The 60,948-nt window shown below is 39.9% G+C and overlaps 1 protein-coding gene and 2 long non-coding RNA genes across 8 annotated transcripts; 2 read left to right on the forward strand and 1 right to left on the reverse strand.

Annotated features, from left to right (window-relative positions):
* Positions 1-388: 388 nt before the first annotated feature.
* LOC138751371 (uncharacterized) lies at positions 389-35,165 on the reverse strand. Of its 6 annotated transcripts, none has more exons than XR_011349871.1 (6): positions 34,540-35,165; positions 19,902-21,520; positions 16,833-16,905; positions 12,948-13,101; positions 6,654-6,822; positions 389-562 (listed from the first exon to the last, which is right to left on the reverse strand). It is a non-coding gene; the product is annotated as an uncharacterized lncRNA (long non-coding RNA). The 6 variants fall into 6 exon arrangements; XR_011349872.1 differs by lacking the exon at positions 389-562 and adding an exon at positions 4,721-5,249; XR_011349874.1 differs by lacking the exons at positions 389-562; positions 34,540-35,165 and adding an exon at positions 28,272-28,374 and having other exon boundaries at positions 4,706-6,822.
* Positions 23,398-32,680, forward strand: LOC138751372 (uncharacterized). Its single transcript, XR_011349876.1, has 2 exons — positions 23,398-28,476; positions 30,986-32,680. It is a non-coding gene; the product is annotated as an uncharacterized lncRNA (long non-coding RNA).
* sec61b (SEC61 translocon subunit beta) lies at positions 33,479-59,568 on the forward strand. The gene is made up of 5 exons (XM_069913561.1): positions 33,479-34,422; positions 34,785-34,928; positions 36,237-36,340; positions 44,953-45,054; positions 59,194-59,568. Exons 1-5 carry the CDS (start codon positions 34,003-34,005, stop codon positions 59,279-59,281), a joined length of 858 nt encoding a protein of 285 aa, XP_069769662.1. The 5' UTR covers positions 33,479-34,002; the 3' UTR covers positions 59,282-59,568.
* Positions 59,569-60,948: the final 1,380 nt, after the last annotated feature.

The raw sequence follows: 60,948 nt of genomic DNA on the forward strand, positions 1-60,948 counted from the left end.
AACTTTAATTAAAAGTGGCTTATGGTGACTGGAGAAGGTTATGGAACTGCCAAGCCTGCAGCGGGCAAATTGTGAAGGTCTTGTGTCCAATGTCTATCCAGATAAATTTACAAGATTGATCTGAAAATAGTCATTTGGTCCATTTCCTGCAGCTAATCTATGGTGTTCAAACAGTTTCAGATGCTGGCAAGGTCCCCCTTCTGTAAATGAGGTCTGTCATACCCAGCATTTAAGGTGCAACAAGAATCAGAATGTATAATCATGAAAATGTCACAAAATTCAGTGCTCTGCAGTAGTGTTACTGGTGCAAATATTGCTCTATTTTTTTTGTTTGAAACCGATAAATTAATCCAAAAGAAGAGAAAGTGAGCTAGCGTCTGTGGTTCAAGATCCATTCAGAAATTTAATGGCAGAGAGGAAGAAGCTGCTTTTGTAACACTGGGTGTTCATCTTCGGGCTCCTGTACTTCTTTCCTGATGGTAGCTGTGTGAGGAAGGTATGGCCTGAGTCCTTGAGGATAGCGGCTGCTTTCTTGAGACATCACCTCTTGCAAATGTTCTTGCTGGAGTTTTCAAAGGTGAAAGTACAGAATTAATGTGGAGGAAGTTTAGGGACCACTTGTGCTTAGTTCAGGATAGGTTTGTCCCACTGGGACAAGGGAAAAATGGTTGAAACAGGTGAGGCAGCTAGTCAATTTGGGCATGTGAGAAAGTGGAAAAGTTTTGGGAAGATCTAAATCAGGTAATAAATAAAATCACAAAAAGTAACATACCAAAAAATCCAGAGATCTTTCTTCTAAGTAATATAAGAAGTAAAGAACGTGGCCTCGATTTGGATGAAGCACAAAAAAGATTTATTATGCTAGCCTTAGCTGTAGCAAAAAAATGTATATTGTCAACCTGGAAATCAGAAGAGAGCCCTGAGAATACAGCAATGGTACATAGAAATGAATAAATGTATTCCATTGGAAAAAATAACATATCATTTAAGAAATAACATCACAGTATTCGAACAAATTTGGGAACCGTATATGGAACACAACGGAGAGGTCCTACTGCAGACCTCCACCCCCTAAAATGATAGAACGAGAAGAAGACCAAATGAACTGACCCAGTGTGTAAAAGTAGATGACACAATTTTCTTATTTACTTTCATTGTGTGATGACATTGTTTAATGGGTTTAATGTATATGTTGAACGTTTAGTGGGTGGGGAGGGGAGAGGGAAGGGAGGGGGGAAAAAGGGGAGAAAATGACACTGTGTATATTCAAGGGGGAAATGTTTATGTGTATTTTGGTCAATATGGTTCATAGTGTGAAAAAATTTTTTAAAAATTAAAAAAAAAGAGAAAGAAGGAAGCATACATTAGATATAGGAAGCAAGAAACAGCAAGGGGGTCATGAGAAGTATATAGTAGCCTGGAAGGAATTTAAGAATGGACTTAAGAGAGTTTGAAGGGGAAGTGAGAAGGCCTTGGCATGTAGGATTACAAAGAACCCAAATGTATTCGATGTGTATGTGAAGGGCAGAAGGATGACAAGAATGAAGGTGGCGTCACTAATGGATAAGGGAGACAGCGTGCCTGGAGGTGAAGGAGGTTGGGTTGGTCATAAATGAAAACTTTGCCTCAGTATTCACAAGAGAAAAGGACCTGGATCAGGGTGAGGTTGGAATAAAACAGGCTTGTATGCTGGACAATGTGGCAATTAAGGAAGAGGAAGTGTTGGATCTTCTTAAAAACATTAAGATTGCAGAGTCACCGGGGCTGGACATGATATACCCCAGGATGCTGTATGAAGTGAGAGAAGAGATGGCTGGGGCAGTAGCTATCTACATCCCATACATCCTTCAAGGTCACTGTGCAGGTTGATAGGATAGTTAAGAAGGTGTGTGGGATATTGGGCTTCATTAATAGGGGGATTGAGTTCAAGAGTTGAGAGGTCATGTTGCAACTCTACAAATCTCTGCTGAGACCATACTTGAGTATTGTGTTAAGTTCTGATCACCTCATTACAGGAAGATTGTGGAAGCTCTGGAGAGGGTGAAGAGGAGATTTACCAGGATGTTCCCTGGATTGGAAAATAAGTTAGCAGAGCTGGGATGTTTCTCTTTGGAGATTGGAAAGATGAGAGGAGACTTGTTAGAGGTCCACAAGATTATGGGAGGCATAGATAGGGTGGACAGCCAGCACCTTTTCCCGAGGACAGGAATAGTAAACCCGAGAGGATGTGTACAAAGTGAAGGGGGGGAAGTTTAGGGGAGACATCAGGGTAAGTTTTCTTACATACAGAGTTCAAAGGTGCCTGGAATGCTTTGCTAGGGATTGCAGAGAAAGGCACATGGATGGAATAAAAATAGAGGGTTATGGGGTAGGGAGGGTTTAGTATTTTTAAGGAATATATAGGTTGGCACAACATCAAGGGCCAAAAAACCTGTACTCTGCTGTAGTGTTCTATGAGTGAAGAATGACGCCCATAATTGTGGTGGTACAGTTCACAACTCTCTGTAGTCTTTTCCTGTCCTGTCCATTGGCACCTCTATACCAGACAGTGAAGCAGCCAGTCAGATTGCTCTCCATGGTACACCTGTTGAAATTTGTAAGATTCTTTCGTGACATCCCAAATCTTCTCAAACTCCTCATGAAGTATAGCCATTATAGCAAAACAAGGCCAACTTCAGCTTTCTCCCCACTATAGTACAGTACATATTTCCTCCAACAATTTTCACCCAGTATTGGTAAAAGCAATAATTATGTTTCATTTGTCATACTTCCATTTTCATCTGAGCAATGATCAAATAGGAGTCCAGTGGCCATTGAATTCAATTTTTATGATACAGGGGTAGTTTTAATTTAACTTGAGATGATAAAGCTTGAGAGTCCAGGGTGCATATTTGAGTGAAATTATCAAATTACTTCTTATCATTCTTAGTGTTTCCAGTCTTTTGACTACAAGTACATGTTGCTTGTGCATTGAACCTAACTGCATGTTTTACAAACATTTCTACGACTGATTCCACCTGCATTGAATTCGCCCATCGTTATTGAATGAAGATCTACCGGGACCAATGCCTGAAGAGGGCACACAAAATCAGTGAACCAGTGCGGACTCGAAAGGCCAACATGGCCTGTTTCCGCTCTGTAAATGGTTATATGGTTAAGGCCAACTTCAGCTTTCTCCCCACTATAGTACAGTACATATTTCCTCCAACAATTTTCACCCAGTATTGGTAAAAGCAATAATTATGTTTCATTTGTCATACTTCCATTTTCATCTGAGCAATGATCAAATGGGAGTCCAGTGGCCATTGCCATAAAATGGGTATCTTGTGATAGGTGACAAGGAAAATAAAATAGCTCTGCACCTACGAAGTGTTGAACTCTCCTTAAGCTTACAGGGCACATCACTAACTTCTGGATGCAGTGATGAGGAACATTAGAGATGATAAATCTCTTCTGTCTGTCACTTTCCTTCCTCTTCTCCATGATGCATTTTGGGCTGAAGTTAATTTGCTGGGTAAATGAAAAACTATTCGCAGTACATTTTCAAAGATTTCTTGGCTTTGGAGATGTTGCCAGCATAGCTTGATGAAATTGATGAAATTTCAGCTTGTCCTTTACAGATCCACTTGTCACCTGATGAAATGTGTTAGAATATTCAATAACTTCGAGAGAGACTATGTGTTGTCTTTTCTTCCTGTCTCCCTGAGTGAGATATGGGCTACAATACCAAAATATCCTGAGGGTCCATCAACTGAAATGGTCATGATCTATCATGGCATTTTATCTAGAGTTATGATCCTTGAGCAAGCCACAGTTTGGATATTTTATCCATTGTCATGGCTATAACACTGAAGATAACTTTATAAATGGGTGACACAAGATACCATATATAACATGTACCATATATACATGTGTAATAGTCAAATTTTTAGGGTAAAATTTAGGGGGTCGACAATTATGCGCATACTACTTTTGGCAGCAATAAGTTCCTGCGTCGCTCAAGATATCGGGAGCTCAGATAGGAGGGTGGGCAGCCGGAACTGGGTAGCAAGTCCACATTTAGGGCATTAGGCCCTTAATAGGTGGGTGGCCAAGGTCTATGCGAGAGATGACAGTAGGGGTATCGGGAGCTCTGGAGGGCAGGTGAGCTGGGCAAGGGAGAGCAGTCAGGGCATCAGGAGCTCTAGTGGACGAGTGCCCGGAACCTGGGCAAGAGTCCATGGTTGGGACGTTGGGAGCTCAGGAGGGCGGCCAGCTTGGGCCTAGGCGAGAGTCCGTGGTCAGGACGACCATATAGTCTCTCGGTTATTGAATATTCTAACACATTCCATCAGGTAACAAGTGGATCTGTAAAGGACAAGCTGAAATTTCATCAGTTCCACCTCAAGCTATGCTGGCAACATCTCCAAAGCTAAGAAATCTTTGAAAATGTACTGCAAATAGTTTTTCATTCACAAGATAGTTGCAGTAATATCAATTAAAGAAGAAAAGCGAAATATGGCAGATCTCATGAGATGCCTTGCTGGGATGGTATTTGTAACATTCATTTTATTCTGGGTGGTTAATTTAAAATCTGCTCTGCATAAAATAAGAAAATTCTGGAATATTCTGTAGATCAGGCAGCACTTGTGGGGAGTGAAATGGAGTTAATATTTAAGCTAATGATATTTTATCAGGAGTAGGACTAGTTGGAGATCAGCATCTTTTTTGATAGAGAAAAGAGAGATGAAAAAATATGATGAAAAAATAAATGAGAAAATAACGTGAAGGAATCATCATGAGGAGGTAAACCAAGGTAAGAGACAAGAAACAAAAGCTGGCAACAGAAGTGTAAATGGGAGAGGCAGAATCACTGACTGAAACTTTGAAAAGTATTGTAGATGGTGAATATCTAAAATGAAATGAGAAATGCTCATTAACTGAAATAGCCATCCTTTGATCAAACCCCTTAAAATCCCAGTCAACTGTGGGAATGCCTTCATGAGGACTGCAGTAGGTTAAGTCAGCTATCAATATCAATTTAAGGACAGCTTACGATGAACAATAAATGTTGAACTTGTTTGAGATGCACATATTCTATGAATGAATGGGTAAAAAAAAAATATCCCAGGGACATAAAACTCCTACACATGTATGCTCAATACTTTCACATGCAACACAACAGAGTGAAACAAAATAATAACAAAACCATTGGCATTTTATGTTGTCACTGATTTGTACATATCCTGTATTTATTCTGAAGCCAAGACCTAAAAAAAAAATCACCTAGTTATTATCACATTACTATAATTGGTATGGATATTTGGGATAGCTTAAACATCCTGTCCGCAAATTCAAAAACATTAGTGAGTTGTGTTTTATTCAATAAAGAAATACTTCAAAACTGATTGGCTGTTTGTAAACAACAAAAAAATGCTGGCATGCAACTGTTTTCCTAAAATAAGAATAGACCCTCTGGAAAATAAAGAGTAAACAACTTACTTGGCAGCATCAATCATTTTTGACAAGCAAGCTGTTTGTGAAGATAAATCTGGCTTGCTTTCAGAATTGATAGTTGATCAAATGGAAGGTAATAGGGACTTGGTATTGTTTTTTGAGCCATTATATTGTTTATGAGCTGAATCTCATTTCTTTAAAAGCACAACATTGACTCTGTCACATCCATCACTAGCCGATGAACTGAAGACCTTAAGCTGCTTTGCATCATGTGGTATTTTCCTCCAAATTGTCACTATGTTTGCTATTCCTCAAACCACTATTGTTTAGAATTAAAGTTATCAACACCTGGAAGTTCAAGGTGAACCCATAGGATTCTTAAGCTGGGCTAAATGGAGTGGGAAGTTGGGGCAAGGGTTCTCAGGGACAGGGGTTGTGCTGAATTGCAGTTCAACATTCCCATATGCATGTTAGGTTTTAGCTAATTTGGTACAAATTACTTGATGTCTTTGTGTTCTGTTGCAAGAACAAGAATATCCTGTATGCTAATCCTGAAGCAGTACTTGTGCTTAGATGATGCTATACTGAAGCCACCTCAAGTGAGGACATGTTTTCTGAACATTACTTGCAAAACAAATTTGATAAAAGATTAGGTGGCATGCAATAAAAAATACTAGTTTGTATTTCTTTATTGAAAATCTATGCTAAATATATTTAACATTGAATTATTTAAAGCAGGATGATCAACTTTTGAAGTTCACATCCCAGAAAGAGATGGTCATTTTTGATATGGAGCTACACATGTCCTATTCCTTTTCAAGGTCAAATTTATTATCATCTGACTATAAACCCAATGAAACAGCATTTTTCATGTGCACACACATCCACACACAATAAAGAGCACATAGTAATCACATATAATATACACACATATAATTTAAAATAAATATATATACATATTTTAAAATTACTGGGCGACAGGGTACTGTTAGTCAATCTTGCATCTGGTGGGAAGAAGCTATTTTCCTGCCTGGCAGTCCTGGACTGGATGCATGTACCAATATTCCCTGTGCATCTTTCTTTTCAGCTGAAAGCTAGTGGATGATACTAGACACACATACACACAACGCTATACACAAAATCTCAATGATTAACCAAAAACATTCCATTTAATTTCCAGTTCAAAAGAAAACACAGATAAAGTTTTTGAAATTTACCTTGAAATCACATAAGCAGAAACTTCTAGAAACCAATACACCCCCATTCTGCCACATACAAAAAAGTTCCAGCAATTCAGCTGCTAAACAGAATTGGAAACTTTGGCACATCACACGTGTTCAATCCATGACATGTTCAATCTTCTTCTTCCAGTGGGAAGTGATCTGCCTAAAACTTGAATGAGTTAACTTGAAGTCTAAAGTCTAAACAGAATCCTTTCAATTCCAATCTTTAAAATGTTAAACAGAATTAGCTTGAAGACACAATTGTATCATTCTTTGTAACCTTTGAGTATGTTTTTACCATATTACAATTGTCAGCTTTCATTGTGAATGCAGAAGAAATGGATTAAGCAACCAATCTGAAAGACTTCTGACTCATTTGTAAATGCATAGGTTCAGGTAATGACTTCTTCATTTCCTGCAGCTCCAGATTTAATTTGTCCAGATGCAGCAGTATGTCTGGTGAAAAGGTCAAATCCATCAGTCACTGAGCGCTTATGAATTCTGTGAACGATTTGGTGTTGTATTCAAATGAAATTTCTCAAAGTATTAGGCAATTTAAAATAATTGAAGGGCCACTTTCTCTATGCAAAAGCTGCACTGCAAAAAAGATTTATCAAGTTCAATTTTTGTTCGTGGGGTCCTTCAATCAGAATTTGCAATTGATATAATGCATAAGTTTCAGTGGTGCTCTGTTTCCAGAACAACCTCTTGACATGCTTTGAGTGTTTTGTTCTCAGTAAATAATGCAATAAAAATGCCTCATTTCAGGAATGGTCAACAACTTTACAAAGTTGTACCAACCCTTGATCCTAAGGCTGCTGCTATCTTGCCCACAATACCGATGGTGCGGTTCCGTGTTGGTTCCTCAGGTTTTTCTGGATATCCACAATATGAATTTAATCTTTTTGTACCACCATCTTAAGCAATCCTTCATATACACAAACTCTACTGCATCAACGCAATTGCAGAATTAAGTCTGTACTTAGTGGAGGTGTTACTATATCAATAACGCATAACTAACAATATCACTAATGCACTTTTTGCAAAATAAGATAAAGGGAAGGTCCTGGTCAACTTGATACAATGTTCCTTTCTTTAGTTAATTTACTTCATTATAATATGAGGCAAAGTTTTCCAACCCTTTAAAAATAGATGCCTCTGAAGTGGCATTAAAGATTAAGTATCTGAACTGAGATCAAAGGCTCATGATCTAATAATTTATTCCCATGCTGTTGGGGGGAGTTTTCTCAACATGAATACTCTTCCTTATTTCCTACTTTATAAGTTAGTGCCATCAGTTCAAATGTATTTTATTGGTTGTAAAGTGTTTTGGGACTTGAAAAGTTTTGTTTGAATGTGAGTCAGTACAGGGCATGAGACATTTTCAAATTTAAATTTAGACATAACAAGTCCTTCCTGCCCATGAGCTTGTGCCACCCAAATATCCCAATTAACCTTGTACGTTTTGAAAGGTGGGAAGAAACCGGAGTATCCAGAGGAAATCCACACAGAAATGGGGAGAATGTACTGTGACAAATTGTTGTGTTTGTATTGTATATAGATATGTTTTTGGGAGATAAATTGGGGAAGGTACTTTAGTGTAGGTCACATATAAACACTTCAAAACAGATCTCATTCAAAATACTGGAGCTCTCCTCAAGCCAGACAGGCCAGTTCCTGGGGGCTTTTGCAAAAACTTTGGAGAGTGTCCAGGAGACTTCACTAATGGATTGTTGTTTTGAAAAGCAACAGATGAAAACGATCGGAGAAGTAATTCGGAGCCGCAGTCTGTCTGGGAGTGCAACTTGCTGTTCTAAGAAGGTCATGTGGTTTTTGCAAGCAGAGGTGGTTGAACAGCTTTTTCTCTGTGAGCGAGAGTGTGAGCGAGAGTGTGAGCGAGAGTGTGAGCGAGAGTGTGAGCGAGAGTGTGAGCGAGAGTGTGAGCGAGAGTGTGAGCGAGAGTGTGAGCGAGAGTGTGAGCGAGAGTGTGAGCGAGAGTGTGAGCGAGAGTGTGAGCGAGAGTGTGAGCGAGAGTGTGAGCGAGAGTGTGAGCGAGAGTGTGAGCGAGAGTGTGAGCGAGAGTGTGAGCGAGAGTGTGAGCGAGAGTGTGAGCGAGAGTGTGAGCGAGAGTGTGAGCGAGAGTGTGAGCGAGAGTGTGAGCGAGAGTGTGAGCGAGAGTGTGAGCGAGAGTGTGAGCGAGAGTGTGAGCGAGAGTGTGAGCGAGAGTGTGAGCGAGAGTGTGAGCGAGAGTGTGAGCGAGAGTGTGAGCGAGAGTGTGAGCGAGAGTGTGAGCGAGAGTGTGAGCGAGAGTGTGAGCGAGAGTGTGAGCGAGAGTGTGAGCGAGAGTGTGAGCGAGAGTGTGAGCGAGAGTGTGAGCGAGAGTGTGAGCGAGAGTGTGAGCGAGAGTGTGAGCGAGAGTGTGAGCGAGAGTGTGAGCGAGAGTGTGAGCGAGAGTGTGAGCGAGAGTGTGAGCGAGAGTGTGAGCGAGAGTGTGAGCGAGAGTGTGAGCGAGAGTGTGAGCGAGAGTGTGAGCGAGAGTGTGAGCGAGAGTGTGAGCGAGAGTGTGAGCGAGAGTGTGAGCGAGAGTGTGAGCGAGAGTGTGAGCGAGAGTGTGAGCGAGAGTGTGAGCGAGAGTGTGAGCGAGAGTGTGAGCGAGAGTGTGAGCGAGAGTGTGAGCGAGAGTGTGAGCGAGAGTGTGAGCGTGAGTGTGAGCGTGAGTGTGAGCGTGAGTGTGAGCATGGTTCATGCAAGAGGAGAGGACTGGCTGCAATGTTTCATTTGAAATAAGTAAAACAAAAAAGAACTCTGTGGTGACCTGAAAGAAAGAGGTTATCATCTGGAAAATCCTGATGGGGTAAGTTTCTTCAGCAACACACAGATATGGCTGATTAGAAGAAATCAGTTTGTGTCCAGTTAACAACAAATCTCTCTCTGGAACTGACAAGAACCTTCCTGAGCGGTAATCATTTACCTTTCAAGCACCAAAGCCTGGTGAACTTTATAAATGTTAAATTCTGTGCTCATTATAAGAATTGCCTGCAACCAGTGAACTTGGAAGAATGAGAAGTGAGATTGGACTGTAAATCAAAGAACTTTTCTAAACATACGTACACATTACATACACGTGTGTTTAGAATTAGAAGGGGTTTAAGTTAGGTTAGTTAAGTTAATAGTAATAAGTCAAAGTGTGATCTTGTTTTCATGTTTAAAGATAATTAAAAGCAACTTTTCTTTAAGTAATCATTTGTCTTGGTGATTCAAGTTTGTGGATCACTGGGACCATTTTTGGGTGACCTGTACAAAAAGGATGGGTTGCATTTGAACCCCAAGGGGACCAGGATTCTGGCGGGGACATTTGCTAGCGTTACTCAGGAGACTTTAAGCTACAATGGCTGGGGGAGGGAACCAAGTGAAGGAAAACAGCAAGCAGAAGGTTAGAGTGCAGAGAAAGCTTGTAGACAGTGTTTGAGGCGGTGGGGGGGGGGGGGGGGGAGGGGGGGATGGAAAGGCTTTTGGTAAAGATAGGGGCATAAAGGAAGTAAAAAGTGGGAAATCTCTAAAATGCATACATTTTAATGCTAGGAGCATTGTAAGGAAGGTAGATGAGCTGAAGGTATGGATTGACACTTGGAAGTAAGACATGGTAGCGATTCGTGAAACATGGTTACAGGAGGGATGTGACTGGCAGCTAAATATTCCTGGATTTAGTTGCTTTAGATGTGAAAGAACTGGGGTGGGGGTGGGGGGGGGGCAAGAGGGGGTGGGCTTGCATTACTTGTTAGAGAAAATATTACAGTGGTGTTTAGATGTGATAGAATAGAAGGCTCATCCAGGGAGACTATTTGGGTGGAATTGAGGAATGGGAAAGGGGAAGTTACAATTATAGACCACTGAATGAGGAACGCGAATTAGAAGAACAAATTAGAAGGGAGATAGTAGATATTTGTAATAAGCACAGGGTAGTGATTATAGGAGATTTAAATTTTCCAAATATTGATTGGGAAACCCATTCTGTGAAAGGACTGGATGGGTTGGAGTTTGTAAAATGTGTGCAGGATAGCTTTTTACATCAATACGTGGAGGTACCAACTAGAGAGGGAGCTGTGTTGGATTTACTGTTGGGGAATGAGATGGGTCCGGTTTCAGAGGTATATGTGGGGGAGCACTTCAGGTTCAGTGATCATGGTGCCATTAACTTCAAGGTAATTATGGGAAAGGGTAGCTCTGGGCCAAAAGTTAAGGGTTTTGAGTGGGGAAAAGCTAGATTTGAGGAGATGTGAAAGGATTTACAAGGGATGGATTGGGACAATTTGTTTTCTGGGAAGGATGTAATAGAGAAATGGAGGGTCTTTTAAAGGAGAGATTTTAAGAGTACAAAATCTTTATCTACCTGTTAGGTTGAAAGGTCAGGTCAAAAGTTTGAGAGAGCCATGGTTCTCAAGGGATATTGGAAACGATTCAAAAAAAAGATGGAGTACTGCAATAAATATAAGAAACAGGGAAAAAAAGGAGGTGTTTGGGTACTATATTGAATGTAAAAAGAATCTTAAGAAATAAATTAGAAAAGCTAAAAGAAGGTATTAGCTGGCTATAGCATACAGGGTGAAAATAAATCCAAAGGGTTTCTACAAATATGTAAATAGCAAAAGGAAAGTGAGAGACAAAATTGGTCCAATAGAGAATCAGAAAGGACAAACGTGTATGGAGCCAAAAGAGATGGGGGAGGTCTTGAACAATTTCTTTTCCTCAGTATTTACTGAGGAGAAGGATATTGAACTGTGCAGGGTAAAGGAAGCAAAGGGGGTATATATAGAGACTATAGTGATTAAGAAAGAGGTAGTACTGGAGCTTTTGAAACATAAAAGTGGATAAGTCTCCAGCTCCTGACAGGATTTTCCACAGGACCTTGAGAGAAGTTAGTGAGGAAATAACGGAGGCTCTGGCAGTGATTTTTCAAATGTCATTAGAGATGGATATAGTGCCAGAGGATTGGTGTGTTGCACATGTGGTTCCTTTGTTTAAAAAGGGTTCAAGGAGGAAGCCTAGCAATTATCGGCCTGTCAGTTGGACGTCTGTGGTAGGTAAATTGATGGAAAGCATTCTTAGAGATAGTGTATATACAAGTATATGGAGGGACAGGGTCTGATCAGGGACACTCAACACGGATTTGTGCGTAGAAGGTTGTGTTTGACCAATCTTGTTGAATTTTTTGAAGAGGTGACTAGTTGAAGTTGATGAGGGTAGAGCAGTGGATGTTGTCTTTATGGACTTCAGTAAGGCCTTCATTAAGGTTCTGCATGGGAGGTTAGTTAGGAAGGCTAAGTCCTTGGGTATTAATTTGGAGATAGTCAAATGGATTCAACAGTGGCTGAAAGGAAGGTGCCAGAGAGTAGTAGTAGATAATTGTTTGTCAGGATGGAGGCCGGTGACAAGCGGTGTACCTCAGAGTTCGGTATTGGGACCATTGCTGTTTGTCATATATATATTAATGATCTGGAGGATGGGGTGGTAAATTGGATTAGTAAATATGCAGATGATACTAAAATAGGGGGAATTGTGGATGATGAAGAAGGTTTTCAAAGATTGCAGAGGGATTTAAACTGCTTAGAGGAGTGGGCAGAAAGATGGCAGGTGGAGTTTAATGCTTATAAGTGTGAGGTATTTCATTTTGGAAAGAATAATCAAAGCAAGACATATGTGGTAAATGGGAGGGCATTGAAGAATGCAGTGGAGCAGAAAGATCTAGGAATAATGGTGCATTGTTCCCTGAAGGTAGGAGCACATGTGAATAGGGTGGAGAAGAAGGCCTTTAGTATGCTGGCCTATATAAATCAGTGCATAGAATTTAGGAGTTGGGAAGTAATGATGAAACTGTACAAGGCATTGGTGAGGCCAAATTTAGAGTACTGTATGCAATTCTGGTCACCGATTTATAGGAAGGATATTAACAAGATAGAGAGTGTGCAGAGAAGATTTACAAGGGGGGCGTGGCAAGATGGCGTAGAGTCTAGTTGTGTAATCTCGACCTCTCTGGCCAGACTTTTAAGTACCCATTTTTAACCCTTTGTTTTCAAGTTTAAACTTCTTAAATTTTAGTTTAAAGTATTAAGGAACTATTATGGCCATTAATGGTAAAAAGATTAAACCTCAAGTGTAGAAGAAGTTACATTTTCGAAGTACTGAAGATTTGGGGCCTAAACAACTTGCTACCGCCTCAGGTTTAATTTCTTCAGTGCCTAAACTACAAAGATTGCCTGTGGGAGCTGAAAAAAAAAGTCTACTACTCACCAAGTGAAGGATAGCGCTGGAATTACCCATTCTCTGGAGGAAGGTGCGTGTTCCCAAGCAGTGGATCCTGATTCTGGAAGCCTTTTGATTTTAATGGAAGGAGCACGCAGGAAGATGACTCCATTGTCTGAAATGCTTCAGGCAGCATTCCAACCTGAAGATTTAAATTTTTCTCCGTGATTTTGCGAGAAAACAACGAGCTGCGGGGGGAGACCAGCGGCGACCCCCTGAGGAAGTCGGGGTGCCGTCGCTGGGAGTCCAGACCCGCAGTAAAACCTCTAAAATGCCTTTTGTTGAGTTGCAGCAGGAGCTGCAGTTACCTGGTTCTGCCATTACATCAGCGAAAGCAGGGCTGAGCTTTTCTGAGCTACAATGTATGCAGTTAAACGCTGTCATTCAACCCTTACTGAATGAGATGGCCCAAATGAATGCTAATATAAGTTCAGAATTGAATACAGTTAAAACACATGTGGAAGCATCTTGTGAAAATTTTTTAAAATTTCAGTCTGCTTTTTTGGAACGTAAACAGCAAGTGGTTTCTAACACAGAAAAAGTGTTGAAGGTTGAAAAATCAGTTATAGAATTGCGAGAACGTGAGAAGGAGTTAGAGAGGAAAATAGACTACATGGAGAATCAAAGCAGAAGGAATAATGTGAAAATCGTTGGTTTGCCAGAAGGTATGAAAGGACAAGATCCTCTTCATTTTTTTAAAGACTGGATCCCACAAGTACTAGGGCAAGAATTTTTTTCCAGAGGCTATATACTGGAAAGAGCTCATAGAGCTTCAAGAAGAACACCTCTACCTGGTCAACCACCGAGACCTGTAATAATTCAATGTTTGAATTATTTGGACAGAGAAGCAATACTTCGACTAGCAGTGCAAAATGCGAGACGACGACAAACTCCATTATTGATTCAGAATAGCAGAGTTTTTTTAAAATCCTGATTTGAGTCAAGAGGTCATTCAACGTCGATGTCGATTTAATTCAGTTAAAGAAGTTTTGTGGCGTAAAGGTTATAAGTCTATTTTTTGCTATCCGGCAGGGTTAAAGGTGTTTTATGGAGACTATCAATCTCGGTTTTTTGAGACTGATCGTGAAGCAATGATTTTTGCTGATTCATTGCCAGATATAAAAGGACAAAGACGTAGTCCACCATTGTCTCCTAAAGAAAAATCTGGTTGTTCTGGAAATGGAAGAAATGGCAGAAATGAGAAAAGCGGGAATGGAAATAGTCTAACTTCTTTTGAAATGGGACCTTCGAGTTTGGAATCTCTTGGATGAATAGAAGAATTTTCTTATTCTTATTTTACTTTTTATGTTATCATGATATTTTGATGTTATTCTTTGTTCGGCTGGGGAGGGAGAGATTTGCTCTAGGTTCTACTAGTCATCAGCCACTGGTGGGTGACCCACACCCAATTTTTGTTTAGGGATTACTACCTTTTGGTAGTTTTTTTTGGGGGGGGGATTTTCTTTTTATTTTCATTTTAGTTAGCTTTTAATTTGTGACTTTTTTCTCCTACTGGAGGGCCTATATACATTGATTTGAATTTTCATATACAGATATTATTAGTATTTAGTAATATTAGTAGATATGTCAAAGTTGAACTTTGCTACTTTTAATGTTCGAGGGTTAAACAGTCCGATTTGAATTGATTTGAATTTTCATATACAGATATTATTAGTATTTAGTAATATTAGTAGATATGTCAAAGTTGAACTTTGCTACTTTTAATGTTCGAGGTTTAAACAGTCCGATCAAGCGTAAGCGCGTCTTGGCGTATATTAAGAAAATGAAAATTGATGTTGCTTTTTACATACGTTTGGTAAAGATATGATTTTACCTGAAATGACTAAATTTGAGATTTTTCTTATGAAGGTGCCAGAGAAGGGTTATATTTTATCTATGTATCAAATACTACAGGATGGTATGGATAAAAAGGGTTGGGATAAATCCAAAAGTAAATGGGAAGCGGATATTGGTTTTATTTTTTCCGAGGATGATTGGTTAGCTATCTGTCAGGATAGTGTAACTAGATTGATAAATGCACGTTATGCAATGATTAATTATAATTTTCTATGGCAATTATACTTAACACCTGAAAAATTTAAAAAGTATGGTTTTCATGAATCAGATTTGTGTTTTAGATGTGGTAATTCTGTTGGAACTTTTTCTTGCTGTCTGGTCATGTATATGTATCTATATATAAATATAATCTTTTTGGAAGAAAATTCAATTGTTTTTAGAATACATGTATAAGATTAAAATACCTTTAAATCCATCAGTATTTTTACTGAGCAGTTTGCAACCTCTGAAAGGTTTGGGAATAGATAAATTTCAACTTGCTTTTGTATATTTAGCTTTATGTGTAGTGAAAAAATGTATTGCTAGTACATGGAAAGATACAAATATGAATGATATTAATAGATGGCATAATGAGATGAAATATTGTTTAATAATGGAAAAATTACATATGTTTCGCGTGATAATTAGTTTTTTTTAATTAATAAGTGGTTGTTATATTTAGAATATTTACATTGATTAGATCTTTATGTATGTTTATTTTTTTTTCTTTATGGCTCTCCTGAGGAGAGCTGGCTGAAGGGGTTTTTTTTTTCTATAAAAAAATAATGTTCATGTTTATGGATAATTGTTGTATATGTTATCTATTATTTGTATTTTGAATGAATAAATAAAGTTTAAAAAAAAAGAGAAGATTTACAAAAATGTTCCCTGGGTTTCAGCATCTGGAATACAAGGAGAGATTGAGCAAATTAGGTCTTTATTTCTTAGCACGTAGAAGGATGAGAGGGGATTTGATAGAGGTGTTTAAGATAATGAAAGGGATAGATAGAGTTGATGTGAAAAGGCTTTTCTCATTGTGAGTAGGAGAGATGGATACAAGAGGTCATGGGTTGAGAGTTGATGGGCTAAGGTTTAGGAGTAACATGAGGGGGAACTTCTTTACTCAGAGAGTGGTTACTGTGTGGAATGGGCTTTCCGGGAAAGGTGGTGGAGGCAGGGTCAATTAAGAGTTGGATGAGTCTATGGATGGGAGGGGGTTGGAGGGATATGGGCAGAGTGCTGGTAAATGGGATTAGAGGCGGGTACTTGGATCAGTGCGGACTAGAAGGGCCAAATTGGCCTGTTTCTGTGGTCTAATTGTTATATCTATTGCCGCTGGGTTTTGGGGTCCTTTGGGCTCGTAACAGTACAAACTCCTTACAGACAGCACCGGATTTGAATCCTGGTTGCTGGCGCTGTAATAGTGTTGCACTAACTACTAGGTTAACAGCACCACTTTCATATTTGTGATCAATAAATCAAAGGCTCTGCTTGGAATTGAAAGATATGAATGTTCCTGTGGCTCACTGAGTCATTCATGGTATTTCAGTAAGATTGCAACTCCACAGTACCAGACTGTGCTGTCAACATTTTTTTTAAGGAATCTTTGAAAGAGGGATTTAAGTTGGCCAGAGGAAAAAATTCTATCCTATACTTTTCAGCGTAGTTAGGAATCAACTGAATAGTTGACTGTCAGTTTTATGCATGGCAATTTGTGAAAGTAGATTACTTGTCACCGCTTCTAACAGAGAATTCACATCATTATCTTGCAGTAATGATCCCAGGAAAAGAAGTGGAACCAACTGTTGTAAAAGTACAGGTATTACAATGCATAATGCAGGGTTGCAGATCAATGTGCATGTTTTGAATAATATCGCTGGCACTAAACATGAAAATATTCTGTTAACATCCACTCACAAAAAAAATATACAGGATCGGCTCAGTGACACAGTAGTTTGAGGTGCTGCCTCAGGGCTTCTTCAACCTGGGTTCGATTCTGATTTAAGATGCTGTCAGAGTGGAACTTGTACGACCTACCTGTGATCATTCTTCTGGATGCTCTGGTTTTCTCGCACATCCCAAAATTATCCTTAGTTGGCATGTTAATTGCCTTTTGTATTGGTGGATGGTAGAAGAATCAGGGATGTCGATGATCATGTAAGAGACAATAGATTACAGGGAAATAAGTGAGCTAGATGACAATGCTCTTAGCAGCAACATATACATGACGGAGCTTTCATATTAGAAGACAAAATTAGACAATAGACATAGAGGAGTTTACTAGAGAAACACAAGAACTGCAGACACTAGAATTTTTAACTAATCATGTGAAATTGGAGGGAACCGGAGGGTCACACAGCCTCCAAGGAGAGAAGTGAACAGTTAGTTTTGAAATTGGACTCTTTTGTCTCATTTCTCTCCATGGAGGCTGCCTGACCTACTGAATTCCTCCCAGCTTCTCTTGGTATGGATTGAGTTTGTGGTTATTCATCAATGAATTCACAACATCTTATTTGATGTCCAATGTCAGTGGCAGGTCAACAGGTCAGAGTAATAAAACATTTTAAGTGGTGACTTTGGGCTGCGGCCACCCTTGAACATTGAATGCAATCCCTGGCAGTAGATTACATAGTTACAACAAAATTAAATAGATGTCTTTTTGGAAAGTATGGTTCAGTTTGATGGTCATATTTGTGCCATATAGAACTTGGGAATATTGCCTAAGCAGAAGTAGCTCAGGAAAATTGTCCCTGTTCCATTCAATAATAAATTCCTATTTCCAAAATTCAACAAACTGACATTTTAAATTCTAGTCTACGTAAAACTTTCATTTTAGTGCAAGACACTTGTGTAGAATTAAGATTCAGATCAGCCATGATTCAGCTGAATGATGAAGCAGACTTAAGAGGCTGCTTGGTCATATCTCACCTCCATTTCACAATATGAGACTATTTGATGCTGGTGTTCTTGCTGAGTTATGGACATTCAAGCCAGACCTATTTTTATGTAGCTAATGCCTCACCTGGATTATATAAATAAATCCTGAATAGAGAGGACAACATCAATGAATGTAAATTGATCCCAAGATGAGATCATCATTTTTATGGCAATGCATAAATAATGCAGGTATGGAATGTATTCTTTACAACCTTGTGTTGTTATGTTATCAAGACTTCTATCCTTTGTGTGGTGTAGACCACAAATGAACTTTAACAATTGAGGTGATTGGATTTTTTACACTTAGTATTCTTTTGGTTCTGCAACATATGGCTTTGAAATATGCACCGACTTCTTTTGTGCATACTGCCAACACCAGGCAGGTGGTGGTGGTGGTGCCAAGAATGGCCATGAATGTCATTTGGTGTGGCAGTGGCTGCACTGGATTTTCAGGGGCATTGTTAAACTTCTATCCACAGCCAAAGTGAAAATGTTGCCTGACCCAAGTACACCACTTTGGCCAGGTTCGAATAGACTTGCTTTTTTGATTTTATAGTCTAATCATGCCATGTACAGGAATAGAAAATCAGTAGATCATTCATCCTTTCAACATTGTTTACTATTCAGTTATACCATGAAACCATGGTTGATTTGTAACTTCTCACAAGGATGTGGTTGCACAAATAAACTGATTTTTGAGATCTGCCGCATTATATTTGGAGAAAGGAGGCCACTGAACACATCATCTTCCGGGGAAGATGTGTGACACCAAGCAGGACTATTGCAGTTCAGCACAGTGATCATGTAAATTTCGGAGACTGAAACTGTAGTTGGATTTGAATGCAAAGTTTATTCTTGATCTGATTTTATTGTTTTTAATTCAATTAATGACGTTTATTTGAGATTTTAATGATGTACAACTGCTGCGTTTGCAAATGCAGCAGGTAATCGTGTGTTTTATTCTAATTTCAACTTGCTCCTGAATCAAATTGGATTATGTAACAATGTAACATAAATTTTTTTTTGCATTATCATTGGAGAAGCTTGTTTCATAAATAAATACACGAAAATCAAAACATCAGAGCCTGGAATAAGTACTCTTTGGAAGGCACTACTCAATAAATGATCACTTTAACACACACTGCTCGCATTTTCTATCATTAATGTATCCATTAAAAATAATTGAATCTGATCTTTTGCTGTATTAAAATAAAACCTAAAGCCCTGTCTTAATTATAATCACATTAATCGCGTATTTGTGGGAATAATAAGGTTTAACAACATACTAAAGAAGGTATGCACTTTATAGCTGCAGTAAAATTTAACATTCATTCAATATAATAAGGCTGGTTAGTATGGCAAGAATCTACATTATTAGAGCTAACAGCAGTAAAATGGAAATGAAAGTGGCAGTGTAATTTTCATTAACCTCACATAATTCCGAACATCAATAATAACTATTGCAATAAACACTCCTTTGAAATATTTGTGTTCTATTTATTATTTCTAAAGCAATGGCCTGCTTTATCCCAGTGGTATTTTAATTCATTAATCTAACTCGGGCTGTACCCGTTCTTTTGGCTTTTATCTTGGTGGCTTACAGTGAAGTTTTCGATTCCTGCTAAATCACAACAGTCACTCCATCCCAACTTATCCAGGATGCTTATCTAAGCTATTTGCCCATGCAGAAGATGTTCTCTAGGATGATGCCTGGACTAGAGGGTATTTGCTATCAAGAGCAGTTGGAAGAATTTGGATTGTTTTCTCTGAAGCCTATGAGGCTGAGGGAAGACGTGATAGAATTTTTCCCAGGGTGGAAATGTCAAATATTAGAGAACATTGATTTAAGTTGAGAGGAGGAAGGAGAGATGCGAGAGGCATGGTTTTTTTACACAAAGTTCTAGGGGCCCGAAGAGTGCTGCCAGTTGAGGTGCTAGAAAAAAGATACCATAGTGATGTTTAAGGGACACTTAGCCATACACACATGTAGGAAATGGAAGGCTATGGATCATGTGCAAACAGCTGGGATTAATTTAAGTTGGCTCCCTGATTGGCAGACATTGTGAGCTGAAGAGCCTGTTTCTGTGCTACTGTTCTATGTTCTAATGTTTTAACCAGATAAAGACTTTTTTCAAATAACAGACAAAATAATTTTGTGAGTGTGCCTACCATTCATACTATAGGGTATTGTCCTGGCTTATCCTCATAAATCTAGGCATTAAAAAAAAACATTTAAATAAAAATATCCTATTGCACTCAGGCAAAATCTACTTTTTATATGCCTTTAATAGAACACCAAATAAAACAATCTCCAGAGGCAGGGAGATGCAATTTCTCCAGACAGTAGACAAGTCATAAATGAATGAAGAATTTTAGGTAATATTTCATTTGCCAACAGAAAACTGCAAGCGGTCTGCTGAATACACTTTGCCTTATCTACATGAATTAGAAATACAAGAACCTGGTAAGTATATCACTCATGGAATAGAAAGAGGCTAATTTGCATGAATTAAATAAAGTGAAAATAAATCTTGATCAGGTCATTGTTATACATCCTCTCTAATCCTAATGCAAATCACTGTTTAAAATTCTCTGTGTGAACTGACTAAGAAGAGATATGACTTCATATTTGTAAAATTATAAATTTATAATTTTCCTCTGTGCCCAAGTTATTTGAAAACCAATTCCAGATACATGGCTAGAATTGATATAACTTGCACCAAGAATTTTTCCGGATGAACATTATTTGGTATAATAAAGATTGCTCTCGGACTTGATAGAAAGTGTCCTTCAATTATTCTTGCTTCAGATTCTCAATAAAAATTGTGTTTGGGTAAATATCTGCCTGAAGGCCAGGAACTCTAGACTTTGTCCATGAACAATTCAGTTTGCAGTACCCTTGGTCAGTTCCCAGTATTCAGTTCTGGTGTGACATTAGTAGAAATCTGGAGCAAGAATTGACTGCCTTTGTATTGAGGACCAATGGGATGGAGCTGAGGGGAGGTGCAGAAGGAGTTGAACCACTTTAGAAGATGAGTGCAAAGCAGATTTTCAGTGCTATGGCTATTGGTAAATCCAAAAGGAAATTCAGAAGCAACTTATTTAATTAGAGAAGTGGGAATGTAGAATTTTCTACCAGGAGTAGTTGAGATGAATAACATAAATGGCATTTAAGAAGTTAGATTAGCCTATAGTGGAGAATTGATCAAGTGAGATGAAATAAGGCAGGACTTAGATGAACTGTACACATGCACGCACACAGGAGTTGGTCTGAATGGACTGCTTTATTCTGTACATTCCTATTGATTATTTTGTATATCATTAAGGAATGTTCATCCTGAAAATTGAGTACTCTTGGAGGTAGTACAAATTAGATATAATCTGACTGGATATATTAGATTCATTGTCAGAGTACATACATGACATCACATACAATCCTGTGATTCTTTTTCCTGCAGGTGAGGCAGAAATACCCCTTATTAGCAGTGCAAAAAAAAAGCTGACTATGTACACATGAAAAACAAATAAATAAATGTAAACAAAATGTGCAATACAGAGATAGGAAAAAATATCAATGAGCAAAAGTCCCTGATTGAGTTTGTTGTTGAGGAGTCTGATGGTGGAGGGGGAGCAGCTGTTCCTGAACCTGGTGGTGTGAATCTGATGGTAACAGTGAGAACGGAATGTGTGCCAGGTGATGCCAATCCTTGATGATTGTTCCTGTCCTCTGATGGCAGTGTTCCCTGTAGATGTTTTCAATAGTGGGAAGGGTTTTTACCTGTGATGTCCTGTAATTACAGAAAATGAGCAGTTTAACCCTTGAAACATTCTAGGATGTGGGACATTTCAGGCCACAAAATCACCATCCACCATAATTTATTTGCATTCTCCCTTTGCAGGTAAAATTCTCCATTAAAGGGAAAAATGTCTTCTCAATTCTGGATTCATTTTGAAGGGAGAGGTTGAGTGAGAGAAGTAATTGCACACCCCAGTTTACAATAATGACTTAATAAAGTCAGTTCCCCAAAATTATTATTGATCACTGGGAAAAGAGTGAAATTATGCCTTTGGCTGATGTGGACTACTCGCTTTGTAGGCATATTGTGAAATTTAAGTGGTCTGATCGGATTAAATATTTAGGTTTTATAATAATAATTATAATAATTTATATGAATTGATCTATTTACCTTTATTGTCTAAAATTAAACATGATTTAAATCAGTGGAAAGATTTACCTATAACATTAATCGGACGTGTTAATTATGTCAAAATGAATATCTTTACCCGTATTCAATACCTTTTTCAGTCTATTCCTTGTAAGATCCCTCAAAATTTAAAAAAGATTTGAATGCTTCGGTGAGGAAATTTTTGTGGAAAGGTAAAACGGCGAGGGTGTCATTGCAGAAATTGCCTTGGAAGTATGCTTTAGGAGGGTTGCAACTTCCTCAATTTCAGAAATATTATGAATCGGCACAGTTGAAATTTATTAATAGGATGTTTGAAGTGGATAAACCTTTGGTATGGGCTAATATTGAATTCTCAGATTGGTGAGAAGAGGATGGATCAGTTTATTTATAATTGAATTTTCAGCTATTACAGAGTTATAATTTACCAGTGTTGAAACATTTAATTGAGTTATGGACTAAGAAGAATGAAATCATAGGTACTGAAGTTAAAATTTTGGCTAAATTGTTTTAAAATAAGCTTTTTTTCCTTTAATCAACTTTTGAAACTGTGAGAACAGAAAGGAATTAGATTGGTAGAAGATTGTTATGAAGCTGGATATTTTATTTCATTTCAAAGAATGAAAGAGAAATATGAAATATCTTCAAATACTTTGTTTTCTTATTATCAAGTTAAAGCACTATTGTTGGATAATTTTGAGCATACGTTAGTTACCTAGGCAATCTAAATTTGAAATTTTACTTTCTGATGGTGGTAAGAAAGGATTTATATCTGAGACATATGCTTTATTGCAGACTAAAATGCTTAAGCCAGATGTTTATAAATCTAAATTAAAATGGGAAAAAAATTTGTCCATATCTATTTCTCAGGATGACCTTTTGTGAAGACATTATGACCAAGATTGTAAATGTAAGATATAGATTGGCTTATTATAATTTTCTTCATCAGTTATACTTGACCCTGGAGAAATTAAGGAAATATAAGTTTTATCTCTCTGATTTATGTTTTAGATGCCATAAACAAGTTGGTTCTTTTTTTTTTACATTCTACTTGGTCATGTGAGAAAGTGAAACCCTTTCACTCCCCTTTGAGGCGCGCTGACCTCACTCCCCCTTTGTGAGGCACACTGACCTCACTCCCCTTTGTGAGGCGTGCTGACCTCACTCCCCTTTGTGAGGCGCGCTGACCTCACTCCCCTTTGTGAGGCGCGCTGACCTCACTCCCCTTTGTGAGGCGCGCTGACCTCACTCCCCTTTGTGAGGCGCGCTGACCTCACTCCCCTTTGTGAGGCACGCTGACCTCACACCCCTTTGTGAGGCGCACTGACCTCACTCCCCTTTGTGAGGCGCGCTGACCTCACTCCCCTTTGTGAGGCGCGCTGACCTCACTCCCCTTTGTGAGGCGCGCTGACCTCACTCCCCTTTGTGAGGCGCGCTGACCTCACTCCCCTTTAAAATAAAAAACATTTGGTAGTTGACTCTCTCTGGTAGCTGTGTTTCTTGAGTTCTGCAGTTAGTCCCACTAAATTGGTTACCTTGATGGGTGCTCAACATCCTTTGAGCCCCAACAGTGAAACATAGTGAGAAAGCCTGCAGAATGGATGCCACTACTACACTGCCCGTGGTGGCTGTGAAACTGGCCACCTTCAGGCTTCACAGACCACGTCCATGGTTCCAGCAGGCTCAGTTCCACATTAGGAACATAACAGATGAAACCACCAAATTCTGACATGTAGTCGCCTCATTAGATGAAGATTCTGCTGCCAAGGTAGATGATTTTATCAACAAACCGCCCGAGGAGTATCAATACACTGCTTTTAAGGCACACCTCCTCGTGACTTTTGGCATGTCTGACCTGGAACGAGGCACACATTTACTCCACCTCAATGATTTGGGGGACAGAAGGACATCAAAACTGATGAATGAAATGCTTGCATTAGCAGATGGCCATTTCAACTGCTTAATGTTCAAGGCAGCCTTGGAACAGCTCCCTTGTGACATCACCCTGCTGCTCTCTTCTGCTGACTTCTCCAAACCAAGGAAAGTTGCGAGGGAGGCAGACAGACTTCACTGGGTACCGCAGCTTCCTGTGGCAAAGTTTCAACAGGTCACATTGGACAGTCAAGTCAATGCAGCCACCAGTTCTACAGCACTCCACAGCCACCGAGGAAGAAAAAGCCATTGGAGAACAGTGAGTGGTGTTTCTACCACAGAAAGTGGAGCAAGAATGCGCACCGCTGTGTGCTACCATGCAGTTGACTCCCAGAGAAATGTCAACACCAACTTCCACTGATAGCCTCGGCGGTTGGCGACCAGACTGGCCTGTTTTATGCCACAGATTAGCGCATGAGATTCTTATGAGCAGGAATCTCAAGTGCCTCAAGCCGACCTGCATATAGCCAATGGCACTACGATTAGCACTTATGGTAACAAGTCAATACAACTGGTATTGGATGACACACCTTACCGCTGGACTTTCACGATAGCGGTTGTAGGGGAGCCCATTTTGGGATCGGACATCCTGAGAGCACATGGCTTGTTGGTAGACGTAAAAGGGTGCTGCTTGGTTCACACCACCATATTCAACACATGCCCACTTTGTTCAGGTCATCAGCCAGTGTTATGACCCCAGAGGACCCCAAAACCCAGCAGCAATAGATATTCATTCACCAAGACAAATGGTTATTTAAACAAAAGTTGCTTTTAATTATCTTTAAACAGGATCAAACTTTATCCTATTACTATTAACTAATCTAACTTAACCCCCTTCTAATTCTAAGCACATGTGTATGTATGTTTAGAAAAGTTCTTTGATTCAGTCCAATCTCACTTCTCTTTCTTCCAAGTTCACTGGTTGCAGGCAATTCTTATAATGTGCTCAGAATTTAACATTTATAAAGTTCACCAGGCTTTGGAGCTTGAAAGGTAAATGGTTACTGCTCAGGAAGGTTTTTGTCGGCTTTCAGAGTGAGATTTATTGTTCACTGGACACCCACAACTGATTCCTTTTAATCTGCCACTTCAGTGTCGTGCTGAAGAAACTTGCCCCTTTAGGGTTCTCCAGATGATAACCTTTTTCTTTCAGGTCACCACAGAGTTCCTTTTTGTTTCTCTTATTTAAAGTGAAACATTAGGTAGCCAGTCCTCTTCTCTTGCATGAACCACAAGGGCTTTGACCTGACTGAACTAAGCAATCACAACCCGTCTTCCAAATGGAGTTTTCCACAAGCTTGCCAGCTTGTCCTGTTCCAGTCCCAGCACTGTTGCTGACTGTAAAACTGCAGAACTGAATTCCCTCTCTCTCTCTCTTAGAGAATAAACCTGTTTGACTCTCTCTGCTTGCAAAACCACATGACCATCTTAGAACTGCAAGTTCCACTCCATACAACCTGCGGCTCCAACCAGTTCTTTCACCTGTTGCCTTTTTGTAAACAACAATCCATTAGTGAAGTCTCTTGGGCACTCTCCAAAGCTTTTGCAAAGGCTCTTGGAGCCAGCCTGTAGCATGAGCAGAGCTCCAGTATTTTAAATAAGATCTGTTTTAAAGTATTTGTATGTGACCTACACTTAAAAACCTGCCCCAATTTATCTCCCCAAAACTTATCTATGTGTGCAAACACTTGCCACCGATAATTTTGCAAACTTATTAGCAGAGTTTCCTGAACTACTTACACCAGATTTCTATTTTGTCTGTTCAGCACTACATAACCATCACCACCCCTCCCCTACATTCCAAGGCACGCAGACTTCCCCTGACCAGCTACCACAGGCCAAAAATGAGTTTAAAAACTATGGAGGAACTAGGCATCATCCGAAGGTCCAATAGTCTTTGGGCATCGCCACTCCATATGGTGCCCAAAGCATCCAGCAGCCTAAGACCTTCTTGAGATTACCGACGCCTCAGCGGCACAACTGTGCTAGATAGGTATCCAATACTACATTCAAGATTTCGCCACCAAACTCCATGGCAAATGTACCTTCTTGAAGGTAGACTTAAAATGTTATCAACAAATCCCTGTTCACCTGGAGGACATCCCTAAAATGGCCATTATTATTCCATTTGGTCTATTTGAGTTTCTGAGGATGCCTTTCAGCCTTAAGAACATGGCTCAGACATTCCAATGTTTAATGGACGCCGTCACAAAAGATTTGCCTTTCATTTTCGTCTACCTCGATGACCTCTTAGTGGCCAGCGAATCAACACCTGCGACACTTGTTCCAGAGGCTTCATTATTTTGGCCTTTCTATCAACCTTGTGAAGTGTGCTTTTGGTAAACACACAATTGACTTTTTGAGACACAGGATTTCGAACACAGGCGCAACTCTGCTTCCAGATAAAGTATCAGCCATTCTTCTTTGGCTTGGCTTCGTGGACGAAGATTTATGGAGGGGTAATGTCCACGTCGGCTGCAGGCTCGTTTGTGGCTGACAAGTCCGATGCGGGACAGGCAGACACGGTTGCAGCGGTTGCAAGGGAAAATTGGTTGGTTGGCCCATTCAGGCCTTCCCAAACTCCACTACAGTTAAAGTGCTACAAGAATTCCTGGGAATGGTTAATTTTTATAACAGGTTCATCCCAGCAGCTGCCAGGATCATGAAGCCCTTGTTCCATGCCCTCACCAACAAACCTAAAAAATTGCTCTGGACTACAAAGGCCACAGAAGCATTTGACAAAGCAAAAGAGGCGCTTTCAAAGAACCCCTGTATGCACGCCCCGCTTGCGCTCATATCAGACATTGTCATGGGGGTAGTCCTAGAACAAAAAATCAGTGGTCACTGGCAACCCCTGGTGTTTTTCAGCCACCACCTCCACCTGCTCGAATTAAAGTGCAGCATTTTCGACTGGGAGTTGTTGGTACTTAATCTGGCCATCAAACATTTCAGTTATTTTCTCAAGGGCAGGCATTTTACTGCGTTTACTGACCATAAGCCTCTAATGTTTACCCTTGCCAAGATTACAGATCCTTGGTCGGCACATCAACACAGGCATCTAGCCTATATTTCTGAATTTACCTCTGATGTGCAGTATTTGTCTGGTAAAGACAATGTTGTAGCTGATGCCTTGTCCAGGACAGAGGTCAATGTGATTACATGATGGCTGGATCTCGGACTTTCGCAATAGCCCAACAAGAGGACCAGGAGGTACAAGCTTTCCGAGCCTGCTCTTAGTCAACAGTCTATTGGGCCCCGACCAGGTGAACATACTTTATAATATTTCAAACGGCCACCCACGGCCAATCATCCCACTATCTTGGCAAAGGAAACTTTTTGACCACATTCACAGCCTGTCCCATCCATCTGTCCGCACAACTGTCAAGCTTCTGTCCTCAAAATATGTCTGACATGGCTTAAGGAAGGAGGTCACACTCTGGGCACGAACATGCCTCTCCTGCCAGGCAGATGTCCAACAGCACACCCGAGCATCGCTTCAACAATTTCCACCCACAACTCAAAGGTTTCAGCATGTACACATAGACATTGTGGGCCCGCTGCCCATGTCCAGAGGTCAACGGTATATACTAACAATGGTTGACCATTTTGCCCGCTACCTGGAAGCTACACCAATGATGGACATCATGGCTGAAACGTGTGCTCAGACTTTTCTCTTGACCTGGGTTGCTCAATTCAGAGTACCAGTCCATCTAACCTCTGACAGGGGAACTTCAACCTTGTGGGCAAACCCGGCAAGACTTTGCGGTACACAATTACACCATACTATACCGTATCACCCACAGACTAATGGGCTAGTGGAATGTTTCCAATGACATCTGAAACAAGCCTTGTGGGCAAGACTTAATGGGCCTCAGTGGGTAGATGAGTTACCATGGGTGCTTTTGGGTATTAGAACGGCACCTAAGGATGACCTGAAGACTTCTTCAGCAGAATTAGTTTACAGCTCTCCACTCCTTTGTTAAAGAGGAATTACAAGAACTAAGAAACAAGATGGGTTCTCTGGCTCCGGTTCCAGCAACTTGTCATGGATCACTGCCTATACACGTTTCTACTGCTCTCAACGCTACTTAAATCTTTGTTCCATATTCATCCCATGCTACACCTCTGCAGCAACCTTACAAGGGGCCTTATAAAGTGCTGCAGCACAATGGATCTACAGTGCTATTGGACATTGGTGGTCGACCAGAACTTTTTACACGAGACTGACCTGAAGCCTGCACACATGGACATTGCTTAACCTGTGCATGTTCCATCTCCCAAGCACCGGCGAAGCCATCCTAAAATACCCAAAGTTGTGACATTGCAGACATGCAACGATTCTGGGGGTGGGGTGATGAGGCGGACCAGCTGGACAGACAGAATCGCCACACAGAGTGGCTGGCACAGAACAGTGTGGGCTCACCTTCCTCGCCCAGGAGTTTGCCAGTGTTTGCAGACCCACGTGGGTTGACAAAGCATGTTGCTTCCCTACCGGCATGTTGCCAGAGACAGTGACTCAGCAGCGCGCTGACTTCACTCCCCTTTGTGAGGCGCGCTGACTTCACTCCCCTTTGTGAGGCGCGTGATTGTTTAAAATAAAAAAACAGTTGGCAGTTGACTCTTCTCTGGTAAGCTGTGTTTCTTGAACTCTGCAGTTAGACCCACTAAAATCATTTATTTACTTCTATCAATTACTTTAATATTCACTTAAGCTCAGAACTGAATTTGGCTTGCTCTCAACAGACTCAAGTTCCTTGGGGCCAATCAGTAACATGTCAGGGTATCCAGGGTAGGGCAGAAACTGTATTCAATCCACCTTTCCCATCTTTCTTGATTGAGACCATTACCTTTGAAAAGGTAACGTATCCTTTGGAACAAATGGATCCCTGCTGAAATTCTAAACTTGGTGGTGAACATTGTTGGTTACAAATCCATATCATGCTTTACATTTGGAAGGAGAATATATCAGGAGAATGCAAAGATTCCAGTATCATTGTACATTATTTTCAAAAGACTAGAGGTAACTCTCTGCTGTATGTCACAGGGAAGTTCATTACTAGGGTCCTGCTCGGTCACCTTCTCCCAGTGCCGAAGAACTAAATTCTAAATCACAGCCCATCCATCTAGAGGCACTAGGGACATGATATTCACCACATGATTATTCATATTGAAATGTAATGAACACCACTATCAATTGCTTTTCTAAAGCCTTTGACTATCACAGGTCTATGGAACATTTTGTTTGCTCTAAGAAAGCCATGATCATAACCATTGGATCTATTTATAAGTTTATAATTTATGTGGACACCGAGGAATTTGGTATTCTCTACTCTTTCCACTACCGAGCAGAATCAACGACTACCACCCAGTGGCACTGCCCTCTACCATTATGAAATGCTTTGATGGAAATTGCAGAGTAGGAAATGCATTTCACAATAGCCGAAACTGAAATATTTGTATTTTTTAGGAAAGAATTCAGATTGGTTCCCTCATTTAATTTAGTTTCAGATACCCATATTCCAGTCCATATGCGAGCAAATGTCTTGAATGTGGGAGAAATATATAGCAATGAAGTTATGAGGTCACATTAGAAGATAAACAACTTCACACAAAATCCAAGATAATTTTTGGTCAGCATTAATGGATCAAGAGGAATGATGAATTTAATTTTTAATGGACACAATTCTATTGTCATTCTTAAAAATATGGAAGTTTAACTATGAGGCAATATTTAGACAATGTTCATAGTATGTATTTTGGCCTACATACATACAGCATGGTAACAGGCCATTTTGGCCCATGAGTCTGCGTCGCCCAATTTACACCCAAAGGATGGAGGAAACCAAAGCCCCTGGAGAAACCCCATGCATACACAGGGAGAACGTACAAACTCTTTACAGACAATATGGGATTCGAACCCCGGTCCCAATTGCTGGCGCTGTAAAGGCGTTGTGCTATCTGCTACGCTAACCATGCTGCCTTTTTTAACTCCAAAACACAAACATATTTGTACATGCAATTTACAGTTACCCTGAAGCAGAGTAATGTTTTAATTTTCAACAAATCTCATTTAAACCTTAAGCGTTAAAGTCATAGATTTACTAACAGTGAAATTTATAATCCTTGGAGTGTTTATATTTAAATTTGAACTTGATTATTAATTTTTTGGGGTCTTTGATTCAGAAAAAAAAAGAATCAAAGTTGTTTGCATTGCCTGTTCATGAAACTATGAAAAAGTAGGAATTGTCAATTCTTAGAGAAAAAGACCATTTAAGAGATTAGCGAACCAATTGTCCATGAACATTTTCAACAGTTAACAATGAGAATGCAGTAGGAAGGGAAAAACATGCTAGAAGTAGTTATAAAGCAATTCTTCAGAGAAAAGTAAAATATTGTTGCTTAGTCTTCAATTGATTTAAATGCAAAATTGAACCTTTTCTCCATAATGAAAGGTAGAGGTAGGATTTAGGAGTAAGTATCTTGAGCATTAGTTGATAGAAATACATTTCCAGGGTCATTAATTTTCTCATGATTAAGACTGTAAGATATAGGGGGAGAAATAGGCCTTTCAGCCCACCGTCCATTCCACTAACAGATCTGTTCTCCCACTCAACAACACTCCCCTGCATCCTCCCCATAACCTTTGATAGCCTTACTAGATACCTTTCAATCTCTGCCTTAAATACACCTAATGAATTGGCCTCTACAACTGCACATACCAGCAAATTCCATAGGTTCACCACTCCCTGCTAAAGAAATTCCTCTGCAACTCTGTTTTAAAGGGGTGCCCTTCAATTTTGAAGTTGTGCCCTCTTCTCCTAGACTTCCCTACCATGGAAAACAACTTTGCCATATCTGCTCGCTCCAGGTCTTTCAACATTCAAAATGCTTCTAGGAAGTCCCCTTTCTTCTGAACCTTAAGTACAGTCCAAGAGCCATCAAATGTTTGTCATATGCTGATCCCTTCATTCCAGAAATCATTCATGTGAATATTCTCTGAACCCTCTCCAATGACAGCACATCCTTTCTTAAGCTCAAAACTGTACGCCAAGTGAGGTCTCACCAGTGCCTTATAAAGCCTCATCATCACATCCCTGCTTTTATATCCTATTCCTCCATCCTCACTACATTTTACAGAGGATGTATTGAGAACATCCAGTTCAACTGCATCACCGCCTGGTTTGGATGCCGTACCACCTCAGATGCCAAGACCCTGCAGAGCAGTGAAGTCAGCGGAAAAGATAATTGGGGGCTCTCTTCCTACCATGAAGGACATCTACAACACTCAATGCAGGTGAAAGGCAATAAACATTGCAAAGGACTCCACACACTCCTCATGTAAACTATTCTCCCTTCTGCCACCTGGTAGGACATACCGTAGGACTCAGGCCCTTTCGTCCAGATTGAGTAATAGATTTTTTTCCCCTCAAGCCATCAGGCTCCTAAATTTCCAGAACATATGGGGACAGTGTACGTGGACTTTTACTGTATACATTTTAATATGTTAATATTTCAATGTGTTTAACTTCTAACTTATGTTTATATATATCTCATTTTGACCATGCGAGCATGGTATAAACAATCAATAAAGGTGACTTGACTCTAGATATGAATGCCAGCATTGCATTTGCCTTCTTCACCACTGACTCAACCTGGTGGTTAATATTTAGGATATCCTGCGTGAGGACTCCAAAGTCCCTTTCCACCTCTGGATTTTGAATTTTCTCCCTGTCCAAATAATAGTCTGCCCTTTTATTCTTTCTTTAAAAAAAAGTGAATGACTGTACACTTTTCCATCATTGTATTTTATTTGCTACTTCTTTGCCCATTCTCCTAATCCAAGTCTCTGTGGAGCCTCTGCTTCCTCCACTACCTGCCCCACCACTGATCTTTGTATCATCTGCACTTAACCACAAAGCCTTTATTCCGCAATTCAAATCATTAACATACAATCTAAAAAATAGTCCATATACTGACCCCTGCTGAACACCAGTGGTAACCTTGCCCTTTTTGCATGCCTTCTCTATCTCCCTCTGTGTTTTACACAGCCACATCCTGGATACTGTTTGGAAATCTGAATACAACAGTGTCATTTTACTCTTAGTTTCTTAATTCTACCACAAGGATTCTATATCTTCTGATCAAATGTCTCCTCTCTCTAAAGATTTAATTCCATTTTTAACCACCAAAACCTCTGCCTACCTGCCTGTCTTTCCAAAACACAGTTTCCATAGATATTTAGTTCCCAGCTTTGGTCTTCTTTCAGTCATAGTTAAGACTATTTTGCTTTTCACTTAATAGAAATAGAAACTAATGATTGTTACAAGATTAATACTGAACATAATTTTGATGAAAATAAACTTGGGGAGGCTCAAGGCATTCATTAATATATTTTTTTTATTGCCTACCAAAAATGGACAATGGACCCCATCAAAAATGCAACTGAATCTTTAAAATTAACAGGGTTGTGGTTGATTGACAATAATGAAGGAAAAGGTAGGTGAATGTTGTTCAAAAAGAACAGCTGGGAGCCAGTCACTTCAACGAATATTAGAATTTAGATGAGATGATTACAATAGTATCAAAATACAAAACTGAATAAGCCATGGAGCTTCACTGAGTGAAAAACAATAATAACACCTCTGCTGGATGAAGCGATATCTGGCAGAGATGGAACATTGGTTTGGTCTGGCAACAACTCAAGTTATTCCTAGATACATTCAACTTTGGAACAATTCTCAACTGGCAAGCATCTAAACAGTGGCATCTGGTTGATTTTTTTAAAAATTGTTCCATCTCGCAAGTCCAATAAAGCACTCTAGATTGCTTCTATGTTTTGCAGTAATGAAAGAAATTTTGCACTTGACATTTCAAAATAAATACATACAAAATAGCATTGCAGAATGTTTGATTTATCTCACAAAATGTTAATCATTTTTATTGAAATATTTAAAAGCTTACATGAAGAATTTTTCATTTTTCACAAATAAATTTCCACCATTTCTGCCAAATGGATATATCTCATCCTCATACCTCCAAAAGGGGTCATATTCCTTTGCCCTGCTCTTCTATGTCCGTTCCCAAGTTTCATCTGCTCTCTTCCACGTCTGATCCCAAGTTTCATCTGCTCTCTTCTACATCTGTTCCCAAGTTTCATCTGCTCTCTTCTACGTCTGATCCTAAGTTTCATCTGCTCTCTTCTACGTCTGATCCTAAGTTTCATCTGCTCTCTTCTACGTCTGATCCTAAGTTTCATCTGCTCTCTTCTACGTCTGATCCCAAGTTTCATCTGCTCTCTTTTACGTCTGATCCCAAGTTTCATCTGCTCTCTTCCTTCTCCACTAACAAAGGTCCCAAACTCTCCTGCTACATACTGTCATTTGCGTGTGGCAGCAATAGAAAAAAATGTTTTCTGCCAGTATGACTGATTTCACCTTGTCCAAATGCATTCACACTGCAAGTACCATTTCACACTCTGGTTGGTTTTAATGTGCTAACTGGCATATGTAGCGGTATAATTGCTCTTCAAAAGCATCTTTAGAAAATGTTTGTAGTACTCGAGTTCTTCCAGCCTCTCCCATTTTTGCCCGTAATTCAGGAGTCCTGACAATCTTCTCCATGGCTGCGACGAAGCAGCTGGGCGAGGGTGGACACAAGAATCCAGTAACCCGATCTTGGACTGACTCGAGCGGCCCTCCTGAGTTGGCGGCGATAACCGGGCGCCGGGCATACATGGCTTCCAAAGGCACGATGCCGAAGTGCTCGTTGCTTGGAGTGTACAACACGCAGCAGCTGCGACGGAGAAGCCAAACCTTTTGATCGTCGGAAAAGGACCTGACGAAAGTCACACTGCTGCCCAGCTGCAGCCGGCCAGCCAGCTCTTGCAGATCCCGGTAATATTGCACGTTTTCCTCCAGCCTTTGATCGTAGCCTCCGGCCAGGACGAGGTGCACCTTCTGCCAGTCAGCCCAGTCCAACCTGGCGCGGAGAGAGTGCAAGGCCTCCAGGGCCAGACCCAAGTTCTTCTTCCGCTCGAACCGATTGATCGAGAGGAAAACGAGCTCCTTCTCGGGCGGCAGCTCGATGCCGGCGGCAGCCGGCTCCTTGTCCAAGGCGGCGAAGTTGAGAGATGGATAGAGCACGTCGGGCTCCAGATGGCGGAGCGAGCTGAAGGTGCGTCTGAACACCCCGGCCGTGAATCTGCTGTTGACAACCACCAGGTCAGCCAGGCCGGTGGTGACCTCCTCCAGCCAGTCGAGGGGCAGACGGTACAACCTTTGGATGGGCGTCCGTCTCTGAGACAGCAGAAGGTCGGGGAAGTGGCAGTAGAAGAGAACCCGCTTCGGGCGCCTGCACAGTTTGAGGAGGGGGATGCAGGCCGAGACCTGATCGCAGCAGATCACGTCGAACTCCTCTCCGCTCAGGAAGATCAGATAGAAGGCGACACACAACATGCGCAGGACAGCGAAGACGGCGTGCCCGCGGCCCAGCACACTGCGGGGCAGCCAGCCCCCCGCACACTGCACCCGCAGGTCGGGCTCCAGGCTCTCGGCGAAACAGTGCGCCGGATCGTGGTGAGCTGTCCAGATCTGCACCCGGCAACCGCGGCGGCGCAGCGCCAACGCCGCGTCGAGCACCAACCGTTCGGCACCACCGATCCCCAGGTCCGGGTGTAGGAATACCACGCTCACCATCGCCGGCCCTCGTCCGGGTCACTCTCTCTCTCTCTCTCTCTCCTGGCGGCTGGGCTGGGCCCGCAGGCGGACCTCAACCGGCCACGTTGCGCTCAGCTGTGCCTGAGCCAAAACTACTACTAACTCTGTAGAACAAAATGACAACTCAAGGAAAATGTGGGCGAGCGATTAAAAAAAAATTATGTGGTGTGATTTTTTTTCCCTCGGTGTTTAAATGCCTCTTTTTATTTTCTGGTGTGTAGATCAGGCGACGTGACGGCTGCCAGGCTCGGGTGGGGGTCCTGATTTGCGAGTCGTGGCCACTTTCCCCGGCTGCAGCGGATCTGTACCCACGGTTACTCGGCCTTGGGGGAGACGGCGGCGGCGGCATCACCACCACCACCATGGTTCGTGGCGTCCCTCATGGCGACAATCTCCAGGGATGTGTCCCCTCGTCACGTTGGGATTCTCGGGAAGGGCCGGGAGGGGAAACCTGGCAACTGGGATCGGGCCTGTAGATCTCGGCCGCCACTGAAGATTTCAGGGCCTAATTGAATCAACCTCTGTGTTTCTTCTATGAGGAAATGACCTTCCTGTCTTCCCCGGCCGTTTGTTTAAACGGACCTACTTGGCGGACTTATGTTGGTGGGGTTGGGGGGGGGGGAAAGGAGACATACAGTAAAGCCACGTCAGCAATAGTCAACAGCTGGATGACTTTCCTTCTGCATGTGTATCTGCAGTGAAAATCATTTGGTTGTTATAACTCGTGCAATGAAGACGACTTGTTATTTGAGTGTTAATATATATGTATCCTCTTTACCGACTCGTGCATTCATCCAGAGAAGCACAATTCAGCGCATAGCGTTCGCAGTTATGTTTTTTGATTCATCTTTTTGAGTTGAGGGTTTGACTCCATCGAGCTTTTGGGAATATAACCTTGATTGACGACCATTGTAGCATTCAAGACATGCCGTCTTTTGAATGAGATATTTTGCCACTTGTTCATTTTATAATCAGTGTAAACTCGTTAGCTGACAACAATGGCTACTGAAGTAATCTGTTCGGTGTGAATCTTTTCCATTTTGACAGTTTAATCTATATTCAAAAACTAATGAGGATTTATTTAATATTATTTAATTAATAGAGCCCCTGCAGTGTAATATTTTGTCAAAATAAAACCTGACTATTTACTATATAGTGATTATGAGGGATAGTGGCATCTGGTGGATGTGCTCATGTGTTTAGCTCAAAGCCAACTTCCATTGGATAGACCTAAAAAGTGATCCTTGCAACACCGATTTGTTGCTCCACTTTTAACTGGCTCAGTGGGATTGGAAGTGCTGATCCTACAAACCATAGTGATTCATTTTCAGATTGGAATGGATCAGTTTACTTAGATTACTTAATTTTTTCCAGGTTTGTAACCTTTAATCACAACTCCTGTTTTAAAATATGGCAAGGTCAGTATTGATGCCTGCCTGATTTTTGCTTGTACCTTGAAGAAGGGCTCAGGCCTGAAATGTTGGTAATACATCTTTACCTCCTATGGATGCTGTGAGACTGGCTGAGATCCTCCAACATGTGATTTTACTGAGTCAATATTAAAATTCAACTCCCAATACAATAAGAGGTTATAGTTTGTATCTTCATCTATTTTTACTTATGCAAGAAGATTTTATTCCATTTATGTTAATATCTTGTTTTGACTCTTTCAGCCTGGACCTGCTGCAAGTGCAACAAATGTTGGTGCCTCCAGCCGATCACCCGGTAAAGTCATGGCTCCACGGGCTGCTGGTGGTGGATCCACAGTGAGGCAGAGGTAAATATTTGGAAACTGGCATTATTATGGTAATTGGTATTTGTTTTCAGTAATACCCTGCCTGGTACTTTGTGAGATGGAAATGTGATTTAATTCTCAGAATTTAAAAATAGATTGGTTCTCAGAACAATCTAAGGTTCAAATGGCTTTTAAACTCTTAGAAAGATGTGTTGTGCTTCATACAGAATAACTTGCATATTTGGGAAATTAGCAGGATTAATATTGATGATTGTGGAGAGTCGTGAAACAGAAACTATACTCATCATTATCATGGAAAGAGATTACCAGATGGGCAGAGAAAAATATTGAGGGAGATATTCAAAGCCTCGGAGGAATTGCAAAATTCCCACTGACTCCTGGGAACCACTAGCCCATGTTACAGGGAAAGGTTAAACAGAGATTAGGACTTTATTCCCTGGAGCATAGAAGAATGAGGGGAGGTTTGATAGAGGTGTTTAAAATTATGAGAGGGATAGACAGAGTAAATGTAGATAGGCTTTTTACAAAAGGGTAAAGTGGTGAATGCAGGCTCAATTTTAACATTTAAGAAGAATTTGGACAGATACATGGATGGGAGGGGTACGGAGGGCTATGGACTGGGAGCACGTCAGTGGGACAAGGCAAAAAAAATGGTTCAGCACAGACTAGAAGGGCTAAAGGAGTCTGTTTCTATGATGACTGCTCAAAGTGGAGGAACAGCAGTTAGAATGGCATGGACAACCTCGAGGCCCTCCATTAAGGAGCAGGCAACAAACAATACACCACTTACTTCTTCAGCCCATAAATGACCATTTCCACAAGAATCTGCAGTTCCCACATTAATTTAATTAGCCATTTCAGAGCCCACAAAATCTGGTTGTAAGTCGCTTATCCTCAATCCAAGGAACTGCCTAAAACAGGGTCCCCAAACTTTTTAGACCATCAACCTCTTCAGGGACTACATAGTCCCTCATCAACCCCCAGGCATGGAATCCCGGTGCTGGACGGGATGGGTTGGTGGGGCGCGCTGGATAGAGTGACCAAGCATCCAGTTTTAAACCGGACAATGCAGCTTTTGAAACCTCTGTCCTCTGTTTGGTGCTTGGTGCTACCTTGAGCCAGATGTTAATTTGCCCTCTATTTGGGGGTGCAGGCCCTACACTCTAAATGGAGGACAGAAAGGGCACTTACCTGTTAAATACAGGGTCCGCAGGCCATGTGCGGCTGGCTGGTGCAAGCGCGATGAGGGGGGAAGCATGATGGCTGTGCACGAAGGTTCATGGCAGGTAAGCCTCCCACCATGCCCCCGCCCCGCACCCATGCTAGATGCTGGACGGGCAGGTAGGGAGGGTGGTTTGGAGGCGCTATTTTAAATTGACCCCTTGTGGTGTTATCAACCCCCTTTTGACCCCCCCGGATGGTACCATCGAGCCCTGAGAGTCAATATTGACCACTTTGGAGACCCCTAGCTTAAAATAAAGAGCAATTACTATTTTGTCACAACGGGTTAATGAAATGAAAAATTGCTAACTTTTTAGTGAAGCATTCTACAATGCCATAATGAAATGTGAGAACTGAATAAATGAGTGTTGGGTTTCCTTCTTCCATTTAGCACGAGATCTTTAGTTTAAGTCTTGAGCTACAAGTGATTTCAGTTGTCAGGAAAGTATTTTTGCCCTTGAATCACAAAGAAAGAAAAAATCTAGGCTTTTGTTTATGACTGCTGTTGTGCGACTAGGAAGATTTGTGCAAGTGACTATCTAGTTTAGGAAGATGAAGTTTTATTATGATAGTGCCACACTGTTACCTAGGCTTGCATTTAAATGTTTAGGCTAGTGACAGAGATTTTCTGGCACTTGAGGAAGTGTATTGGATCAAATAACTGGGTTAACCTTTTCTATTCTTGTTTGAAAATTGCCTGGCACATTGAAGTTTTTAAAGTATGAATGAAGTATATTCCAGGTTTTGGACTATTAGTCATTCTATTTGGATCCTTTGAAATGTTGGATTGGACAAACTGGTGTCCCTTTTGTAGAATTGAATTGAGAGACTTGATCTTCTCTGAAGAGTTAAGTGGCTGAAATGAAATGCATTGCTGGTTGTTAGTCTGTGTATTAAGCAGTTAAATTCTTTGTCAGAAGACTGAGTGGTAGTATGTGGTTTTTATTTACTTTTGAGAACTGTCAATTGTGGAACATAGTTTTGTGAAACAGAAAGATGTTCATTGGAATAGATACATCAATGTTTCTTCATTGAATGCTTGAATAGTCAAATTTTAAATTCACTTTTTGCATATTAGGAGCTATTAGTAATAACATTTTGTAAAATGGCATTAAAATCTTTCTCTTGGGTCCATATCGTTGTTTTGATTAGCTGCTACAACCATTTTATAGGAAGTAGTTTACTGCATGTGTGAATTCATTTGCAGCCGTTAAGTGACTAGTTAACTCAGACTTTTGAAGCGTGATTAATATTTTAGAGATTGAGATTTTTTTGTTTTTATTATTGTTAATATTGCTTTGACAGTCATTGAATAGCACTCAAAATGTGTAATTTTGAAGTCTCTTCAATTCCAAATATGGTAGAACTGGTATAAGTTTATCCAAATAAGTTTTTTTTTAAATGTCTGGATTATTGAAATGCCCTTCACATTTCATATGGTCCTGTAATGTGGGGTGTTGCTGCTTAATCATTTCTGGCAAGTTAATCACAGCATTTGTTGTGCCATCTTGCAATGAGGGTGTGTCAAATTCTGCTGGTTTGCTTAGTAATGGGAAGAGCCATAGGCTTTCTTTTATACTTGCAATTTTTGTTCAAGTGTAATGAACAGTGCAATTCTGAAAAGTTTCACTTAAATTGGTTGAAATATCTTCCAAATTCCCAGTGTGGGAAGTTACAGTTATGTTGAAGAAATATGAAGGGACTTTTTAATTGTGTGTCCATGTCTCTTTCAGGAATTATCTTTGGCTTAACCCTTCCCCACTAATCTTTTTTGTTGGGCCTTTTTAAGCTTTTCTTAAGGATGACCTACTCCAACTCTATTCTTGTGAGATGGCCAATGAAGCCAGTGCTGGAGAGGCAGACTCTTGCCCCCAGATGGGACAGGAGATGCAAATGACTTAATAGAAATCTATAAGGTGACAGAAGCAAATACCAGAGGACATCTGTACAAGGTGAGGGAAGGAAAGTTTGAGGAGGTGTCAGGGGTAAATTTTTTTTGCACAGTGTCGTGGGTGTCTGGAATGCATTGCCAGGGGTGGTGGTGGAGGCTGGTGCAATTGGGACATTTAAAAGACTCTTGGAAAAGTATATGGATGTAAGATTGGAAGGTTTAGATTGTTGAATAGGTTTATATAGCTTGGCATAATATTGTGGGTCAAAAGACCTGTATTGTGCTATAATGTTCTATGCTTAATGGATGAGCAGTTTAATTGTTGAAACCATCATTAATGCTTTTCTGCTCCACGTGCCAGATTCTAAGGAGTCATTGAAGATGGCGGCATAGGAAACAACAGATGATGGAATCTGGAGCAAATAAAAAAACTGCTGGAGGAGCTCAGTAGATAAAGCAGCATCTTTGGCAGCAAAGGAATGACTAACCTTTTGGGTTGTGACCCTGCATCAGGACTGCAGCGTCCTGCTTGACCCATCGTTTCTCCAGCAGTTTTTTTTTTGCGTCAGCAAGGATATTATAAGTCTTCAAAGAGCTTTTCAGCTGATCTTTAAATTATTACCATTCGGTAATCTTTTCCCTTTGATGAGGTTCAGAATATTGGGCATGTGACCAATGTTTCCTGCCCATTGTAGCTGATTTGAATGAACTTAGGGTTTTGATACGCAATATGTTAACCTGGATGAGGACATGGATTTTGGTTAACTTAGCATTCCAGTGGATTTGAAGAAGAAACATTGATATTATCTTTCTAGCAATGATTTGTCCAGGTCTGAGAAGCATAAAGGAAGAAAGGATCAGGTTTGTGCCAGGTCAGGGAAATTAATCTTGAGAATATCCTTTTTCTGAGTTGACCAAAGGATTCTTGAAGGTGATGTTAATGATTTGATATCATATTGCCTTTTTATGTGGCCATTATCCCCTCAGCAGCACTTCACTAGGTCCTAAAAGTGAAATATCTGGCCTTCAAATTGGAGATTAATAGAGTGAAAGTTCAAATCTGCAGCACTCTGGTTAGACTACATTTGAAATATTGCATTCAGTTCTGGTTGCCACATTACAGAAAGGATGTGGATGCTATGGAGAGGGTGCAGAGGAAATTACTAGGATGATGTCTGGATTGAAGAACATGTATTATGGGGTAAGGTTAACAGAGCTAGGACTTTTCTCTTTGGGGCAAAGAAGAATGAGAGATGACTTAATAGAGGTCTACAAGATTATGAGGTATAGATTGGGTGGACAGCGAGCATCTATTACCTGGGGTGAGAGTAGCAAGAACCAGAGGACATCCGTTCAAGGAAAGGAAATTTTAGGGGAAATATCAGCGGTATTTCCTTTTGCACATGGTAGTAGGCACTTGTAAAGCATTGGTGGTGGAGGCTAGTACAGTAAGGACATTTAAAAGACTCTTGGGCACATGGATACAAGAAAAATAGAGGGTTATGGGCGTACAGTAGGTTTATCAGTGTAAGGAAGTTTTAATTAGTTGTATAGGTTTCTATTGGTCGGCACAACATCGTGTCCCATCGTGTAGTGTTTAATATTCTAATGGGTTGTCCCTCAAGGACAAATATATCTTTGTAAATGTCTTAAGGCTAATAATTAGGTCTACATTCTGCATTTGTTTTAAACTGCAAAATTAATGGAAATTGGTAATGGTTGTGTTGCCATCTTGCATTATTTATTAAAGCTGAGTTCCATGTCAGTCTATATCAGTTGTGTGCCAGAATCATTCTATAGAACTTGTGGAGCTAGAATGCTAATACTTGTCACAATATAGGGAACTTCACACTCTGCTGACATGTTTATTCCTACATCAGTTCTTCTTGTGCACATGTAGGTTGCCATGACAGTAGGATATTTTGCTGTTGTTAAAAAAAATTATATATAAATGTAGGTCTTTGCTTGCCGAATGGCAGTAAATTCTGACAGAATGTGACTTGGAAAACAGAATGACCCCTGAGGGTTAACTCTCATTATACCTTGCGTGTTTCAGAGATGGTGCTTCATCTTGCAATAATGATATTGATCCTGTTAATTTGTTAGCTAAATAGCAGAAAGAGATAATGTGACCCTTATTTAATCTGGCGATTTACTGTGATGTATTTTCTCGTGAATAAAGATAAAATAATTATTTATACCCATGTTCAAATTAATTATAATCTGATTGTACGTGTACAATCTGATGAAAGTGTCTCTCTGGATCATGATACACGCACAGAAAGACACAGTACATAATGGTCGGATAAATAATCAAAATATATATAAATATTTGTGATTTACTCAGTTACAGCATACTATTCATCAATCTCAGCCTGTGGAAACAAGCTGTTTGCTAGCCTGGCATGCCTCCATAAGCATGGTTCTTGACCAGTGGGCCACAACGTGTTTTCATGTGGGTCTTTAAAAATGTTAAATAAAATATTTTTAAATTAGATAAAAGATGTGTTTCTTACAGAGCTCCCTTTGGTTTGAAAATATTGCTCAGTCATTGCCACTAAGTGGGTCATGGCATATTAGGCTGGAAGGCCTTAGGAATTGTAGGTGCTGCTGCTCCACCTTCCTGACTAATGAGAAGGTGTTGTAAGTCCAGGATAGGTCATCTCTTATGTGCACTCCTAGGAACTTCATGCTGTCCACTCTCTCCTCTGGAACTGTTGATGTGTAGTGAAGAATGATTGACCTTCATGTTCCTGAAGTTCACAATCATCTCCTTTATCTTGTCCCCATCAAGCCTCAGGTTGTTGTTCTCATAATTTTACGAGCCTTTCAACCTCCTCTCAGTTACGAGACTCATCATTTTTGCTGATAAGGCCCAACTACTATTGTATCATCTGCTAATTTGATGATTCTGTAAGAACTGAATCTAGCAGTGTAGTCATGTGCCAGTGATTAGCTTGGTGGGGCTTGAGGTTTTACTTCCAACCCAGAGAGACCGTGGTCTTTCCGTCAAAAAGTCCATAATCCATTCCATTTGCAGAGAGGGGTATGATTGTGTTGAACGCCAAGCTGAAGTTGATGAACAACAGCCTGGCAAACTGGAATGGGTCTAATGTTGTTGGAAGGTGTGTTTTTTAAAAAAAAATTGCATCTACATCTATATTACAAGACACAAAACACAACTAAAAACCACTATTGACATATGGCAAAAAATTGCCCCCTTACATGATTTTCACCATCAACCACACATGCAATCCCTTGGAAGGGGGCTCACCATTCCTGGAAGGTGTGCTTTCATTATTATAAACAGCAGTAGTCAATTAGCCCAGTTAGTGTCGCTTTCTTGGCCACCTGGATAATGAAGTGAGATGCTATAGATGTCTGTTATGACCTCCATTCAATTGAGACACACAGACCTTTAGTATCCAACCAGTTACTTTATCTGGACCTGCTGGCTTGTGTGGGTTCACCCCGGGTGATAGTTTGTTCATCAGGGTCTCTATTCGTCAGGTTGAGTCAAGGCTTTCTTTGTCACATTGTTTTTTTTCCTCATCAAACCATGCAGAGAAGGTATTCATCCTGTCAGCTAGGGAGGCGTCATTGATGCTGACCTGCGAGGTTGACTTTGTCAGCTATGGTTTGAATATCCTGCCACATGCGTCTTGTGTTGCTGGTGTCTGTGCATTCTTTTGGAGTACCCATGGTTTGCCGTCCTGATTGCACGGATGAGTTCAGCCCTTGCTGTATTTTTTATATTTTATTCATAGAGTTACAAACTCAAACAATTTCTAGTAATCAATCACAAATTACAGTTATCTACTTTGTACAAAATTTGCTGTTGAGTCCGAGCCACTTTAGCCTTTGCTGTTCTTGATGGTTGTTGTTTTTGGAACATTATCAGGTTAGGTAGGTTCACAGAGAGTTGAGCCTGGACACAGATGTTACAATTACAGGTAACTTTATTGAACACACAGGAGACAACGGGAGTACATCAAACTATACTTAATTACTTTACTAACATTTAACAATGGCACCTTGTCTCTCGAACCTGAAAGCAGCATCACGAGCTCTAAGTAATGCATGAGCCTCTGTGTTTCACCATAGTTTTGATTTGCTCTGGCTGTATAGCATTTGATTATCATGACATCCTCAATATACTTGCCCATATAGATAGTCACTGTACTGTGATTTCCAGTAATGTAATATTTTGCTATCTTTTTCAGAGGTATGGCTCTAATTTTAAAGTTTATGCTCACTCCTCATTCTCAAGCAAAAGGAATAGGTTTTAAATAAGGCAACAAAAGATGTTTTGAGTTAAAATGTTTAAAAATGGCAGATGCGAGAAATCAGAAATCAAAACATAGTGGAAGCATGAAAGAGGTCAAGGAGCATTTGTGGGAAGGGAAACAGTTAATATTTCAGGTGAAAGACTGTTGGAACTGGAAAATAAAAATTTATATGAAAGAGAAGATGATTTTAAGTTGCATAGGGATGGCAGGAAGGTTTGGCAAGAACAAAGTGATCAAATGAAAATGAGTTAATGGTCCAATTAGAGTGTGATTATGTGTTACTAATGGCACAGCTGGCAGATGTGTCCAGCAGGTCAATTAACAAGTGATTAAGTACAGCTTTATTTGTACCCAGAACCAACCTGCACCTTTTAGGGCATGTAGCAATATTCCATGCATAATTTATTTTTGTTTTATGTTTTTGACTTTGCCTTTTGTTTGGAATTAAAAATGTCTTTAGAAAAGGAATTATGCGTTATGAAAATGGGCATTGTCAGAAATTATTTTAGTTGGTTAAAAGGGGAATAATGTGATTTCACTCCTGTCCCTTGTGTGTCGCCTCCTGTCACAGTCAACCATGGGTACTGTGCCTCTGGTAGATTCTCCAGTGCGCAAGCCAGGGCAGTTGATCTAGAGATCCGTCTGTTGCCCATGCAATGGACTCCTCCCCCCCACCCCCCCAAGCTAATGACAGGAACAACAAAAATCGATACGGTTTGGAGCCAGCAGCATCACAGGAGTTGCCATTGCCAGCGCTGAGTACAGCAATTAGCTGCCTTCAGGACTCCGACTCTGGATTTTTCCTTGGGGGTTTATTCCCAAAGTCTTTCCCTTGAACGGGTATAGCCACAAGGCAGTGGAGGTTTGAAATTGGACTTTTCCCTCTCCTAGATGAGTTACCATCTGGTAAACGAGCCCCATCTGCCCAGAGCAACTGGTTTCAAGGCACCAGTAGCCCACCTTTGTCCCTTTTCCTGTCCGTGAGAACAGCTCCGCTGGTCATAAGAACTATGTCAACTTGAAGGCCAGGAGTTGGACTTGGCTGTTTGAGATGCACACCATGAAGAGGATTTTGTAGCAGTGGGAGCTCGTCCCCACTTCCATCCTTTGGGTATAACAACCTTTAAACCTGTCCCTTATTGCAGTGCTAATTAAGAAATAACAATGTGGTGTGGAGCTAATGTCTCTTTCCTCTTTTTCTCTCTCTTTCTCCCACCCCTTTTCTTCCCCAGGAAAGCTACCAATAGTGCAGTGAGCCGTGCTGGTCGAACTACTTCGACAGGTACCGGGGGAATGTGGCGGTTCTATACAGAGGATTCTCCTGGGCTCAAAGTGTAAGACATTTCACGAACTCTAAGTTATAATGTAGTCGCTATTCTTTGAGTTGAGATTCTGTTCTTCTAAAATTAGCTGTGTTAATTAATATTCTATTTACTATAAAATCCACTTGATTTTACACATTTCATTTTAGTTTTTTAATTGCTGATGACATAAGAATATACTTGTTTCGAATCATTAAACCTAATGCTGTGGATGGGGTAGATTTATCTACCTATTTAATACCAAAGACATCCAGGTTAATTGGGGTATTTTTCATTCATGCTAATTTAGATTCCAGGGCTTGTTTAACTATACATTTAACACAACATTTCAATAATACAATGCCCTACATTTGTATTGCACTCCATTTTTTTTCAGATAAGATCTTCATTTTCTACTTTTTAAAAAATAGGTTGATGAAAAAAATTCATTTGATCGAAGTGAAAACGATGTGAAGTGGAAATGTGTGTGCTTTATTAGTATCAATTTGAAAAATGGTTTTTAATTGGAAGAGTAGACTGTTGGTCAAATTGACTAGATGTAAGGAAAACTCTAATTCTTGATGCTTCTGTACTTGCCCCATTTTTCTCAATACTATGAGAGTGACTTAGTTATGGTTACATGGGAAATTGTTTGAAATGTTTCATTTGGAAGGTTTATCTGATGTAATATTTTTAATGTTTGTAATTGAAAGGGACCAATAGAAGTTCTTTATTGACTGTAGAGATGTGAAAACGATGATGAAATGTAATACTTTATGGAAGGCTGGTCAGTAGGTGTGCACATATGCTGTTTTAGAGCAGATTGTAGTAAGATTCTACACAAATGTAAAGAAATGTAGAAATATTTTGGATTTAATAAAAATTTGTAGGCTGTTACACTACTGGTGTGCTCTTGCATGTTTCTAGCAAGAGCTGCGAGATGGTCTTGTACTGTTAAATGTTCAGTATAAATGAATGTCTAAGAACTAACTCCAAAAGGGCATGGTACCAACCTTTTTTCAAACTGGCCTCAATTGTACCAATGCCCAAGAAGAGTGTGATAACCTACTGATCAGTGATACTCACATCCATAGTGATGAAGTGTTTTGAACACCTCCAACAGAACCTTACCTAAACTCATCAAACCACAGTCACATGCACCATCTTTGAACTCATCACTTCTGGACATCTCTCTCGCATGGTCTCCAACCTCTGTTTCCTAACTCGCACTGCTCATTTCTACCTCCAACCCAAGATCCACAATCTCAATTGTCCCTGCAAACCCATCGAACTGGTATACGCTTACCTCGACTTTGTTTTCTCTTCTCTTGTCCAGTCTCTGCCCACTGTGATAATCCATGATAATTCTCATGCCCTCTATCACTTCAACAACTTCTAGTTCCCTGATCTCGACTGCCTCATCTTTACCATGGACATCCAATCACTAGATACCTCAAAGCCCTTCATTTCTTTCTCAACTCTACAAAACTGGAAGTTTGTGAAGATTTTCATTGTCATTCCAAATCTCTGCAGACTCCTGAGAAAGTAGAGTTGGTGACATTCTTTCTTCACAATAACATTAGTGCGCCATACAAAGTGACAAGGATTAGTGGTAGGCTAGAGGATGGCAATTTTTGAGATCCAGTAGCAAGAAACTGTAAAGTTCTTAACAATGGAGAAAATTAAATTTTTAAAGGAGGAAAAACCCAACACCCAACCCCAACCAACCAATTTTCCCCTGCAGCCACTGCAACCGTGTCTGCCTGTCCCGCATCGGACTTGTCAGCCACAAACGAGCCTGCAGCTGACGTGGACTTTTACCCCCTCCATAAATCTTCGTCCGTGAAGCCAAGCCAAAGAAAAAAAGAGTAATTGTTGAAAATTTTCAAAACTCATTAAACACCAGCAAGGTACCAGACGATTGGAAAACAATCAATGTGACATTATTGTTCAAAAATGGAGAAGGTCAGTGTCACATTTGTGGCCCGAAATGTGAAGTTAATAAAACATTAAACACAAGTTTATCAGGTAAACTTCTCTGTGGCTTTTTATTCTCCGGTTTCCTTTTTTCTCCTGCTTGTGTTCTTATCTCTCTCTCATACCACGTGACTTCCGGTACATCTCATACATATTCATTATCATGACATCCCTCCTTTAATCAGAAATAAACTTTACCTTCACTTACCAATATCCCTCGGAAACATACAAACATCATAACTAATGGTAATACTATAACTCAACTACATAAAATTTACTTCCTACAGCATTCATACATGCACTTTATGATATAAGATTAAACACTGTCCCAAAGTTCTTATTAAAACTATGGCACAAAGTCTTCGTATCGTTTGGGCGCTTTCCGGTTTCGTTTCGGCCTGCCTGCGATATTGTCGTCGCTTCTCGGTTGTTCACTCTGGGCGTCGGAAATACTGCTCGCCACGGCTTCGGGTGTTTCTGGCGCTCTAGTCACTTCATCAGGAGTGCTGGTAACTGCCTCTGGAACATCATCAGGTCTCTCAGTTTCAGCATCTCGTATTGGCCTTTCAACCTCTTCACTCAATGTATCTCTGGACTGGTACCTTTTTACACTTGATACATTTCTCTTATACAGGACTCCAGTCGGAGACTTGACTGTCACCATACTGCCACTTCTGGATACGACAGTATAGGGTTGATGGTAATAAGGTGTGTCTAGCTTACCACCAGTTTCATGCCTCACTAGAACATTATCTCCTGGCATGATGTCTGAGTACTCACGTTTCGAATCTGTGTACAGCTTTGCTGCACCTTTCTTTTCAGCATCGTGGTCCCTCATCTCCTGGTCGTCTCGGATTTCCTTTATTTCTGGCATTTTTGTGCGGATTTTTCTCCCAAAAAATGCTTCTGCAGGACTTTTTCCAGTGGTTGGATGAGGCGTTGCTCGATAGACAGCCACATAAGATAGCAATGCTTCTCGCCAATTTTGTCCTTCTGCGTGTGCAATCCTCAATCGTTTTTCAATGGACTGATTTTGTCTCTCTACTTCTCCGTTGGATTGCGGCCATTTCAGAGTTACTTTATGATGGTGGATACCTGTGGTCCTCATGTATTCCGTAAATGTCTCTGAAATGAATTGTCAGAGTATAATGTAACAGGTAATCCATATCTTGCGAATATCTCTGCTAATGCTTGTATTGTTTTTTCAGTGGTTGTGGACTTCAACACCACGTACTCATAGAATCTGCTGTAGTAATCTATCACTACCATAATTGATTCACCCGTCGGTAAAGGTCCAAGAAAATCAACAGCTACGTCGATCCATGGTCCTGTCGGAAGTTGCGTACTCCGGATCGGTTCTGGCAGATTACTCCTACTTGTGATTTGACATCCGTGACAAGTTTTAACAAATTTCTCTGCGTCTTTATCACAACTTGGCCACCATACCTTGGTCCTGAGGTTTTTCTTGGTACCAACAATACCTAGGTGTCCTTCATGCACTAAGGATACGATCTTCAGTCTCAATCTTTGCGGAATCACCAATCTGCAACCTCTTAATACACATTGTCCGATGCAACAAAGTTCGTCTCTAATGGGAATGTAAGCCTTGTGAGTACACTTGTCCCATTGTCCACTCTGTATGCATTCTCTTACTTCCATGAGTTCTGGATCACGTTCGGATTCTCTCTCGACTTCCTTCGTAGTCACAGCTTTCGGTGTCGCCTGAATAGCTACGAAGCATACAAAGCTCTCTGTTTCTGTTCCCAATTCTGACTTGGATTGTGGACCTCCATCCTTCACCAATCTGGACAGCGGATCAGCAATGTTTGCTTTCCCTGCAATGTGGATTATTTTATATTTGTAGGGTTGTAGTCTGAGTACCCATCTCTCTATTCTGGCACATGGTTTGGATCTAGGTGCATAGATCACCTCTAATGGCTTATGATCTGTGATGAGTTCAAATTCAATGCCGTATAAATATGCATGGAACCTCTCACAGGCCCATACAAGTCCGAGTGCTTCTTTCTCTGTCTGAGAGTATCTTCTTTCCACATCTGATAACGATCTGATAATTTTGGCTTCGACTTTCCCACGAAGTCCAAACGGAGTTCTGCACACTGGTTGCGCCTTGGGTTTGACCGTTTCATCTACCGCTAGCTTCAATTGTCGACCTTTCAGCTTTCCTACTCCTTGGAAGACTGCGGGGAATTCTTGCTTCATATCCTCGTATGACTGAATTTAATTGACACAAGCTCCAATATGAAGTATTGCCAGGTCTTGCGCTGTGCTTCTACCCTCTCTTCTATGACCATAAACTCTGCTTCGGTGTACTTATCTCCAGCTTCAACAGGTGCAGTTTAAACATCCAATGGTCTGCAATGGCTTTGTTGCTGTGTATGGATACAGTTTCTTGGAACACTTCTTTGAGGTACAGATGATCTTTTTCCTTTTCAACTTCTCCCATAAATGTCGATCAATCACATTACTGTCACTGCCTGAGTCTACAATGACCTGCACTGTCACTCCACCAATGATCACTGGGACCTTCTCATGATGTACTTCATTCAACGTAAATTGGTAACAACTTTGTCCCTCCTGGGTATCATCATCGTCACCGTCTGTCTGGCGAATGGTATCTTTCTTTCCAGGATACTTTCCTTTCCCCCAGGCTTTTCCTTTGCAAGTTGTACTCTTCCTCTTCTGGTCTGCATTGGACTTGCTTTTGCACTTCTTTGCAAAGTGGTCCTTACCTCCACACTTTCTGCAAACTTTGCCTTTGGCCGGGCAATATGGGTCTTTTCCAAAGTGACCTCGGTTTCCACATCGATAACACTCCACGTCCTGTGTCGACGTATATCTTGGCTGATTATGGCGATGTGAGAGCCTCTTAATTTGCTGGCTTGAGTTGTCTTTCAGGGTCATGGTGTGAAATTGCCCTTCAACAGCCTCTAATGCAGCAGCAATGGTTAAAGCATCGGTGAGTTCCAACTCACTCCCTCTTTCCAGTAGACGTCTTCTGAGTTTATCTGATCTACAGTGCTGTACGACTTGATCCAGTAATTGGTTGTCCAAATCAGCTGGCATGTAATTGCATCCAACAGCTAGCTGGCGTAGTCTCGTCACGTACTGAGCAATTGTCTGGCCATCTTCTTGTCTCGTTTTCCGAAACAAATGGCGTTGAAATGTTGCATTCGGTGTCACTGCATAGTGTGCATTTAATGCATCTACCGCTTTCCGGTACTCATCTTTTCTTCCAGTTTTCAAAAGTGTCTTAAATGTTTCCTGAACTGCAGGTCCAGCAGTGAAAAGAAGTAACGCCCTCCTCTGCGCTTTTTGTTCAACTGTACCGGTATCTAGAAATAGGCCACGACTGTCGGCGTAGGATTCAAATTCTTCCAGCCATGCCTTCCACTTCACACTTACAGTGCTTGCATCACCAGTCGGGTCAAAATGAGCAATTCCACTATGTGTTAGAAAGTCACTGTCTGCACCAGCCATGAGGAAATACTTCATCCTCGTCGCCAATGTCACATTTGTGGCCCGAAATGTGAAGTTAATAAAACATTAAACACAAGTTTATCAGGTAAACTTCTCTGTGTCGTTTTATTCTCCGGTTTCTTTTGTTCTCCTGCTTGTGTTCTTATCTCCCTCTCATACCACGTGACTTCCGGTACATCTCATACATATTCATTATCATGACAGTCAGAAGCTGAGAACAATAAAGTAGCTCTTATGAAGCACCTTGACATAAAGTGTTCAGTTGCACCTTTTGCCTCCACAGTTGCTGAATGATTCACTGAGTTCTCACATTCTGCTTTTTGGCAGGGAACATCAATCGCTGGGTACTTGTTAGTCATTAATAACTAATTATTTAGGAAAGTCAAACTAATCAAATCTAATCAACATGATTTTTAAAAAAAATTAAGAGACGGGTGTATAAATTGAAAGCCCATTGTATTGGAAGAAGTTTGTTACTGGGGGATTGAAAGCTAACTCATGTAGAAAGCACATTTGAAATAAATAGGTCCTTTTCAAGCGAGAGGATTGTAACTGTGGAGTTCCTCAAGGATTGGTTTTTGGCTCTCAATTGTCCTCTATTTGTATTGATGAACCAAAAGAGTGAACAACAATGTAAGATTTCAAAGATTGCTGCTGTTATTAAAAATTGATGGAAGGCATGTTGTGCTAAGGACATTGAAATTCTGCAACAGGTAATTGATAGATCGAATGATTAAGTGAGAACCTAGCAAATGAAAGTTGATGAGTAATTGAGGTCACACTATGGTAAAGGGAATCAAAAGTTGGATTCTTACCTAAAAGAGAAAGCTCAGAGGGATCTAGACGTTCACAACAAAGTTAGTTAGCAGGTCTAACAAATAGTTAAGAAAGCAAATGGTTAGTCTTTATTGTGAAGGAGTTTTGGAATTTAAGATTCTGGGGAGTCATTATCACAGTCAGACATGGTGAGGCCAAACCTAGTATATGGTGTCTAGTTTTAGTTCTAATGTACCTAAACAAAAGAATATATTATAGGAGGCAGTTCAAAGGAGATTCATCAGGGTCATTTCTCAGTGAAAGAGTTAACTTGTCAAATGAGCTTGTACTTAGTAAAACCGAGAGTACCTGGTCATAGCCTTACGGTATTTAACTATTTTGCCTAATGATTAGAAACATTGTAAAAACTCACTAAATTATCAATTATGAGAAGTGCAAAGATGAATTTTCAGCTGTAGACTGCCGCTTGTGCTCTATTTTTATTAATTTCAATTGTGATCAGTCCTTTAACAACTTGGAAACAGCTGTTTCATGTCTAACATTTTTAATTGAGAGTTTTATTGTCTTGTGTCCCTTTTGCTGAAATATGCTATCTTGTTATTGACGATTTTGTCTTGATTTAAAATGGTATTGGATGTAATGGGAGATTAATTGACAGAACTGTTTTTAAATATGTTGTAAGATCGGATAGATAACCAAATGCAGTATAACAAGCCAGGTTTTCTTCCAGAGAACTGTTTGTAAGTAGGAAATTAATAAAAACAGTGTATGGGAGAGTAAGCAGATGCAGGAAGAGTGAACCCTGTTGTCCTCGCTACCCTAGTAGTGAGTGAGTGAGTGCTCTGTGCTCTTAATTGTTGCAGTTTAAGGGGTGGGGAGATGGGCAGTAGTGAAGTCCCTTTCCCACCCAGCAGATGTTCATAGCTCCCAGCAAATCTTTCCTCGCCCATCCCATTGGACTCCCAAATATTCAGTTGTATGTACAGTGTTCATAAACCGGAAAGAAGAACGTGCTGTTGAAAAGGGCAAAAAAAATGTATATTCTGGAAATCAGAAGTAAAAAACAGAAGAATTTCAGAATATGCTGCCGATCAGGTAGCATGCATGGAAATAAACAAAATTAATGTTGTAGGCTGTTGGCCCTACAACTGACCTGGAAAAGTAAGTGAGTGAGTGAGAGAGAGTGAATAGCATATTAGAACTCTTGAGATGCAGAACACAATTGCTGAAAACGAATAAAAAATAGAATTCTGGAAATTGCCAACAGACCAGGTATTATCTTTGCAGAGGGGGGAAAAATAATTTTACAGGTGGATAATTTGCATCAGGACACCATCAAGCTGAATTTGTGTTTGAAAAGAATGATATAGGTCAGAGTGGGATGGGGAGTTGAAGTAATTGTAAACTCAAGATCATTCTTGGTGTTTTGCAAATTGGTCACCGAATCTGCATTTCTTCTCTCCAACTTGGAGGAGATTGCATTAAGGATAACAAATTAATGCACAATATTGGTGAATGTGCAAGTGAATTGCTTTCTCATTGAAAGGACTGTTTAAGTCCTTGAATGTGAGAAGAGTAAGCATTGCATTTCTTACAGGAACATGGAAAACTGCAATGAGAATTAATGAATGAAGTTATGCAGAACAGTTATTTTGTGCACACTGTATTGATTATTGTTGAATGTTTAAACACAATGCTGGAGAAACTCAGCAGGTCAAACAGTCTACTTCATAGAGCAAAGATACATCACCAACGTTTCAGGCTTGAGCCCTTTATCAAGGTATATGCCTGCTTACGTTCTCTAACATTGTGTTTAAACATTCAGCAATAATCAATACTGTGTCTGCAGACTTTCACGTTTTACTAATGTTGAATGTTTAGTTCTTTAAGAGCTTGTAGCCCTTTGTCTTTAACAAAAAATTGACCCAAATGAGAAGCGCAATTCATTTTAGAAAGTACCATACCACATACTTAATAGATGTATTATGTTAATTAAAAAATATATAATTAAGTAATCAACTTAGCAGGATGAAAAGTATACAAAAGAGTTGCATAAGCATACTACTTTTTAGCTTGACAACTAAATTGCAGCATAATTACAAATAAATAGCATTATTATTTTGCACTTCATATCCACGTAGTGGGTTATGATTGGGGCAGTAACCTGCTAAGTGCAGCCATGAGTGTTCCAAAGAAATAAAAATTGGATGTTGTTTTATGTGATATTTGGCATAATCTTTTTGATATACAAAAAAAATTCACAACTGTCGAAAACTCCTACATTTAATGACCTTTTATTTGGTTGTCTTTTTTTTATGAGATGTCAATCTCCTGCTTGTTACAGTGAGATAAGGTGTGAACTGATAAAGTCACACCAGGCCATTTCTTCAGTGTGTTGGGCGAAATAGTTCAGACTCTGTGACAATCAAGGAAGATGACACCTGTCTGGCCATTCTAATTGGGGAAGATTTATTGTGTCGTTCACAGAGCAAATAAAAAAGCCACCTCTACTGAAAACTTAAGACCTGAATACACTTTTCATTATATTTTGACAATTATGATTGGTGGTGGGAGTATTTTAAATATATTTATTTACAGGTCTCCATTAACATTCTGGACTCTGTTTTGTAGAAGCCATCTCAGTGAAGTATCAGAGATGGAGCTAAGATGCACCAAATATGGCTTTTCTAAATGTCTAATTTAAAAGAAGAGAGATTTCACTCAAATAATTTTCTCTAAAGAAAGCCTGTCAGAACTAAAGGTCCATTATTGAATTTGAAATGTAATGTTTTATAATCTGGAAGAGAAGGAAATGAATTTGAATGACATCAATACTGACTATTTGTGGGTGTGTTACAATTTTGGAGTAACATGCTTATGGAGTGCAAACATTACAAATGGAACAACTTTCCTTGACTTTATTTGTTTCCTAGTACAGGTTGTATCTCACTTATCTGATGCTCTGTGGTCTGGCAACTCCAATGGTCTGGTACATTTGAATCTGCCCCCCATTAGTACAAACTCTTTACAGTATTTGTGTGGGACTCAAACTCTGGTCCCAATTGCTGGCATTGTAAAGGTGTTGCACTATCTGTGCTGCCTCACAGTATTATTTCCTGTTTTAAGCTTTGTTCCACTTTTGATATATTTACATAGGGGTTCCCATAAGGGTCAATTTCTGTTTTCTGGCATTTTCTGTCATCTGGCAATGGCCAGGTTCCAACGTCACAGGATTAAAGAGGATCAATCTGTATTGCGTGCAATGCACATACAGTATTCTTGATTAAATCTCACCAATGTCTCTATTTCCAAGAGTTACTTTTAAGTTAATAATAGTGTTCAAAAGTTCTTCGCATGTACATTGTAACAATTAATTTGATGGTCATAACAAGTGCAGGTAATCCAGGATTTGGTTAAAGTGGTAGATCTTCAGGAACAACTTAGATGAGGAGAAAAATGGAGAGATGAGGAGTTTGGGTCTCAGCAGCTAGAGGCATGGGTGTCTGTGGTTTAGCAAGAAAAATCATGAATGAGTAAGTTGTCGGAATTTGGACAGTTCAGAGACCTTGGCAGGTGGTAGAAATGGAGAAATAAACACTGGTAAGAAATTTTAATTGATATTGCTGTGCAAAGAGTCAATGAATACAAACACAAACACAGAATAACTGTACAGGTTAGCAGACAAGCAGAACTAGATGTGTTGTAGTAATGAGTTTAAATGCTGCAGATGGCAAAAAAGGGGAGGATGGCAAGCTCCTATTAAGTTGTCATGTCTACATATTTTCAGCAGTTATCACCTGAGTTACAAGCAAAGATGAAGAAAGTATATTTTTGAGGTACATTTTCCCTTCTATGCTTAATCTTGCATTAAATGTATCCAGTATGTGTGTAATTGGCATCTGTTAAAGCTTTCTGAAAAGGAGTTGTTACCAGTAATCTGATGACCAGGCTTCAGTAGTGTCCCTGTCTTTGTCATCAGACATCTTTAGTAAGTGTATATCAAAGATCTTTTCTACACAGCCCCAACATCTTACTTTCGTGAAGGCCTGCAACATTAAATATTGTATTTGTGAAATGAACAAAATGCCTGTCTTAAGTGAAAAATTAGATGCATGGTCCAATTCATGTTACTTTAGTCTTTTGATTATAGTTTCTTGTTGGAATTATTGTAACCATTTACTCTTTTAATGGGTGCATAATTACTCTTTTTGTTGGTCCTTAAGTCATTTCAGTTTTGTAATGGTTTGAGTAAATGGTATCTATTTGCATTTTAGGGTAATATTTTGTTTCTTGTGTGATGTTACTTTTTTTTGGAAGGTCATAGTACCTTGGATTTGTATGTCAATGTTCAATGAGTTTATCAGCTTTGACGGTGTTTCTAAGAATATGCACTCATTGATCAGAGGCTTTCAATACCTTGTGTTCATTGTACACATGGGAAATGAAACAGGAGCTTTATGTCAAAGTGCATACTTCAACTAATAACTTCAATGAAACAGATGAGTTCAAGATCAAAAAGCAACTTCCCTGTTCAAGACTGATTCCTTTCATTTTAAGATTCATAACATATTTAATCTCCAACCACATCTTAAAAAAAAACACAAAGCAATTTTTGAAAGTAAGAAGAAAACTCAATTTCTATCTTAAATAGTTTCTGCTCAGAATTTACAGTTTAATGTAGCCTTTTCATCTTACATATTCATAATTCTGGTGGCTGTCACGCTTTTACAATATCTCCTTTGAATTATTTTTGCCTCAATCAATAATACTTTGTTCTCAGAATATAGCATTTGATGCTGAGTCCAATTTAGAACCATGGAACATTACAGCACAGAAAACAGGCCCTTTGACCCTTCTAGCCTTTGCTAAACTGTTACTTTGCCTAGTCCCACTGACCTACATTCAGTCCACATCTCTCCCATCCCTATACCTTGTCTAAATCTTTCTTAAGTGTTGAGCCTACATTCACCACTTCAGCTGGCAGCTCGTTCCATATTCCCATCACTCTCTGTGTGAAGTTGTTCCCCCAAACATTTCCCCTTTCACCCTTAACCTATATCCTGTGGTTTGTATCTCACCTAACCTCAGTGGAAAAAGCCTACCTACATTTACTCTGTCTATACCCCTCATAATTTTAGAAACCTCTTAAATCTCCCCTCATAGAACCATAGAACATTACAGCAAAGTAACTCGGGTGATAACTGCTGAAAATATGTAGACATGACAACTTAATAGGAGCTTGCCATCCTCCCTTTTTTTTGCCACCTGCAGTATTTAAACTCATTACTGCAACACATCTAGTTCTGCTTGTCTGCTAACCTGTACAGTTATTCTGTGTTTGCTGAACTTCATTGACTCTTTGCACAGCAATATCAATTAAAATTTCTTACCAGGGTCTATTTCTCCATTTCTACCACCTGCCAAGGTCTCTGAACTGTCCAAATTCTGACAACTTACTCATTCATGATTTTTCTTGCTAAACCACAGTCCTAGTCCATGCCGAACTATTTTTATTTGCCTAGTCCCACTGACCTGCACCCAGTCCATAGCCCTCCATATCTCTCCAATCCATGTACCTGTCCAAATTCTTCTTAAATATTAAAATTGAGCCCACATTCACCACTCCAGATTATTGCTATAAATGATAAGCAACAATGGCTCCAGCACCGATTCCTGAGGAACACCACTAGTCACAGGCCTCCAGTCTGAGAAACAATCATCCACCACCACTCTCTGGCTTCTCCCGTCCAGCTACTGTTGAATCCAGTTCACTACTTCGCCATGAATACCTAGCATCTGAACCTTCCTGACTAACCACCCGTGTGGAACCTTGTCAAAGGCCTTATATATAGACAACATGCTCAGCCTTTCCTTTGTCAACTTTCCTGGTAACCTCCTTGAAAAAATCTAAAAGATTTGGTTAAAAGTGGCCTATTACGCACAAAGCCATATTGACTATCCCTAATCAGTTTCTGGCTATCCAAATAATTATATATTTGACCTCTTAGAACACCTTCTAATAATTTACCTACTACTGAGGTCAGGCTCACTGGTCTATAATTCTTGGCTTACTTTTGGAGCTTTTTTTAAAGAACAGAACTACGTGAGGTTCCCTCCAATCCTCCAGCACCTCACCTGTGAGTTAGGACATTTTAAATATTTCTGCACTAGCCTCCCTCAAGGTCCAAGGGAATAGTTTGTCAGGCCCTGGAGATATATCCACCCTTATTTGCTTTAAGACAGCAAGTACTTCCTCCTCTTTAATCTTTATAGGTTCCATGACTTCACTGCTTGTCTTCCTTCCTTCCCATTTCCTGAAAGAATACTGAAAAAAATTTTTTAAGACTTTAACCCATCAGTTTTGGCTCCATCCACTCTGATCATCAAGGGAACCAATTTTGACCTTTTATTATCCTTTTTCTCTTAATATATCTGTAGATACCCTTAGGATTTTCCTTCACATTGTCTGCCAAAGCCTTGATTTTTTTTTCTTGAGGGTTTTCTTGCATTTTTTATACTCCTTAAGTACTTCATTTGCTCCATGTTGCTTATACCTGTTATACCCCTCTCTTCTTCCGAAACAGATCCCCAATATCCCTGAAAACCAAGGTTCCCTATGCCAGCTATCCTTACCTTTAATCCTGACAGGAATCCATACAAACTCTGTACTCTCAAAAATTCACGTTTGAAGATCCCCCACTTACCTCACACATCTTTGCCCGAAAACAGCATCTCAATCCATGCATTCTAGATCCTTTCTCATTTCTACAAAATTGCCCTTTTCCCGAGGCCCAGACCTATCCCTTATTCTACATTCTGCATTATTAGTCTTAATTAGATTGGAAAACAATGAGATTAGATATTTTGAAGGGGAGAACGCTACAATGTAATGAAGAAAAAGAGTATGGAATTTGACAGTTGACACAGGCAAGAAGGATTGAATTTCTGCCTTTTGTGCTGGATAACTTGGCATTTAATTTTTGAGATAGAAATTGTCCTATTTTGTTTTTATCTATTTTAAGATTTGCTTGGAAAAAAAATCTGTTAATATTATAACCTAAATTCCTTACTAGGCAAGATCAGAGAATATGAACAATAATAAAAAGGAGATATAGCTTGATGCCAGCCTTTTGAGTTCTAAAACTAAAGTTGGTATGACTTAAAATTAATTTATTGTCTTTGGTATTTCAACTTTATAAACAATAATGGACTTCAGATTTATCTCCTAGATGACCAAAATTGTTCTGTTTCTGAACAAGTGAGCGACAAGAGCAAGTGGGGCTTTAGGTCTGGATCTGAATATTTAAATTTAATGTTGTTGTAAGCTATCAAGAATTGGGCAGGAACAGCTTTGTGTGTGGTTAGACTGTGGTCAAGATTTCCTGCTTGTGCAGAATATACAATATTGTGATAACTAAACTATCCTTCAATATTGAATTGTAATTAAACCTATGCCTTTTTGGCCTGCACGCTCGAAGGGTTGGATCAAAACTTGGTTAGGATAAAAAGATAAGCTCCTGTGGCTGTTAAAGACTGCCTTAAAATATAGATACTATTGCTTCACCTTAACTTCACTGAAGGAATAAATGAACGTCAAACTGTGAGGAGATTTAGTTTATGAATCCAAAATTTTGTTCCAGTCATACCTGTGCAAACATTTTTTTAAGCTCATATTCATGATTTTAAGTTCATATTTAATTTGTTTATCAAGAGTGAGAAATGCCCACAATTAATAATGTTCAGAGCAATGCATTCTCTCGTTTGAGCAGTGACATTGTAATGTAGTACATTGTATTGATCTACCACTAGATGTCTCTTTTGTCCTTTGAATTACTATTATTTTGCCATTGGAAGCAAAAGCAAGCAGTGTTGTGCTGTTAAGTGTGCTGCTATTGATTTTTTTTTCCTCTCTCTTCTCAGTGGGCCTGTTCCTGTGCTTGTCATGAGCCTACTATTCATCGCTTCAGTATTTATGCTGCACATCTGGGGCAAGTACACTCGCTCCTAGACCAGTCTTCAACAATTTTCGTTAGGTTCGACCTAATGTTTTCATTCATCCTGGACCAAAAACATATTTTTATGAGAACTGATTTCTGATGTATTCCATCTTGCATTCTACTTTGTAAATTAAAATGAAGATTCTCAAAAGACTGGGTGTGGACTCAGTCTTTTTCCTAAGGAGAAAGTGCTGTATTAAATTGGACTTCCAAAATCTTTGTTGAAAGTTTCTTTCTGAACTTGTTTTGCATTGTTGTAAAACAGTTCATTAATACTCTATTAAAAACGTATTAGTTATTCCTATGTTGTGTGTGTTTTTTTTTGGTTGGGGGCATTAACAAAACCCTTTTCTTTACATGTTTCATTCTAGAGTTTAATTTATGTGATCATTTTGGAATATTCTAATAGGTAAAAGGCATTAAAGGATTGATTTTATTTAATTCATTATTATTGTTAACTGGTTCAAATGATGCACCTTGTCTAATAACAGAAATCTACAGTACACTACAGGCCCTTCGGCCCACACTGTTCAGCTGACCTAATAACCTACTCACAATAACCTTAACCATATAACCATTTACGGAGTGGAAACTATCATCAAGTTTCTGATAAAAGTACTCTGAAATGAGTGGCATGGTGGGGTAGATGTGAATGTTTATTTTAGGGATGGGGTTTAAGTCATGTCTAAGTTGTTGGGATGAAAATATCTCTGAATTGCTACTGTTAGTTTTCAATGTGCCAATCCTAGTGTAAGCCATTTGTTGGGATAAAACTTTTAGAAATCCTAAACCTAAGCTTGGCTTGCATAAAATTAGGGAAAAAGAAGTATAATTGAAGCAGAAAATTGCAAATAAAAACATAATTTTGGAAATATTCATTGGGTTAGACAGCATATATAGACAAACAAATGGAGTTAATGTTTCAGCCCCATGACTCTTCATCAGAACTGTGTGTGCTACCTCTTGGATGAAGTGTTTTCCATTCCTTTGTACAAAGTAAAATGTTTTCTATTCCCTAGAGCCAACAACTCTGTGATGAAAGAATTAAAATCTATCAAACCATACTACTTGTAAACTAGAACCACCATTTCATGAGATCATGGCTAACTTATCAATAATATTGGGATACTTCTATGTGCAGCCAAAAATACAAACCATGGGACTGTCTCAGGCAAGAGGGCATTGATGCCTCCTCAATCTGAAGTGGAGCTGCTATGTTGAGAAGCAGTAATTAAAGTTGAAAAGTTTTTTTTAACATTATCATACCACCTTAATTCAAACATAAATTGCTCTTTGCATTCTACCAACCAGTTTTGCAGAGTTCAATGGTTTGTATAAAAAGCACTTTCATTTCACTGCAGGTGAAATACTGGATGACGAGGTTTGCTAAGGTCATGCCTTTATTAAGAAGGGCTACAAGGACAAGCCAAGGAACTACAGGCCATTAAGCTTAACATCAGTGATGGCAAAGTTACTGAAGAGGATTCTGGAAGATGAGCCATTTGAGAAGGATTTGGGATGTTTGTACGTAGGAAACTGTCTTCCAAATTTGTGAGACCATACTTGGTTCTGGTCACCAAGATATATCAAAGATGTTTTTAAGCTGGAAAGGGTGCAGAAAGGATTTGGGATTGTTGGGCTCAAGTTATGAGGCTGGATTGGCTGAGACGTTTATCCC

Source organism: Narcine bancroftii, chromosome 1 (genome assembly GCF_036971445.1).
Source record: "Narcine bancroftii isolate sNarBan1 chromosome 1, sNarBan1.hap1, whole genome shotgun sequence".
In the NCBI taxonomy this organism is placed as follows: domain Eukaryota; kingdom Metazoa; phylum Chordata; class Chondrichthyes; order Torpediniformes; family Narcinidae; genus Narcine; species Narcine bancroftii.

Excerpts from the sequence above, each read along its gene's own strand:
- sec61b (XM_069913561.1), top strand. The coding sequence starts at position 34,003 with ATGGCGGAGCGAGCTGAAGGTGCGTCTGAACACCCCGGCCGTGAATCT. Across the intron at positions 34,423-34,784 it reads AAACAGTGCGCCGGATCGTG|ATCAGGCGACGTGACGGCTG; the intron begins GTGAGCTGTCCA and ends TCTGGTGTGTAG. Across the intron at positions 36,341-44,952 it reads GGATCCACAGTGAGGCAGAG|GAAAGCTACCAATAGTGCAG; the intron begins GTAAATATTTGG and ends TTTCTTCCCCAG.